Here is a 70932-nt window from a genome sequence, read left to right on the forward strand (position 1 = left end):
ATTTACTTCGCTAGTTTTGGGAAACCCCCTAAAGGTTAATCGGTAGAAAATTTGAAATTTTCACAAATTTCGATCTAAAAAAACATTGATATCAACACCAAGTTGTTATTTAAAGTATGAAATTACTATCTTGGCTTCGTCAGCCACACGTTTTAGATGTTTTACTCACTACCGGTCAAACACAAATCAGTTATTTTTCTGGTTTATGCAAAACTCATGAAAATGCTTAATTGGTATTTTTGTCATTCAAAAAAACAAAGACCTAGTTATAGAAGTAGGATTTAGGATAATTGCAAATCACAAGCGAAAATATACAGCAAATGCTGTTCAATACATTTGTCTAAATCAGAGATACACAACTTTGCAAACCGAATAGCTGAACCTAATGCAATAAACTAGGCCTGGTTAATTCTAAAAGCTCGTGTATACGTATATTGCTCTAATAAAGATATATTACAGTTGAAATGTCGTTAAACATAATTTAAAACTAAATTGTTAAGATAATGTATCAATGAATGACAATTTCGAAAGGCTGACTAAAATTTGTTAAAGTTTGTAAATAATTTCAGTGCATTTTTAACCGAATATAACTTGAAAAAATTTTGAAAAAAATTTGATAACTTTTATTAGGACTGCCCCTATTTTCTTAATGCAAAGATTTCATTGTAGGCTAATCATATTGCGTATGTACAGTTTATGTTTTACCGCTTATGAAAAATTTCTTAACCCAGTTTACGACCTAAATTATTGCATCGACATTGTAAAAATAAAATAAAAAAACGCATAAAGCCTTATTTCAAGCAACAAGAGCAAACGCAAGCGTTTCTTCTGACCAAATCCACTCACCTTAAGCAGTTGTGATGCAGAGTTGTGTGATTAACATTTCATCCAAGCTCGCTTAAATACAACTTTGAAGGAAGAGTTTGTCAAACTCATCAAACTAACAACAATTGAGATAAAAAACTTCAGCATCTAGAATGGGTATCATTGTAATTTCAAAAAGAACCTTTTGTTAAGGAACAAATCTCAAATTAGCGGAAAGAGTCAGGAGACCGAAGATAGACAAACAGAACATGAATACGTTTAACACAGAACCAGGCTTCTTACAAAATCACACTATTGTTAGTTTTCCAAGCAGACATCTGTGTGTTGGCGAATCGTGAGGAATCGACGCTTCCTTAAAGTATTAAGCTGTCAATCAATCCGCCAAATAGCGCACAAACTAATAATGAATTGAATGGACGCCTTCAATAAAATATAACCATATGGTTTAGCGGCTATTCAGGTTCCAAAATGTATCCTTTAATTGTCGCTTGTATGGAATCATTTACTAAAAACACATAACAGACCTGAGCTAAGCAAACCCATTTTAAAATAATTATTTTGCTTTGTGTCAAATTAAAACACTGTTTCACAATAAAGCCACTAAAAAAACATAAAACATAGCATTTATTTTCTCACTTGCAAAGTGTTAAAACTGCCAATTGTCCACAATAGGGAGATCAAAATAAAAAATTGAATAGAAAATAATATTTACAGAAGAATCATCTATAAAACCGTAACATTTGGACCCGACAAAATAAAGTTAAACACGCTGTAATATATTTACCAAAAAATAATCTAAAATCGTCTGACTAAGACCTAAACCCGTCGGAATAAGTCCTAATTTATTTAATAAGGCCTAAAACGCAAAAAATAAAGCATGAAGCTGTAGAGGGTGTGGGACGAACGGCTTTGATATCAATGTTTTGGCGCCTAAGGTCTGGTTTTATCCCTAACTGTGTTATATTAAGACGACGATGCTGTACAAATTACAGACTGAAATGAAGCACTTCCAATACGGCACCAAACGCGTGTATTAAGTTGCCTTGTGCTAGTAAGTTAACTGATAATCAAACTTACATTGGTATGTTTTCTACAGATTTCTGTCACTTGGGGCTGGTTTTAATCAAATGACCTCGCCGTTTTGCGTTATTCAAGACAATTTGGAAAATAACGAAACTGTAACTAAAGTAAAAGCTATCCTGGGATTTCTAAATTAATGAGGGACGAACGATTTCCGTTGTCTAACGCATGCACAATTAAAAAAGTTTTTGTTAATAAAACTATTTTCAAAGGGTAAGGGTTAGTAGACATGGATGGTTGGACATAAATTGTGTGTCAAACTTTTCGGCCTCGTTCAGTTTTAATATAAGGAAATACAAAATATATTTTAAGTTAATAAAGTTGGACCAAACATGTAATAGGTTCTTTAAAATGCTGGTATAGTTTAAGACTTAATATTGATTCGTCGTTTCTTTGTATTGGAAGGCATAATGTGTTATAGAGATAACGCACTGAAATAGGTTAAAGTGAAACCTATGCTGGGATTTATGAGGAAACTACGATTTCCATCGACCACACCTCATAAAAGTTTGTAACCTTAAAATAACGCGCTCCAAATCTCAGTCTGTTTTTTTAATTAAATTAATTTCAAATTTATTTAAAACTGTTTTGCATCCGATAAAGGTATTTGCATCAATGTACAACTGAGTTAATGACTTTGGTTTGATTTTACATTGTCATACCGAAAGAAAGAAAAGTACAATTTGTACCAGTGATTCCCAAATTGTGTGCCGCCTCGAAAAATTGTGTAAGACGAAACTTTTAGTAACTTCGAAAAAGAGAGTATTTATATTACCAATAGGCATACACGCAAGCATTGTAGACTTAAATACGCACTATTCATTACAAATTCATAATATTGAGACAATTATATAAAGTTTGTCGTGTGTTAAGGTCGAATGTGTCGTGTGTTAAGGTCGAGCTACAACAGTGTTGCTTGATAATACAACATTGTTGTTCTGTTAAAGTGTGCCGCCAAATAGCTCAGATATTTTAAGCATGCCGCGACCCAAAAAGTTTGGGAACCTCTGCTCTAGCGACAGGAAATTCTATTGTGTGGAATCGATGGTGCCTTTTTCGTGGCCTTATAAAAGCATTTGCGTGGCACTAACGTGGAAACCTGGCTTGTTATAATTATGATGCCATTTAAAATTCAGCTGTGTCAAACTTTTTTGCCATAAAATTAAAAAGCCTTAGTGCTGATACAATTATATTTAGTTGTTTACAAACGTTTCAAAAAGGTATGAGACATTGCCGAAACACGTCGTTTTTTTGCTTTGTTCATTATTGATCTAAAAAATAAAAAAAATATTTAACCAAATATATAGTGAGCTTCATAAAATGCTGGTATAGTTTAAATTTTATGAAAATTTAGTTTATAGATGGAATTGACACACGTTTCTGTTAATAACGGCCCGCCAACGCAAATTATGCGGCCCGGCGACCTATTTTACAAACTGAGGCCATTCCTATTTTTTTGGCTATTTCAACTAAGCAAAAGTAATTATTTATTTTCTTTGCTCTAAGCTTGCTCCTGCATCGGTGTAACTTGTGGTTAGACCACTTTTTAAATGCAAAGTACCTGGTTTTATCCCTGATTAACAGTCGTTGCGGTTGTTATAGCAAGATGCGTGTATAAAGTCTACACAGTTAAAATTAACGGCCCGCAAAGACCTTTTTTTGGTTTGGTTTTCACACGCGACTGGGAAAAGGTTGCCCAACCCTGGTTTAGTAAATGCCGCGCGCCAGGAAGTTGTTGCTTAATGCTTCACTCCTTCTAATGTGACAAAAGTTAACCATAGATTAATTATCCTGTTTAATCAGTTTTCGAACCCATATTATACAAGTGTAAGCAAAGTATTGCACAACAGCATAACTTGCCAGGGGTGATATTTTCTGTATAGTTGTATACACAAAGTACACATTTCGTTAATATTGATTCCTCGTTTCTCTGCATTGGAAGGCATAATGTGTTTAAGAGATACAACACACTAAAGCCAGAGAATTGCCCCTTATGCCACTCAAGTTGTTATTCGCCAGTCATTTAAACGAGTGGTTTTTAACCGGTGTGTACCAAAATATGCATGGGGTGCACCAGTACAAAAAGGTATGCAAGGGTGCATCACAAACTTTTAATGAAATTAACACTGAATGCTGTTTTATGATATACAATATTACTCGCAAGCAGCCTGCAGCCATTGTCGAATCCTTACTAACAGTGTGGAAACTTCGGCAGCTCTGCTCGGTTTAAATGACATAATGATATTGATATGCATAATGTTTTTCATATCGCTTTTTACCTCAGTTTACCTTTTAAGTAAACAGAGTGCATGAGTTTGTCACAACAACTTTATGGGTTTACCAAAATAAAAAAGGTGGAAGAGCACTGATTTTAACGATAAGCTTACTGCGTTTGTTTTGCAATTACACTTATTAAAGCCTGTCTCCAACAAAACATAACTGGCATTGCTTTAAATATCGATATAAGAGTTTTATTTTTGATATTTCAGTTTATTATTTCTGTAAAATTAGCAACTCACAAACCACGTCTGAAATCCTATTTTGGATCAGCATAGATACCAGCCTATTATCGGGCGAGTATCGATACCACCCTACTATCGGACGAGTATCGATACCACCCTAGTATCGGACGAGTATCGATACAACCATTCTAAGTTTCTCACATTGTAGCGTTACTTTATTTTAAGGCTTCCAGCAAAGACACAAATATGTTTCATCTCAAAATGCTTTTATTTGCAACGAATTACCACGAACCTTGATGCACTTCACTCATTGAACCTGAAAGGAAAATAGTTTTGTAGAACGAAGTATGAAGACTTTAAATACATTAAGTTTATTTTAAAAAGGACAAAAGCAAACGTTTGATTCGAGTTTTAAAGGAAAAATGAATATTAATGGCCACTACAACGCAGGTATGGATACATGTTGAGACGGTTTTAAAAAAAACTGTGCAAAGACCTTTTGGATTTTATTTTTTTTTATATTATTATATTTCTTATTTTTTACCTTTTCTTTTTTGAAATGTTTTTTATTTCTTAATTTCTTTATTTTCTATTTTTAAATGTTTTGTGTTTTTTTGGTTCTCACCCATTTTCATCTTGCTCTGGAATCAAATTCTCATCCAGGATATTTTCAAGATCTTCAAAATCCGCATCTTTTATGAAATCCTCATCCCCATGGTGATCATTCACTTCTTCATTTCCATCATTTTCTAAAAAAGTTGGTTATTTTTTAAAATTCGCGTCTAAAACTGACGTAAAACGTATTATGATATAGAAAAGCGGTTAGAACAAAAAAAAATGGTATTTAATGGTAAAAAGTAATAAAAGTAAACGATTTAGGGTAAAAAGTAATTTTCATGGTAGACCTTATTGTTTTTTTTACTTACAACTGGATAAAACTTTACATTATTATTAAATAAGGTCACATTCAAACAACTAAAAATGTGGTCACGGGTGCGTTATTATTGTTCCTTAAACACTAAAAATAAAAAAATGAAAAATAGGCGAATGTACTAAAAGTACCAGGATATATGGATATCTGCTTCTATGCAACTAGGTTATCTGGAAAATGATAACTAGAGTGGTTCTAACATTTGAAAAGAACGTTTTCTTCTTCAGGTAAGAGCAACAATGGTATAAAGTATGGCACTTTTGTTTTCAATAAAAGACAAGAAAATTTTTATAATTTTGTCACAAAATGTTGATTATTAGTTACTTTGGTAGTTTCGCTGCTCGTCCGATACATAGGGCGATACCGTTGCTGATTCGATAACAAATTACAAGAATTTCAGGCGTGATTTGCGATTAAACGCAGAAATTTTGCTGCTGAAACGTAAATCAGTCAAAAACCCCTTGGGTACCAACTGGAGGTAACTAAAAGTCTCAACACTGAGCTAATTTGGGCCAATAACCTGAAAATAGCTTTTATACGCTTCATTGTTTTTATTTTGTTTGTTAATAATGGCCTCATTTGACGTCAGATCGGACCGCGATACATTATTCGTAAAATATCGCAATGGAGTAAAACTATCGGACATCTTTAATTTCCACGAACCTTGTTCTTTTTCTTCCACTTCTGTGTCCCCGAAATATCGGCGCCTGAACAAAATTAACAATATTAAAGCAAATTAAACAACAAGTGTATGTGCAAGGTATAGACATATGTTTTATTTGCACGTTTGTAATGGTTTTAAAACAAAATGCAAAGAAACGAAGAAATCGTCCGCCACCCTAAACACGATCTTTATAATTTATACTGCGAAAAAAGAAATGCATGTTTATGCTGTTATTTGTTAAAATTGCATAAACTACAAAAGTCTATGTCGCGGTAACTGATGCTTAACAGCGTTTGTTTTGAATCTTTGCCCCAAATTTGTAATTTTATTGTTGCTTTTTTAAAAAGTGGATTGAAATAATTACAGTGGCGCACAGTGGTAATGCAATTGGAATCATTAACCTTCTTTGTAACTTTATAAGTTTCGTCATTGTAAGTTTTTTAACTTTTGGGAAGCGCGAAAAACTTGCTTTGGCGCAGGGATCCGTTAAAAGACCAAAAAATGTAGAAACGTTTTATGCCGAGAAACTAACATAAGTTTAATTGGACGTAATTTTAACCTAGCTGACAAAATATTTACAAAACTAGTAAAATACCTTCAGATTCTGTGAATTTAAGCTTGTATTTGACAACAAAGACCTAGCTTTGTTCGTCAAATAAAGTGTTATCATTTTAGAATAAAGCGAATTACTTTTATCTTCGGTACATTTCACTTATTTTTCCTATTATTTTAGGCATTTTTTGCTCGTTTTTCAAACTTTTTTGTTATTTACAAAAAAATTAAACTACAATCAGTGCAAACGAACCTGTAGCACCATCTGCGGCGGTAGTATAAGTATCTTCTCCTCAAGTAAATAGCTCTCCTCCTCAGAACAACTCTTCTTCTCCTTCTGCGACGACGTCTCCTCCACCAGGCGTCGCTAAAGTCGGCCACGAGCAGAAAAAGCAGGAAAAGGGCAAGAAATGTCGAGCTCTTCATCTGTAAGTGAATTAAAGAGTTACTGACTGTGTTAAACCACTGTAAGTTAAATCACTTTGAAAATGGCAAAAGTTAAACCGCTAAGAAATGTCGAGCTCTTCATCGGCAAGTGAGCTTTAAGGTAAACTTTTGTAAAGTGCCTCAAAACTTGTGCTTTGAAGATACAACGTAGACACATTTTTTACACTTTCGCTTTTAAATGAGCTTACGACAATAAATATGCTGCTGTTGCTACCAGAACAAAGCGTTGGAGAAAATAATTAAATGCGACAAATAATTAAGCAACTTACCTTTAGTTCCAACTCTTTAAATCCCAAACAAGTGAATTTTTGCAAGAAGTCACCCGACTTTTATCCTCTTTTCCGTAAAGTCCAATTTCCGTTCCCAATCCAACGCAGCGGAGGTGTTTCTTCCATCAGGCAACACTCCCACACGATTATCCTGCCGCTCAGGAAATACCTTCTTCCCGAGCCAGGAAAAAATATCCGAAGATTGTTTACTTTTAAAACTCCCATTGTTCGCTCACAAAGGAAAAGTAGGATGGCTAATAGTGTCAACACGGTTCGTTACGAACTGAAATTTGCTTCACCAATTGTTTTTTTTTTACGCTTGACTAAATATTTGTTTGGTCTAATGCGTATTTGCTTTATGTTAAAAGAAAACATATTTTAAGCCAGGGCTTAACAAATGGATTCATCAATGGGTTGCACAAGGTTTTAATAAACATTTTCATTGCCAGTGTTGTAAACATGTCATTTTGCAAAGGCCCAAGTGTTTTTAAACCTTTTGAGGCCGTGCACCATCAATAGTGGCTATTTAGTGCCGATGTGTGCAACCTGATTTAAATTTTAACCGAAAAAATTATCATAAAATTCTCGCTAGCTACAGATATTAAAGTGACATAAAGAGAGGGAAAAAAAACAGAAAGTCCCGGTAAAGTCATTTGCGAAATAACTTAAGTCCAAATCATGTCTGTTTAATACAAATCAAAAAACAGCTCTTCTGGTAACTTTAATTCTTGACCAACGTTCCGGCAACTTATGCAAGCCGCCTAAGTCTGTTTAAGTAAATAACAGGTCAAATCCAAGCCTTGTCACAAAAACAAGCTTTAAACTATTAAAGTTGGTAAACTCGTTTTATTATAAGAAATAACTCAATTAACAAAAACCCGACACACAGCAAGCACATTTTTGTGTGCAAAAATTCGGATAAATAAACAAACTTTATATAAAATGTCAAATGAAACCATTTAATTTTAACTCAATTGATTTGACAAACGACTTACGCGACCAATACCAACTCCGTCGCTGGTCAATAAATCCAATAGAATCAAAACTTTTCATCTAAAGTGGGTATTTTATCATATAAAAGGCTTATGTGTCAATTACCGAAATCTCGAGAAACGAAAAATATATACATTTTTGCATTTTAGTAAATCATTTGGCGCGAGGGTAAAGCCGACACTCCGTCAATGTTTTGCTGTATAAGTGAGTTTGTCCTGTAGTTACTTTGTACACAACAAATCAGTGCTTTGAAGTCGGTTAGCGATAACCCGAGTACGACTTAAACTAAATGTACGATTTCGAGTCCTGAGTCCGAGTCCGACTCTGCAACCTAATATTTCATTCTTTTACGCAACATTTTTTACGCAACGCAACTATGGTGGAAATTAAGCAATACACCCATTGAAGTGTTGTATCTTTTATCCACCCACAAAACGTTGGTGCAAAACATTCAGCATTTGTTATTCCAAATTTATAATTTACAGTTGGCAATTTACCTTTAGTTTCGAAGTTTGGTTCTGCGCATGCGCAAATCGAAATCGGGCCACTTTCAGTTATAATGTAAACACAAAAACGAACCACAACTAACTTGCATGGAATTTCAATATTTTTTGGAATTAATACAATATGAGATTCAAATCATTGTTTTAACAGGTACAGTATTTTACCTAATGTTTTCTATAGTTGTATAAATGCTATGATATACGAATAATAACATTTTCGTAAAGAGGCTTTGAATTTTTTGGGGATGGTATTGAACGAAATGCAGCGTTAAATTGTCATCTTTTTTACACCCCAGTAGGTTAGCTTTTTCGTCGTTTTTCTATGGTAATCTTACACAGTCTTCAGCAAAAACGAACCATTTCGTCGCGTCCGGCTCAACAGCAGCAAGATTATTTAAATTTAATTTTTTTTGTTATTTTGAACAACAAATATGTCACATACAGACAAGCTTGCCATACTAACGATTTGTTGTGCGCTGTCTGGGATTGGCCGTAGTGCACTACAAGCTATAGTAAAGTTATCTTTACCGGATAACTAACTACAAACAAACTACGGAAAATAAACTAGAATTTCTCATTAACTTTGTAATTTATATTTAAGTTTTAAACTCTAGTGTTTAGTTTTACGAGGGCGATTAAGTGAACTAATATTTTCTGCGAAATGATATTTTGTAAAGGTGCCAAACTTTTTGAAGACCTTTTTTAAAGTTTAAACAACTTGGACACACGATCATGTCCAGTTTAAACCGAATATTGATGGAATTATATTGTGTCTCATGTTGCGTTTTATTTTAATGGTTGACTTCTCCCACTACCCACTATTGTCTCCCCTTACCACTTAACATGCCTTTTTTATATCCCGTTTATGCGTGCGTTCACAATAGTTTCGTCACGTGGTCAACATTTTGCTCTGACGCGACACCATGTGGAAATTTTATTGATGTTTTAAAGTGACTCTGCGGCATTGGATTAAGGTTTTAGACCGTGATATTTACTCAAAGTCACTGAAAAATAAACTCAATAATATTTAAACTTTTTATCAGGTAAATTTACAACATGCGTTATTAGAACAGCTCAAAAACCCTGACTTCACTATTAATCATATGCATGGTATTTAATGAATTAATAGCTGAGAACGTTAAATCGTCAGTAAACATGCATATTGCATTGTGTAAGTAAAATGTGTTTCAACATGTCAAAAACGGTTGTCTAAATGTCAGTGTATAACTCACTCAGTTTAATTACACATCTGCAATAGCCATACATCTGTTTAAGTTACTTATTGATTCGATTCTTAGAAACAATCTTGTTTCAATTAGTCACTGTTTATTTAAGATTTATTTCCAAACATTAAGGAAATAAACTGTGAAAGCTTCTGATTGGCGCCAGGGCTTTGGAACCGGAGCCGGAGCCCCGGAGCCGTACATTTTTAACGGAGCTGGAGCTGAAGCCGGAGCTCTACGTAAAATTCAAATGGAGCTGGAGCAGGAGCTGGAGCCAGTTGTTTAAAAAATAGCTCCGGCTCCGATGTATTTCATAAGATGCTATGCTACTATTAATGGCTGAAGTCACATAGTTCAACAGCAACACTTCACAAAATTATAAATTGTTGCTTCTTAGGCGCACCTTTTGTAACTAACCATTGTGGTGTTTCGTTTGTGAATATTTTAAAACGATAGATATTGCAAATTAAGCGTTTAGCCTTAAACCCCACTTTTTGACGTAATGGAGCCGAAGCTGGAGCCGGAGCAGTGGTATCAATAAGCTCCGGAGCCGTTTAATATTACGACTGCTCCAAAGCCCTGGTTGGCGCTCGCCTATTCACACACAACCAATCAGAACTCAGCGTTGTTCACAGAATAAGAGTAATTAAATAAAATTAATTTGAAGTTGTTGGAAAAATGATAAACAATGCCCAACACTCCTGTGTTCGAAATAAGTGAATGTACAATAATTTTCGTCGTTCTTTGAATGGAATTACCAATTTAAAATTTTATTTTAGTTGTGTATTTTGTGTTTAAACCGCAAATTATCGCTGTGATACACAAAATAATTTGTTACATCGATATGACAGTTTCATTTTTTATTATAAAATTACCTTAAAACTTAAAAAAGTTAGGAACACTAAACACGATTCTGTTCATAATCTTCAATAGAAGAAGAGTGGACCAAATAATAGATAAAAGATTCATTATTTTTTCGCCCACGTTTCAGCAAACTTTCACTGAAGATGGCATAAGCACTTGCCGAAACGTTTGCAAATAAAAGAATGAATCTTTTATCATTTTTTCAGGTCACTCTTTTCCTATTGATTAAAAAGGTTGATTCGTAACTCACAAATCATGTCTGAAATCCTGTATTAATTTGCTATCGGATCAGCGCCTATACCACTCAGGTATGGGAAAAATACCGACACCCTAGTATCGGACGAGTATCGATACCACCCTAGTATCGGACGAGTACCGATACCACCCTAGTATCGGACGAGTATCGATACCACCCTAGTATCGGACGAGTACCGATACCACCCTAGTATCGGACGAGTACCTATACCACCCTAGTATCGGACGAGTATCGATACCACCCTAGTATCGGGCGAGTATCGATACCACCCTAGTATCGGACGAGTATCGATACCACCCTAGTATCGGGCGAGTATCGATACCACCCTAGTATCGGGCGAGTATCGATACCACCTTAGTATCGGGCGAGTATCGATACCACCCTAGTATCGGGCGAGTATCGATACCACCTTAGTATCGGGCGAGTATCGATACCACCCTAGTATCGGGCGAGTATCGATACCACCCTAGTATCGGGCGAGTATCGATACCACCCTAGTATCGGGCGAGTATCGATACCACCCTAGTATCGGGCGAGTATCGATACCACCCTAGTATCGGGCGAGTATCGATACCACCCTAGTATCGGGCGAGTATCGATACCACCCTAGTATCCGACGAGTATCGATACCACCCTAGTATCGGGCGAGTATCGATACCACCCTAGTATCCGACGAGTATCGATACCACCCTAGTATCGGGCGAGTATCGATACCACCCTAGTATCCGACGAGTATCGATACCACCCTAGTATCGGGCGAGTATCGATACCACCCTAGTATCGGGCGAGTATCGATACCACCCTAGTATCGGACGAGTATCGATACCACCCTAGTATCGGACGAGTATCGATACCACCCTAGTATCGGACGAGTATCGATACCATCCTAGTATCGATACCACCTTAGTATCGGGCGAGTATCGATACCACCCTAGTATCGGACGAGTACCGATACCACCCTAGTATCGGACGAGTATCGATACCACCCTAGTATCGGACGAGTATCGATACCACCCTAGTATCGGACGAGTATCGATACCACCCTAGTATCGGACGAGTATCGATACCACCCTAGTATCGGACGAGTATCGATACCACCCTAGTATCGGACGAGTATCGATACAACCACTTCATCTAGTATCGGCCCCGATCCGATATTATCGTACATATCGACTCTTAATAATGGTAACTGCGTTAAGTTTGAGTTATATTGTTCTAAGTTTCTCACATTGTAGCGTTACTTTATTTTAAGGCTTCAAGCAAAGACACAAATATGTTTCATCTCAAAGTTCTTTTATTTGCAACGAATTACCACGAACCTTGATGCACTTCACTCATTGAACCTGAAAGGAAAATAGTTTTGTAGAACGAAGTATGAAGCATTTTTTTAAATAAATCGTAAGATAATGTCCTAGACTTAGAATGATTAGCTCAAATAGAAGTAGTTTTTTGCACCTTAAACGTTTCGAATAAATATTTTATTTAAATACATTAAGTTTGATTTATAAAGGACAAAGGCAAACGTGTGATTCGAGTTTTAAAGGAAAAATGAATATTAATGGCCACTACAACGCAGGTATGGATACATGTTGAGACGGTTTTAAAAAAAACTGTGCAAAGACCTTTTGGATTTTATTTTATTTTTTATTATTATATTTCTTATTTTTTGCCTATTCTTTTTTGAAATGTTTTTTATTTCATAATTTCTTTATTTTCTATTTTTAAATGTTTTGTGTTTTTTTGGTTCTTACCCATTTTCATCTTGCTCTGGAATCAAATCCTCATCCAGGATATTTTCAAGATCTTCAAAATCCGCATCTTTTATGAAATCCTCATCCCCATGGTGATCATTCACTTCTTCATTTCCATCATTTTCTAAAAAAGTTGGTTATTTTTTAAAATTCGCGTCTAAAACTGACGTAAAACGTATTATGATATAGAAAAGCGGTTAGAACTAAAAAAAATGGTATTTAATGGTAAAAAGTAATAAAAAAGTAAACGATTTAGGGTAAAAAGTAATTTCCATGGTAAACCTTATTGTTTTTTTTACTTACAACTGGATAAAACTTTACATTATTATTAAATAAGGTCACATTCAAACAACTAAAAATGTAGTCACGGGTGCGTTATTATTGTTCCTTAAACACTAAAAATAAAAAAATGAAAAATAGGCGAATGTACTAAAAGTACCAGGATATATGGACATCTGCTTCTATGCAACTAGGTTATCTGGAAAATGATAACTAGAATGGTTCTAACATTTGAAAGGAACGTTTTCTTCTTCAGGTAAGAGCAACAATGGTATAAAGTATGGCACTTTTGTTTTCAGTAAAAGACAAGAAAATTTTTATAATTTTGTCACAAAATGTTGATTATTAGTGAATTACTTTGGTAGTTTCGCTGCTCGTCCGATACATAGGGCGATATTGTCGCTGATTCGATACAAAATTACTAGAATTTCAGGCGTGATTTGCGATTAAACGCAGAAATTTTGCTGCTGAAACGTAAATTAGTCAAAAACCCCTTGGGTACCAACTGGAGGTAACTAAAAGTCTCAACACTGAGCTAATTTGGGCCAATAACCTGAAAATAGCTTTTATACGCTTCATTGTTTTTATTTTGTTTGTTAATAATGGCCTTATTTGATGTCAGATCGTGTTGCGATACATTATGCATAAAATATGAATTATCGAAATGAAATGTCAAGTATCGGAAATCTTAAATTTTCACGAACCTTGATCTTTTTCTTCTACTGTTGTGTCCCCGAAATATCGGCGCCTAAAAACATTGCGAATATTAAACAAACAACAAGTGAACTACAAAATTCTATGCCGCGGCACAATTGAACTCAACAGCGTTTATTTCAGAACTTACGCCGACATTTGTAAATTTATCGTTGCTTTAAAAAAATTGGATTGAAATCATCACTGCAATTCGAGTTATTAACCTTGGTGGCAACTGTACAAGTTGCGTCATTGTAAGTCGGCATCATTTTCAATTCAAATATAGTTGTGCGTTTTTTTTGCTTTGACCTTGCTGAGACATTACATATTTGCAAAACTAGTAAAAAACCTTGAGATTCATTGAATTTATGCTTGTGTTTGACAACAAAGACCTAGCTTGTTCGTAATGAAAACCATAATTTTTTGTGTGATATAGTATTACCATTTTAGAATAAAGCGAATTACATTTATCTTCGGTGCTTTTCACTTATTTTCCGCTTTTTTCGTTTTTCTTTCAAACTGTTTTGTTATTCACAAAAACATTAAACTAGAATCAGTGCAAGCGAACCTGTAGCACCATCTGCGGCGGTAGTACAAGTATCTTCTCCTCAAGTAAATAGCTCTCCTCCTCAGAACAACTCTTCTTCTCCTTCTACGTCGACGTCTCCTCCAGGCGTCGCTAAAGTCGGCCACGAGCAGAAAAAGCAGGAAAAGTGCGAGAAATGTCGAGCTCTTCATCTGTAAGTCAATTAAAGAGTTACTGACTGTGTTAAACCACTGTAAGTTAAATCACTTTGAAAATGGCAAAAGTTAAACCGCTAAGAAATGTCGAGCTCTTCATCGGCAAGTGAGCTTTAAGGCAAACTTTTGTAAAGTGCCTCAAAACTTGTGCTTTGAAGATACAACGTAGACACATTTTTTACACTTTCGCTTTTAAATGAGCTTACGACAATAAATATGCTGCTGTTGCTACCAGAACAAAAAGTTGGAGAAAATAATTAAATGGGACAAATAATTAAGCAACTTACCTTTAGTTCCAACTCTTTAAATCCCAAACAAGTGATTTTATTGCAAGAAGTCACTCGACTTTTATCCTCTTTTCCGTGAAGTCCAATTTCCGTTCCCAATCCAACGCAGCGGAGGTGTTTCTTCCATCAGGCAACACTCCCACACGATTATCCTGCCGCTCAGGAAATACCTTCTTCCCGAGCCAGGAATAAATATCCGAAGATTGTTTACTTTTAAAACTCCCATTGTTCGCTCACAAAGGAAAAGTAGGATGGCTAATAGTGTCAACACGGTTCGTTACGAACTGAAATTTGCTTCACGAATTGTTTTTTTTGACGCTTGACTAAATATTTGTTTTGGTTAAAATGCGTATTTGCTTTATGTTAAAAGAAAACAAATTTTAAGCCAGGGCTTAACAAATGGATCCACCAATGGGTTGCACAAGGTTTTAATAAACATTTTCATTGCCAGTGTTGTAAACATGTCATTTTGCAAAGGCCCAAGTGTTTTTAAACCTTTTGAGGCCGTGCACCATCAATAGTGGCTATTTAGTGTCGATGTGTGCAACCTGATTTAAATTTTAACCGAAAAAATGATCATAAAATTCTCGCTAGCTACAGATATTAAAGTGACATAAAGAGAGGGAAAAAAACTTAACAAAGCAGAAAGTCCCGGTAAAGTCATTTGCGAAATAACTTAAGTCCAAATCATGTCTGTTTAATACAAATTAAAAAACAGCTCTTCTGGTAACTTTAATTCTTGACCAACGTTCCGGCAACTTATGCAAGCCGCCTAAGTCTGTTTAAGTAAATAACAGGTCAAATCCAAGCCTTGTCACAAAAACAACGTTAAACTATTAAAGTTGGTAAACTCGTTTTATTATAAGAAATAACTCAATTAACAAAAACCCGACACACAGCAAGCACATTTTTGTATGCAAAAATTCGGATAAATAAACAAACTTTATATAAAATGTCAAATGAAACCATTTAATTTTAACTCAATTGATTTGACAAACGCCTTACGCGACCAATACCAACTCCGTCGCTGGTCAATAAATCCAATAGAACCAAAACTTTTCATCTAAAGTGGGTATTTTATCATATAAAAGGCTTATGTGTCAATTACCGAAATATCTTGCAAGAAACAAAAAATATATACATTTTTGCATTTTAGTAAATCATTTGGCGCGAGGGTAATGCCGACACTCCGTCAATGTTTTGCTGTATAAGTGAGTTTGTCCTGTAGTTACTTTGTACACGACAAATCAGAGCTTTGAAGTCGGTTAGCAATAACCCGAGTACGACTTAAACTAAATGTACGATTTCGGGTCCTGAGTCCGAGTCCGACTCTGCAACCTAATATTTCATTCTTTTACGCAACATTTTTTTACGCAACGCAACTATGGTGGAAATTAAGCAATACACCCATTGAAGTGTTGTATCTTTTATCCACCCACAAACTGTTGGTGCAAAACATTCAGCATTTGTTATTCCAAATTTACAATTTTACAGTTGGCAGTTTACCTTTAGTTTCGAAATTTGGTTCTGCGCATGCGCGAATCGAAATCGGGCCACTTTCAGTTATAATGTAAACACAAAAACGAACCACAACTAACTTGCATGGAATTTCAATATATTTTGGAATTAATACAATTTGAGATTCAAATCATTGTTTTAACAGGTACAGTATTTTACCTAATGTTTTCTATAGTTGTATAAATGCTATGATATACGAATAATGACATTTTCGTAAGGAGGCTTTGCATTTTTGGGGGGATGGTATTGAACGAAACGCAGCGTTAAATTGTCATCTTTTTTACACCCCAGTAGGTTAGCTTTTTCGTCGTTTTTCTATGGTAATCTTACACAGTCTTCAGCAAAAACGAACCATTTCGTCGAGTCCGGCTCAACAGCAGCAAAGCATCATGAGATTTTAAATTTTTTTGTTATTTTGAACAACAAATATATCACATACAGACAAGCTTGCCATACTAACGATTTGTTGTGCGCTGTCTGGGATTGGCCGTAGTGCACTACAAGCTGTAGTAAAGTTATCTTCACCGGCTAACTACTAACTACAAACAAACTACGGAAAATAAACTAGAATTTCTCATCCACTTTGTAATTTATATTTAAGTTTTAAACTTTAGTCTTTAGTTTTATTAAGTGAACTAATTTTTTCTGCGAAATGATATTTTGTATAGGTGTCTTTTTTTGAAACTTATTGAAGACCTTTTTTAAAGTTTAAACAACTTGTACACACGATCATGTCCAGTTTAAACCGAATATTGATGGAATTATATTGTGTCTCATGTTGCGTTTTATTTTAATGGTTGACTTCTCCCACTACCCACTATTGTCTCCCCTTACCACTTAACATGCCTTTTTTATATCCCGTTTATGCGTGCGTTCACAATAGTTTCGTCACGGTCAACATTTTGCTCTGACACGACACCATGTGGAGATTTTATTGACCTTTTAAAGTGACCCTGCGGCATTGGATTAAGGTTTTAGACCGTTATATTTACTCAAAGTCACTGAAAAATAAACTCAATGATATTTAAACTTTTTATCAAGTAAATTTACAACATCGTTGTTGGAACAGCTCAAAGAACTTGGCATCACTATTGGATATATGTGGTGTTGCTTGAATTAATAGCTCAGAACGTTAAATTGTCAGAAAACATGGATATCGCATTGTGTAAGTAAAATGTTTTTCCTAAAAAATATCAAAAAGGGTTGTCTAAATGGCGGGGTATAATTCACTCAGTTTAATTATACATCGTCAATAGCCATACATCTGTTTAAGTTACTTATTGATTCGATTCTTAGAAGCAATCTTGTTCCAATTAGTCACTGTTTATTCAAGATTTATTTCCAAACATTAAGGAAATAAACTGTGGAAGCTTCTGATTGGCGCCAGGGCTTTGGAGCCGGAGCCGGAGCCGGAGCGTGGAGCCGGAGCCCCGGAGCCGTACATTTTTAACGGAGCTGGAGCCGGAGCTCTACGTAAAATTCAAATGGAGCTGGAGCAGGAGCTGGAGCCAGTTGTTTAAAAAATAGCTCCGGCTCCGATGTATTTCATAAGATGCTATGCTACTATTAATGGCTGAAGTCACATAGTTCAACAGCAACTCTTCACAAAATTAGAAATTGCTGCTTCTTTGGCACACCTTTTGTAACTAACCATTGTGGTGTTTCGTTTGTGAATATTTTAAAACGGTAGATATTGCAAATTAAGCGTTCAGCCTTAAACCTCAGTTTTTGACGTAATGGAGCCGAAGCTGGAGCTGGAGCAGTGGTATCAATAAGCTCCGGAGCTGGAGCCGGAGCCGTTTAACATTTACGACTGCTCCAAGGCCCTGGTTGGCGCTCGCCTATTCACACACAACCAATCAGAACGCAGCGTTGTTTACGGACTAAGAGTAATTAAATAAAATAAATTTGAAGCTGTTGGGAAAATGATAAACAATGCCCAACACTCCTGTGTTCGAAATAGGTGTTACGAAATGTACAATAAGTTTCAACGTTATTTGAATGGCATTACCAATTTAAAATTTTATTTTAGTTGTGTGTTTTGTGCTTAAACCGCAAATTATCGCTGTGATGCACAAAATAATTTGTTACATCGATATGACAGTTTCATTTTTTATTATATAATTACCTTAAAACTTAAAAAAGTTAGGAACACTAAACACGATTCTGTTCATAATCTTCAATAGAAGAAGAGTGGCCCAAATAATAGATAAAAGATTCATTATTTTTTCGCCCACGTTTCAGCAAACTTTCACTGAAGATGGCATAAGCACTTGCCGAAACGTTTGCAAATAAAAGAATGAATCTTTTATCATTTTTTTAGGTCACTCTTTTCCTATTAATTAAAAAGGTTGATTCGTAACTCACAAATCATGTCTGAAATCCTGTATTAATTTGCTATCGGATCAGCGCCTATACCACTCAGGTATGGGAAAAATACCGACACCCTAGTATCGGACGAGTATCGATACCACCCTAGTATCGGACGAGTATCGATACCACCCTAGTATCGGACGAGTATCGATACCAGCCTAGTATCGGACGAGAACCGATACCAGCCTAGTATCGGACAAGTATCGATACCAGCCTAGTATCGGACGAGTATCGATACCACCCTAGTATCGGACGAGTATCGATACCACCCTAGTATCGGACGAGTATCGATACCAGCCTAGTATCGGACGAGAACCGATACCAGCCTAGTATCCGACGAGTATCGATACCACCCTAGTATCGGACGAGTATCGATACCACCCTAGTATCGGACGAGTATCGATACCACCCTAGTATCGGACGAGAACCGATACCAGCCTAGTATCGGACAAGTATCGATACCAGCCTAGTATCGGACGAGTATCGATACCACCCTAGTATCGGACAAGTATCGATACCACCCTAGTATCGGACGAGTATCGATACCAGCCTAGTATCGGACGAGTATCGATACCAGCCTAGTATCCGACGAGTATCGATACCACCCTAGTATCGGACGAGTATCGATACCACCCTAGTATCGGACGAGTATCGATACCACCCTAGTATCGGACGAGTATCGATACCACCACTTCATCTAGTATCGGCCCCGATCCGATATTATCGTACATATCGACTCTTAATAATGGTAACTGCGTTAAGTTTGAGTTATATTGTTCTAAGTTTCTCACATTGTAGCGTTACTTTATTTTAAGGCTTCAAGCAAAGACACAAATATGTTTCATCTCAAAATTATTTTATTTGCAGCGAATCCTGATGCACTTCACTCATTGAACCTGAAACAAAAACAATTTATTAGTTTTATTTTTCTAAATATAGTCAATGGCAAAAATGGCTTCGAAAACAAAAATAAAGTATTTTTAAACTGGCTGTTTTGAATAAAAATTCCATGAGATAATTTCCTGTTCAAAGAAATACTTCCTATTTGTTTCTATAAGCGTAAATTTGTAGTAGCGAAGATTTAACGATAAATGTTTTGTTCTTTATTTATGATTTATTCAGTCCTTGCTTGCAATTAACTACTGGAGATTGATACGCTTCATTATGATGGTTTAAATCCACAAAATCTCGCGTTTTAAAGGAAAAAATTATATTAATCGTCACCCTAACGCGGTTTGTGGAAAATCCACGTAGAGTTGATTTAAAAAATGCCCTACAATTACCTCAAGGTCATAGATTTAACATTTGCATTTATTTTAGATTTTATTTTTTTTATTAACTTTTTTATATATATCATATTTCTAATTTTTTAAATGCCTTTTTATATATTTTTATTTTTTTATTTTTTTATTTTTTTATTTTTTTATTTTTTTATTTTTTTATTTTTTTATTTTTTTATTTTTTTATTTTTTTATTTTTTTATTTTTTCATTTTTTTATTTTTTTATTTTTTTATTTTTTTATTTTTTTATTTTTTTATTTTTTTATTTTTTTATTTTTTTATTTTTTTATTTTTTTATTTTTTTATTTTTTTATTTTTTTATTTTTTTATTTTTTTATTTTTTTATTTTTTTATTTTTTTATTTTTTTATTTTTTTATTTTTTTATTTTTTTATTTTTTTATTTTTTTATTTTTTTATTTTTTTATTTTTTTTTATGTTTGTTTGATTCTTACCCATTTTCATCCTGCTCTGGATTCTCAACTTCATCCAGGTCATTTTCAAGACCTTCTGCATCTTTTATGAAATCCTCATCTCCATTGTGATCCAGCAGTTCTTCATTTCCATCATTTTCTGAAAAATCCGTTATTTCAAAAACCGCGAAAAATGATTTAGATCAGCGATTAGAACAAAAAAGTCATTGGGTTTTGAACCCAAAATATCGGGGTTCGGAATAAATGTATTAAACATCGCTGACTTTCACTAACCTCGCTCATTTTCTTGTTCTGCTGTGTCCCCGAAATATCGGCGTCTAAACAACATCGGGAATAATAAAGCAAATAAGCAGCAAGCGTATATGCTGTTTTGTTTGATAAAGTAAACTCTAAATGTCGCGGTATACTGGGACTCAACAGCGTTTGTTTCTAATTTTCTGTTTCTAAATCTTGAGCCGACTTTTATCGTTGGTGTAAAAAAATGAGTTAAAATAATTTCTGTGAAGCACAATTCGAAATATTAACCATGGTTGCAACCCTGTTAGTTGTGTCATTGTAAGTTGGCATAATTTAACTGTAATAGTACGGTTTTTTTAACTTTTGAGAGGCGCGAAAGACATTTGCATGCAAGAAGTATTTCGGTTAAAATTTGGACCAAACACTTAAACCACAAAGCACTGTAAGCCGGTGGCTCTCAACCTGTGATACGCGAAGTCATTTTCGGTGGTACGCAGTATGTTTTTAAGTAAAATTACAGTTTCATCAAAAGGTTAAGCATTTTTTCTATTGTCATAAACTATATATTCATCGTAATGATTGTATAGTTAAATATTTTATGCTTCTTTAACGATAGGAACTATTATCTTTCCGGAACATCTCTGCAAATTTCTTTTATGATATCATAGACAAACAACAAAGAATCACAAAACTTGACTAGTATCTTGCAAGTTAAAAAAGGGAAACTTTTTTAAGAGTAGTGGGCCGCATTTGTTTTGAAATTTCCGGGCTAACTAATTAGCTAATCCACCCCTGTTAATAATCCTATATACATTTTGAGTAAAGCTGAGTTTTTCGATATTTTGTTGGTACGCAACAAGATCATAGAAGCTCGAGGTGGTACGCAGTAAAAAGAAGGTTGAGGACCACTGGTGTAAGCGAACCTGTAGCACCATCTGCGCCGGTAGTAGCGGTATCGTCTCCGGATCACAATCAACCTTCTTCTACTTCTTCGGCGTCTCCAAAAGAAAGCGTCGCTAAAGTCGACCACGAGCAGAAAAAGCAGGAAAAGGGCAAGAAATGTCGAGATCTTCATCTGTAAGTAAAGTTTAAAGAGTTAGTCGTATTCTGCAAGTAATTTAATCTTTATTTATGCAAACCTTGCTCGAATTGACTTAAATCAGTGTTTATTTTAAGTTATAAATGTATGTTATTTCATACATCAACTATAAACATTCATACATACAAAATTATCATGTTTTACACTTTCGCTTCTAGATAAGCTTATGACAATTAATATGCTGCTACAAGAAAACAGTACGTTGGAGAAAATAGGTCAATGCTGGAAAAGCTCTTAAGTAGTGAGCTTACAAATAACAATTAAATAACAATAATTTCTTCACATTAAATTGTAAAACTTACAAAATCTGAAGCGTTTAATTTTTACACCACAGACTTACCTTTAGTTTTGTCCTCTTTAAATTAGAAACAAGTGATTTTTTACGAGAAGTGTCCCGACTTTTAACCTCTTTTTTAAGTCCCATTTCCGTTCAAAATCCAACGCATCTGAGGTATTTTTTGCATCAGGTAACACTCCCACACGATAATCCTGCCGCTCAGGAAATACCTCTCTTTCCTAGCCTGCAAAAATATCTTTAGATTGTTTACTTTTAGCCCCCATCCGTATTGTTCGTTCACAAAGGATGAGTAGGATGGCTCAAAGTGTCCGCACGAGTCGTTATGAACTAAAAACCTGCTCCACGAATTCGTCTTTTTAATCTTGGTTAGATATTCGTTTGGTTTAAGTGCGTATTATATGCGCGCTAAGTCACTTGAAAACAAACGTTAGAACGGGGCTTCCAAAATCAATTTCCATCAACGGATTTCACAGGAATTAAATAGAAAGGAATACTTTCATTGCTTGCATAGTTGGTCGTCAGATTCGATGAGCCTGCATTGGCGTTCGGTGTACTTTCGTTGAAGTGATAGGATTCTTGTTGTTCAAACTAAGGATGCGGAGTCCAACTCGGGACTTTTGTAAAACTACCCGAGTCCCGAGTCCGACGTGCGCATGCGCAGTAGTAAGAGTTCGAAATTGATAAGGCCTCAAACTGATAAAACCTAAAGATGGAAAAGCATATTGTGGAATATTTTAACACTACGTATTACGAATAAATCAGCCATAAGATACCTTATGAGTGGATTGCTAAATAACCACCCTATTTAATATACGTAGATGGATGAAATACATGCTGTAGAGCCGGGGCCGGTCTCGGGACATTTTTAACCGACATGGTTAGAAAATATTTCGCCATATAATATCCCACCTTTACAATTTCTAGTTGGAAGGCATATCAGTTTTAAAATTTGGCACTGTGCATGCGCATGTCGGACTCGGGACTCGGGTAGTTTTACGTGGTCTTACTCGAATCCCGAGTCCGACTCCGACTCCGCAGCCCTGGTAGAAACAGCATATTTGTAGAATCGTGAGATCCTTAAGTGTATAACAGAACTTGTTTGTTATTTTAAACAACAAACGATGCGCAAAAAATAGACATTGAGATAAGCTTGCCACGCTAAATATTTGTTAAGCGTTAATACGTGGGTTACGCTGTTTATTCTTGGTGCACCACAAACTGGTTAAGTTATTTTAATGCCCATCGAAAAGAATCACTAGAAGTTTGACCCATGTTCATGTTTTATACACTATTATGGTGTCCCTTAACACTTAAAATGCTTTTATTAACTGATAGCTGATAACAGTTTGTTTGTTGCTACAATACGAACACAGTAGCAAAGGATCAACGAAGAACCACAAAATGTTTATCGAGTCAGTTGACCCTGGAGGTATAAGGAACTCAGGTTAAGACAGAAAATAGGAAATATCAACGATAAAAATAAAAAAGAAGATTAAAGAAAGAATGCATGAGGAACGTTACAATTCAAATTATGTTTGACGAAAAATGAAACAATGAACAACCAATCGTTATGAAAGTAACTAAAACCACAATGCGGAACGAAATATTGCACTTTACCAATTTGAATATTTCGTTTGTGTTCACAATAGTTTTATCACGTGATCATCAGCTGCTCTGATGCGACATCATGTGGAAGTTTTATTGATTTTTAAAAGTGAGACCTTAAACACTGAATTAAGGCAGTGTTTCCCAACCTTATATGGATTATGGCATCCCTGGGAAATGATAAATGGAATGCGGCACCCCTACTATGATTTTCGTACACAAAGAGTTGAAAGGGGCTTACCATTTGAGCAAAAATCAGATTCTCAAATATCTCTCGGCACTCTTATGCATTAGAAATGACAAACCAAACGGTGGGGACCATGGTTAAGGCAGTGGTTCTGCCGCGGCACCCTGGGATGCCATTTCTACTGCCAAGGGTGCCGAGAGATATTTGAAAATCTTTAAGAATGAGATTTTTGTTCAACTCTTACAACTTTTTGTGTACGATTAAAGTGAATAAATCCAATTATAACTTCCTACGTTGTGTACTGTTGATGCAGGTTGTTCCAGTTCAGCTTATTGTGATATTTTAATGATTTAAGTACGGAAAATTTTTGTAGGGGTGCCGCAATCTATTCATTATTTCTGAGGGGTGCCGCAAGCCAAAAAAGGTTAAGAAGCATTGGATTAAGTTTTGTGTGTGGTGTTTGTTCAAAGTCAGTTAAAAATAAAATTCAATAATATTTTAACATTTCACAAGTTAAATTTACAACATAAGAACAACAATTCGAAGAAACCTAGCATCACTGTTCAACATATGCATGGTATTTCATGAATTAATAGCTCAGAACGTTAAACCGTCAATAAACATGCATATCGCATTGTGTAAGTAAATGTTTTTCTTAAAAAATGTCAAAAGCGCTTGTCTAACTGTGAGTCATACAGTTTATTTAGTATATACAAATTGAATAGCAGTTAAGCTATTTATTGATTCGGTTCTTAGAAACAATACTGTTTCAATTAGTCACTGTTTATTCAGGATTTATTTCCAAATTATGAGGAAATAAACTGTGGAAGCTTGTGATTGGCGTTCGCCAATTCACAAACAACCCATAAGAATGCGGCATTGTTTACGGACTAAACCCCCACAGAAGGATTTCCTTCCAAACCGGCCGCATTTCCATATGGAGAGGAAAATACGAAGGGGCGTGCTAGCTGCCTGTTTGTGATTGGTTACGCATTATTTTAACCTCACAGCAGCCTCGAGGTGGACTCCACGTGGTAGCGGTTTGGTTTGCGTCTAACTAGTAAATGGTTTGCAAGTTACGTTGACAGTAATTTGCATTTGGCTTCGTTTCGGCTTGCTACGCGTTTTATTTTGCCTGTACAAACGATTTTGAACAAGACAAAAACGGCTGCCAACCAAAATGAAACGTCGAAATCAGGTCTTGGAACAATAAGATTTAGATCACAAAACTTCCTTGTACCGCGTTGTCTCCCGATTCCCGCAATTCCTTAAACAAGTACCCGCAAAATGTGGCTAGCACAAGAAAATGAAGGAAAATATATATCTAGGTTTTTTAATCACGGTTCGACCTGGTGAATATTTTTGTTCATTTTCGTTTGAGCGGGTCAGCGCGACGCTGGGTGCTTCTAACAAAAAAATAATTGGGTGGATCTTTCAATTTTTTTGGTTTGTTTCGTTTTTCGTTTGTATATTTTTTTCGTTTTTTTGGTAACTTAATTTATTCTGATTTATTGAGTTTCGTTCATAGTTGGATTTTTTTGGTCATTTTGTAGTTCGACCATGTTGACCATGTCAGCGCGCCACTGAAAGCTTCTGATAGCGTGTACAAAAATGAAGCAAGTAGATTATTAGACTGGGATGCACAGTATCTGTTGGGAAACTGATAATGTTCTTGTTTGTTTACCTTTTAGCGCGTATTAAGGGCGATTGGTGAGTTATTATAATTTGTTTCGTAAAAAATGCGCCTCGAACCGTCTGTGATCTCCAGCACGAGTCTTGGTGTAAAATATACATTGTTTCTAACTAGATAAATACACAAACGTTTACAACAACTGTCTAGCCTTTCTAATTAGTCGGACATTTACCGAGGTAGGTTAATAAACGAGGAACGTATGCTGTGCTTTAGCAACAGAACCAGCTGTTCGATACACATTGTTTGAGTGCCGTGTAGTGATTGGCAATATACAATACATTGAGTAGACACCCATAAGCTGAGCGGGGGCATAACATAAATGCCATCCTTAAACTATAATATAAAACTATAGATACTAAAGTACACTGATTTTGTTGGAAATGTTTTCAACAAACACTTAAGATTAATGTAAGTCATTTGTCTGAGTGACTAAAGTCAAGTCAAGTAACTTTCCTCGAAAGACTTAACTCCAGACAAGTCATTTGGAAGTCAAATCACTGACCAATGTCATTACATCACTGCAAATCACTAAACATAACATCAAAGTTTTTGAGTATTTTTTTTTATCATTTGTGACAAACGTATGTTATGTTAATCACAAAAGTTGGCGTTTCAAACTAAACTTTAGTCAGTCAAGCAATGCTTTAATACAGCTGAGGTTGATAGCAACGAAATTGTACACCGACTGATTATTGTTTCTGGTGTTTTATAATGTTTCTTTACTTCTGATAGTTTAAGGCATTTTAAGATTTAATCAAAAACCTTGTTTAAATGCACAATATTTTTATTAAAAAAATCATCTGACAAACTATTTTTTTCAGCAACGCCTTTAGGAAGTTTACGTAATAACTTGACGTCACAACGTTACATTTAAGCGTGACGTCATTAAAAGTAAGCTCAGGAACACCACGCGAAACGAGCTTTTTGGGGGGCATGGCGCACCCCCTGGATACGTCGAATGGTGCAAAACTGTTCTTTTAAAAGTATTGTCAACCATTTTCGCGTTATTTGTTTAATCCAAACATGACTTAGTCACAATCATATTGTCTTATTGTGTTAGACGCGGTCAGTGGAACATCTATACGTGACGTCATATAAAATCAACCTAACTAACAGCACGCCAACATATTTTATGGGATGACACTTTGTTGTAAAGCTGTTGTAAGTATTGTTATTAATTTTTGCCTTATTTGCGCAAACCCAAACATAACTTATAGTCACATTGTTGTTGTTTATTATCTTAGCGCGGCCATAGTACCAGTGTACAGTTTGGTAAAACAAGTTTGTTTGTTTTTTGAACTGCTCCATCCCAAGTCAATAGGTTAAACCAGAGTTTGAACCACCCCTGACATTCACAGACGTGTCGTACTTAACAGCACAAATATATCAACTATAAAATTGCTGTTTCCTAAAATCAGTTCGTGCGAATAAACATTGTTGGGACCTTTGCTTTTAAGTATTGCTATTTCACACAAATGTGTAAATGCAATGGTAAAATTAAGCTGGTGGTATTTTAAGAGATCCACGAAGGCCCAATGGAAAAAATTAAATGCATTTTTAAAAGGAAATAAGTTAATAAAAATTCCGCTTTTATGCCTTCTCATGTACAAGTGTATTTAGACTTTATTTTAGTTCCACATGTTTGGACCGAAAGCAGCATGTTTCTTAAGTCCACATGTTTTACTACGTTGTTATTTTTCACCCCATCTCCTTGAATAAAAGCTAATAGATTCCAGTTGCATATTCCTGCAAATCATCGAACGATAACCTCAGGTTTCCGTAATTTTATGACGTCATCTCTGACGTTTTCATGACGGTAAAAAAATCAACTTTCACCCATGGTTTGAAAACTACACTAAGTCAATAGGACCATGGTTAAGTAACCATTGTTATTTATTTTTAACCGGGCCACTATTGACGCTAGACTTGGGTAACTGATGACTTTCACTTGGACTTTGATTTAAATTATTTTGACTGAGACTAAAATGATTTGAAAAAATGCTTGTTTACAACCAGGGCTGGGGAGCCGGAGCCCGGAGCCCGGAGCCCGGAGCTAAGCATTTTCTCTGGAGCCAGAGCCGGAGCTGATGCCATTGTTATTATTTTTGTGGAGCCGGAGCCGGAGCCATTTTAATTATTTTTGTGGAGCTGGAGCCGGAGCCGGAGCCACTTTTATTATTTTTGTGGAGCTGGAGCCGGAGCCCTTTTTATTATTTTTGTGGAACTGGGGCCATTTTTAAATTTGTGGTGCTAAAGCTAAGAAATTATATTTTGTTCCATCTCCAACGTTAGTTAGCCAAAAGCAATTTTTAAACTTGCCATTGAATAAATGACTAGTGGCACCGGAGCTGGAACCGGAGCCGGAGCCATTTAATAATTGCCTGATGGCTCCGGAGCTAGAGCCGGAGCTAATGCTATTTTACGGTGGCTCCCCAGCCCTGTTTACAACTGTGCTACTTGCTACATCACATTGTTATTTGTATGTTAAAATTTTATTTTGATTTTAAATCCATTTCAATGTAGATGACAAACGAATGTTGAACAAAGCTAAGATTTTTAATACAACGATAATAAGCATGGAGTACGTTTCCAAATGTTGTTTTTGCCTCAAACTTTGATTCAAAACTAAACAAACTAACACTTTTAACCCTATCACAGGAAGAGAGTTTTTCCTGAGCGGCAGGGTAAAGGCGGGAAAGTGTCGGAGTTAGAAAAGCAAGAAATATGTGAAAGGTTCAAAGGAAATAAAAGCATATGCGGAATGTGAATATAAGACGACTTGCTTGCAGTAAATGTATTACTACTCTGGAAATCAAAAACTGGAAAATAAAAGGTAAGATTTAATGTTTGAAGTTGGTCATAAATGAAACGCTTGCTAAAAAGAGTAACTGTGATTATAATATATTACCGTAAATTATAATATTTTGACAAGTTAGGATATTTTATTTGAATTTAGGCGGTAAAAAGTTAGATGGTTTGCTGTTTAGAGGTTAATTTGTTATTTTTGTGTTACTCGAGGGCTTTGTAATTTGTACACTTGTAAATATCTTGTTTAAACAAAAATTGTAATCTATTGAACAATTGCTCAATGAAAGCTTATGAATAGAAAATGGTTAAACTGAAGGGGCTGACGTAGAGTTCTAAATAAATTATTTTGTTTCAACACAGCCAGTAGCTCTTTAAACTTCACTTACAGATGAAGAGCTCGACATTTCTTGCCCTTTTCCTGCTTTTTCTGCTCGTAGCGGACTTTAGCGACGCCTGGTGGCGAAGAAGAAGGAGAAGAAGGACTTGCGTCACAAAGAAATCCAGAAGGTAGGAGCCAGTCTTGGAGCAAGAGACTTACCCAATTACTAGTTGAGTGGGTCGCGAATCTAACATGATTTCTACACTGGCTTAAATGACTTCACTTGCCCTAAGTTTTTTGGTTTAAATCACTTTACCCGCCTTAAGTTTTTCACAAATATGACTTTACTTAACTTATGTCTTCTGGTTTAAATGACTTGACTTGGCTTAAGTCTTGAAAAAATGTCCTGTTTACAATTCTGCTGACATATAAATTACTGATATATAAATGTCAATATGTAAGCTTGTAAGTTGGACATTACCGGTACTTTATGAGTTTTGTCGAGGCCGTACTTGTCTAATTCTAAACCCGGAAATTAGTTGTCACTGTTTGCGACAAATGGTATTTTATTGCTGACAAGCTTTAGCACAACAGTGATTCAAAGTAAGACCCTCAAACCTTACAATACAATTTTTTGTTTAAAATTACCGCCTAATTCCTTCTTAAAAATCTTAACTCATGTTTTGGCAAGATTTAGTCAAATGAATTTACGATTTTTGTTTCCAGGAGTTATAAAGGAGATGAGCAATCAGTTGAAAATGAGGAAGGTGAGTCAAATATTGCATTCTTTCTAAGTTATTGTAATTCATAGCGGAAAAGCATTTCACCTTTTTGTCTCTGCATTATATTATGTTACTTCCAAATGTTTGCCAGGCTTCAAATTGAAAATTATTTTCTTTGTATTTTACAAAACGGATTGCGAAAAAGGTATTTACGACTTTTGAAAAACACAAAACCATTTTAATTAAATTTATTCTTACTTTTATTTTTACTCGAAGGAGAAGAACAGGAAATGATGGATCACCATGGCAACCATCACCATGGAGATGAAGAAATGATGGATCACCATGGCAACCATCACCATGGAGATGAAGAAATGATGGATCACCATGGCAACCATCACCGTGAAGATGAAGAGATTGAGATTTAGATGGAGCAAAAAAACAAAAACAAATTAACAATTAGGTCCAGGAACGAAATTTGGTAAGAGCAAAGATTAAAAATATATTGCTTTAAACTTTTTGCAAATTTAATATTTGGATGCAACATCGACCAAAGTTAATTATTTTAGTAAAATACTACGATAAAAACGTTTGTCAAAAAAACAAAATTGTTTTTCATTGATGCTTTGAAATCAAGAAAAATAAAATTGTCAAAATGAAAACGACTCAAATTGAGTTACGAAATATAAGATTTGCGCAAACAGTTAGAACTAATAAAGCTACAGAAAATATTTTCATGCTAACAAACGAATTTGACTGATGTTTAATTCTACAAGAATTGTGTTTTCACATGGTTGTATGATGAGCGGTATACTTATTGTTTTTTAAACATTTCGTTAAATTTCGTCATTTTTAGAAAACTTGGTCACTTTGTGTTCGTGTTTTGCCATCCCTCGATACAAATAAAAAATGTTTTGATTTTCGGATAATTGTAAGAAACAATCGTGATAAAAGTTTAAATATTTCACTTTTCTTTTGTTTCAGATTACTCCGTTCTACTTTGCTTCAAAATTGCAACATTCTTGTATTTTGTTGCGTAATAAAAGCAAGAAAACTAAAGCATTTATTTGCGTGGTTTGTCAAGGACAAATATATTTACTATTCTATGACAAAACAGCTCGTTACGGACGAGCAATCAAGCGAGACACATTCAAAAGCAGTCAGGCGTAACTTTTAGCGCTTTAGCAATTCTTTAGCCTTCAATTTAGCCCTTTTGTAAAACTTTTGAGAGCAGTTGTTATTGTGTTTTGCAGCATGATGCCAGGGTGGGGTAAGTCTTTGTTTGAACTCTTAAGGGCGCTGGTGATGGATTCTACCACATTTTACGACACCGACCGTTAACATTTATCTGCCATACGTTTCGTTAAGAAAATTACTTATTTTAGGTCATGGTCGGCAAACTTTGTTCGTCGCGGCCCAAAGTGCTCTTCCAAGAGCTATAGAAGGCCAACCACGTTAATAGCACAGTGGCCAGAGGAACACGTTTGAACCGCAGCCCACAGTTTACTGGCTACTGGTTTAGGTAAAAAAAATAATAATTAACTTTCACCCCTGTCTAACGCTAATATATGACTAAAAGTATTACAAAAATCCCATTATGGCAGAACGACAAAGTGGGTTGTACAAGTGTGTTGCGTGCTGATGAACTATGACTAACCATCCTATATGTAGGTAGGAGCAAGAAAATTTTGTCGGGGTACGGGGAAACGTATGAACTAAATGCGCCGTATATTCTTAGCAGGGGCACAATTTGTTATAGATGGGATGTTAAGTATAACACATTTTATACAGATAACATTTAATTTCCCTACTGAACTTGCTTGGGGAAAACAGCTGTAAGAACGAGTCTGGTGTAATGCAGTGGTCGGCAACCGCCGGTCCGCAGTAGGGTTGCCAGATTACAATTTTGATTCAAACCCAAACCGTATGTAAAAGCCGGAAAAAGGCTAGGAAAAGTCAAAAACAATTAAAAGTATTTTTTTATCCAAATCACATTAACTTCGTTTAAAATTGTTTAAATATACTCCATGGTCGATTGGTATATAAAAAGTCTCAATTAGTTTCAAGCACTCGTGAGGTGCAAAACAAACCAATGTGCTGTGGCCATATCGAGCACTTTCACAACATCCTAAAATGCATTTTTGATTGTCTAACTCCTCGTATGTACAATATATCGAAAATGGGCCAAAATATCATGTATTTTTTATGCTTAACCGTGTTCACCCTAAAGCAGTGCTCTGCAACCTTTTTTCACTAGCGGCACACCAACAGAGCTAAAAATATTCTGTTTTTACGGTCTTCCTAAAACATCTTAAGACGGCCACGTCGACTTCAGCCATAAGACCAAAATTAGAAAAACATCAACGCCGGTATAAAACACAGTACGGAATAAGACCAAAGTAGGGCTATACAAGGCATTTTTTGTCCATTAGTAGGCCTAATTCCCATGAACTTTGAACTTATTCTGACAGGTTTAGGTATTTTTAGGCGATTTTAGATCTTATTCTATTGTGGTTAGAAAACAATTGCTGCATATTTATACCTGTGTGATTGAGTTATAGTTAAAGAACTGTTTGGAAACCCGACATCCGGCGATTAACGTAGATTTTAGTTTTAAATATTATGGAAAATTTATAAGGTACACCTTAATTATTGCATAAGGTTAAAATGCCTGCCTTTATATACCGTTTTCATTCAATTCTACTGTAAAAGTACAATTAAATGAATTGAATAATCGCAAGTAAACCTCTCCGGGAACGTCGCGGCACACCTAGCATGGTCTCGCGGCACACCGGTTGCGGAGCACTGCCCTAAAGTGCAATAGAATGAATTCATGCAAACAATGTCCCATAATAAAACTAATTCTTATTTTTTGTTCAGGCAGGAAAGTTTTTAAAAACAACGTATGCATTTTAATTAATTTATATAAAACAGTTGTAAATAATTTCCTTAGTGAGCATTTGTTGTTTTTTAAAGCCTGTCCGCGAAAAAATTTCAGTTTTAAACCGGTCCGCAGTGCAAAAAAGGTTGCCGACCCCTGGTGTAATGGACATCTTTTTGTAATTAGTGAAAGATACATACACAGCAACAACTGTGATCTATAGCCTTTCTAATTAGTCGGACATTTACCGAGGTAGGTTAATAAACGAGGAACGTATGTTGTGCTTTAGCAACAGAACCAGCTGTTCGATATAAATTGTTTAAGTGCCGCGCAGTGATTAGCAACTACAACATATTGAGCAGAGCCCCATATGTTTACGGACACTTAAATAGCACCCATGTATACTATAAAAGCACTAAAATTCAAATAAAAGCATTACAAAGTCAACCAACATTAGAGTTAACAACAGGTAATTACATCTTGCAGTAGCCATGGAAAATGGCGTTTTTGTTAACCGTAATACATCTTGAATGACTCCACTATTTGGTTACGAATTTAACAGGCGTCCATCAGTTGGGAAACACGTGTGAGGTGGATTGTAAGCTAAGACAAGCTGTTATGCTGACCGTGTGGTGTCGGACAAATGTTGGTGGTAACACTTGGGTAAACTATTAAAGTTTTAACGCATAATCCTAGAATTAACTATAGATGCTAAAACACACTGATTTAAATTAAAATGTTTTCCACTAAACACTCAAGATTAATGTGCGACATTTATTCAAATGATTAAAGTCAAGTCACTTTCCTTAAAAAACTTAAGTCAATTCATGTCATTTAAAACAATGACTTAAGTGAACTTAAGTCAAGTCACTGAATAATGTCGTTACAAGAACGAAAATCAATAAAAATATTATTAGTTTTTGAGTATTTCCGCAACAATCATTTTATTTCAGCAATGACACGCTAGTTGTTGTCACCTAAACAAACCTGCAATGTTAATCATAAAAGTTGGCTTTTAAACTTGAATTTAGCCAGCAAAGCTCCAATACAGCTGAGGTTTATAGCAACGAAATTGTACACCGACTGATTATTGTTTCCGGTGTTTTATAATGTTTCTTCATATATTTTCTTCATATGTTTTATAATGTTTTCTTTATATAATAAGATTTAATCAAAAACCTTGTTTAAATGCACAATATTTTGATTAAAAAAATCATCTGACATTCTAATTTTTTTTTCAGAGACGCCTTAAAGAAGTTACGTCATAACGTGACGTCACAACGTTACATTTAAGCGTGACGTCATTAAAAGTAACCTCAAGAACACCACGCGAAACGAGCTTTTGGGGGAGCATGGCCACGTGCACCCCCTTGATACGTCCCTGTTGTAAATCTGTTGTTGTTATTTATTTTCGCGTTATTTGCACACCCTATAAACATGACTTAGTCACAATCATGTTGTCCTATTATAATAAGCTATATTTTTGATAGATGTACCTTCATGCTAGAATCGCTGCATTTAATCGCGAACCATAATTGAAATTCCTTACTTTGTCAGAATTACATGCTTTCATTGAATATTAATTTTATGTGAAATATTTTAGACGCGGTTAGTGTAACATCTATACGTGACGTCATAAAAAATCAACCTAACCAACAACAAACGAAGCGCCAACATATATTGGGGCATGACCCTTGCTGTAAATCTGTTGATGTTATTCAATTTTGCCTCATTTGCGCAACCCAAACATAACTTTGTTACATTTTTGTGGTATTATTATCTTAAGCGCGGCCATCGAACCAGTGCACAGTTTGTTAAAACAAGTTTGTTTGTTTTTTGAACTGCTCCCACCCGAGTAAAATAAGGTTAAACCAGAGTTTGAACCTCCCCTGACATTCACTGGCGCGTCGAACTTTACAGCACATATATATCAACTATGTAACAATAAAATTGCTGTTTCCTAAAAAAAGTTCATGCGAATAAACATTATTTGGTAAACTTTTGCTTGTAGGTGTTGCTATTTAACCCAAATGTGTAAATGCAATGGTAAAATTGAGCTGGGGCGGTGGGTGGTTGAAATAGATTTAGGGGTCCCACGAAGTCCCAATAGAAATATCAGTATATAATTAAAAAATTTAATTGCATTTGTCAAAAGAAAAGAGGTAACTGAAATACCGCTTTTGTGCCTTCTCATGTATAAATGTATCTAGACTTTATTTTAGTCCCACATGTCCGGACCGAAAGCAGAAGGTTTCTTAAGTCAACATATTTTAATACATAGTTGGTTTTAACCAGACCATCCCTCCATCTCCTTAAATAAATATGAACTAAGATTCCAGTTACGTATTCGCGCAAAACTTTGAATGATAATATCAGGTTTTCAACTTTATGACGTCATCTCTGACGTTTTATGCGTGACGGTAAAAAAAGGGTTTAAAAACTATACTCTGTATAGGCCAGTGTCACTGAATGTTACAATGACAAAAACTAACAACACACACCAACTTTGCACAACGTATGAAGTTTAAACTGGATTTATTTCAATTTATTATTTGCAAAAAAGTGTGAGAGTTGAACAAAAATCAGATTCTTAAAGATTCTCAAATATCTCTCGGCACCCTTGAGAACTAGAAATGGCACACCGGGGTGGAATTTAAAAAAAGGATTATTAATTTTTCAACTGGACCGCTGTTGGCTTATGAATGTTGTTTAAAACACAAAAATTGCAGACGTGGAATAAGTTTGCAAATGTTGTTTTTCGTCCGAACTCAAAAGTAAACAAACTAACACTTTTAACCCGGACCACAGGAAGAGAGTTTTTCCTGAGCGGCAGGGCAAAGGCGGGGAAGCGTCGGAGTTAGAAAAGCAAGAAATATGTGCAAGGTTCAAAGGAAATAAAATCATATGCGAAATGTGAATATAAGACGACTTGCTTGCAGTAAATGCATTACTTCTCTGGAAATTAAAAACTGAATCATAGAGGTAAGATTTAATGTTTTAAGTTGGTCTTTAATGAATTGTTTGCTAAAAACAGTAGCTTTGTAATATATCAAGGGTGGGCAAACTGCGGCTTGCCAGCATGTTTTTTGTGGCTCTTCTAGTCGAATTGTAAAATTCCCAAAAAATTGTAAATGCTACAAGATACAGCTTATGAACGTTTCTCTCATTTTCTTTTTATGTTTAGGCAAGTATTTCGCTTTTGACGTATCACTAGACATAGAATCCGAAGAGTTGGTTAACAAAATAATGATATTGATAAATATTGTGCGTGTTATTTTGTTATTACCGTTATTACTATTCTGTCAATTTGTACTGTTTTGTTATATAACAATTATGCTATTATTGCCGAACTTGATTATTTACGTTTCTGTATTGAAATAATTTTGAGGCTCTCTGGTACTTGTAATTTTTGCAAATGGCTCTTACATTGAATACATTTGCCCACCCCTGGTATATATTATATTGTATTACCATAAATCAGTATATTTTGACAAGTTAGGATATTTTATGTAAATTTTGGCGTTAAAAACTTTGATCATTTGCTGTTTAATTGGTTAAGTTTTTGTAACTCGTGGGATTTGTAATTTGTACCCATGTAAATATCTTGTTAAAACATAAATTGTAATCCATTGAGCATACCTCAATGAAAGCTTATGAACAGAAAATGGTAAAACTGAAGGGGCTGACGTAGAGTTCTAAATAAACTATTTTGTTTCAACACAGCCAGTAGCTCTTTAAACTTCACTTACAGATGAAGAGCTCGACATTTCTTGCCCTTTTCCTGCTTTTCCTGCTCGTAGCGGACTTTAGCGACGCCTGGGGGAGAAGACGACGACGACGAAGACGCTATTACAAATATACCACTAGGAGGCGATATTACTCCAGAAGGTAGGAGATCAATCGTGGAGCAGGAAACTTATCTTTAGTTGATTGGGCCGCGAATCTATAACATTAATTTTACACCGCGTACCTTATCCCAGTGTTCAAACGAGCTAAGTCATTTATTTGACTTAGTTACTGTTTTTAAGAAAATGTTCTGTTTACAATTCTGGCGATAAATAAATTGCTGATATATAACTGACAATAGTAAGCTTTAAGTTGAACATCACCAGTGTTGTAATGACTTAAGTGCACTTAATTCACTGTTTTCAAATAACTTGACTTGACTTAAGTCTTTTGGGCAAATTACTCAGGTTGAATTGAAATGCTTTCTGTAAGTCTTTTTTTTAATAAAATTGAGTTATTTATCCACATTTTTGCACATAAAACAATTTGCTTGCTATAAGTTGCGCTTTTCTCATTTTTTAGTTCAGTTATTGTTTATAATCGTACGAGATTAAAAATTCCAATAGTTAAACGTTTTATTTTTACGACAAGGACGTGACTTGAAGTTGACTTGCTCTAATTGAGACTTGACTGGGACTTGACTTGTTATTTATTCAAAAATACTTGACTGGGACTTAAGTCATTTAAAAATGACTTGTTTACAACACTGCACATCACTTTACGTTTTGCTTAAGCCCTATTTCTCTCATTTTAAACCCGCAAAAAGGCTAAAATGTGCCGCTCAAAAAAAAATTTTTTGAAACAATTTTTTTTATTAATAAAAACAAGTAAATTTAACGACATAATGTATATATTGCTGATATTCATATAGTCACATGTAATACGGAAAGTATTTATTGGAAAATTTCAAGCTTTTTAAAATCTAAACTCATATTTTGGCGAAATTCAGTCAAAGTAAATGACGATTTTTGTTTCCAGGAGATATAAAGGAGATGAGCAACCAGTTGAAAATGAGGAAGGTGAGTAAAATATTCCATTCTTTCTAAGTTATTGTAATTCATAGCGGAAAAGCAGTTTACCTTTTAGTGTCTGCGTTTTATTGTTTTACTTCTAAATGTTTGCCGGGCTTCAATTTGAAAAACTTTTTTTTGGTAATTTTAAATACGGATAATAAAATGTCGTACACAAAAACAAAAAAGTATTTTAGTTAAATTTATTCTTAATTTTATTTTAAGGAGAAGAGCAGGAAATGATGGATCACCATGGCAACCATCATCATGGAGATGAAGAGATTAAGATTTAGATGGAGCAAAAAAACAATTAGGTTCAGGAACGAAATATGGTAAGAAAACATTAAAGTATATTGCTTTAAACTTTTTGCAAATTTAATATTTTGATGCAAAATCGACCAAAGTTAATTGAAATACATCGATAAAACATCTGTCGTATAAAACAAAATTGTTTATAAAACAAAATCGAGAAAAATCAAATTGTTAAAATGAAAACGACTCAAATTGAGTTACGAAATATAAGATTTGCACAAACAGTTAGAACTAATAAAGCTACAGAAAATATTTTCGTGCTAACAAACGAATTTGACTGATGCTTAATTCTGTAAGGATTGTTTTTTCACATGGTTTTAGGATGAGCGGAACACTTATTATTTGTCAGACATTTGGGTAAATTTTGTCATTTTTTATAAAAGTTTGTTTACTTTGTTCGTGTTTCGCCATCCCTCGATACAAATAAAAGATGTTTCCATTTTCAAAAAATTGTAAAAATAAATTTCGATAAAAGTTTAAATATTTCTATTTTCTGTTGTTTCAGATTACTTCGTTCTACTTTGCTTCAGAATTGCAACAATCTTGTACTTTGTTACGTAATAAAAGCAAAAAAATAAAGCGTTTATTTGTGTGGTTTGTGAACGACAAAAAATATCTAGTATTCTATGATAAAACAGCTCGTTACGGACGAGCAATCAAGCGAGACACATTTTAAAGCAGTCAGGCGTTGCGCTTTAGTAATTCTTTAGCCTTCAATTTAGCCCTGTGGTGAAATTTTAGGGAACTAATGTCGTGGTGTTTTGTAGCAGATTGTCAGCGTAGAGCAAGTATTTATTTGAACATTTAAGTTTTAGCAACAGCAAACACTTTTTAAAGCAGTACTGCAAAACAGAGAAAAACAAACACTTTGGCCAAGTTTACTGGAATCCAAGTCTCCAGAAAAGATGTAATTTCTTCAAATTTTAAAACTTGTTTTATTAAAGCTCGGAAAAACTAGAGTTGCCAACTTTGTGAAGCTTATATGCGTTAAATTTGGCTAATAAGACAGAGGCCTAATTTTTAGGTTACATGCTGCTAAAAAAGCAGTGTTTAACAAGAAAACCTTACTGCCTGACCAGGTTCCAGCTCGTTGGCTACCTTGTCTTCACAATATGACCAGAGTGCGTGAAATATAAGGTTATATGTTCCTTAACAAAAGATTTACACTGGCAAAGCAGTCCTCGGTGTATATCGGCAAATGGTTTGGGAGAAAACGGAGTTGTAATGATGAATAAGGGCAACTTGAAAGTAGACTAGTTAACCAACATTTCGGCAACCTATACAATTGAATAGGTTGCCGAAACGTTGGTTAACAATTACAATTACCAGAGGAGCTCTTTTTGATTTATATTACTATGCCTGGTAGCAACAGTTTATATATGAAAGTAAACTAATTGGCTTGTAGTTCATATTGATGGATACCGTATGACAAAAAGTATTGAAGCAACTTCACTAGAGCAATAGAAGCAAGTCCGTATAACTATTAAAATAATTGGCGCAATAAGGAAAAATAGCTGAAATATAAAAACTTTGTTCTTTCTGTTCTTAAAGAAACAAAAATGTTGGGTTAAACATTACCGTCTAATAAGCCCTTTCTGCCGTACTGATGTGAATACCTGTTTTCATATTAAACGTTTTAACAATTAACTTTCAAACGCCGAGTCATGAAACTAACTTTGCTACTGAGCCTGGTTTGCCTCATTATGACGTCATCAGGATCGCATTGCGGACCGATTGTTACGTATGAAGCAGCAGCGCTCGATGTTTCGCTGCCGGTGATTGACAGCGACCAAGTTTGCGGAAGAAATCGAACAAGAGTTCAAGTTCAGATTCATCCAGGTGCCTGAAAGTAAATGTTGAAACTGAATCAAAGTTTATACAGAAGCAAATATTCCAAAGAAACTGAATAAAACGTTATTCGAAACGTCACATAATTCACCCTACTTCTGTATGGGCGATATTCATTATTGGGTACACTACGCACGGATCTGTAATTTATCTTGATAACAAATTGCAAAGCCAAAAAGGTCGAGTAGATCGACATCATCTTGATAAAGACGTCTATCATCTTCAGTTAATGATAAGAACTGTCATTTAACACATTAACTGACGATGAGATTTATTTGAAACATCCAAAATGACATATACTTCCGTATAGGCTTTAATATTCAATTCACTTATTTCATATTTTCTTCCATAACAAATCTCTTTTTTTTAATTGATAGGAAGTTTTGTTTCAGTCCCGGATCAACCCAGACTTGACTTCGACCAACATCCGCCCAACGGCGCCTCCCAGCGGACAGCGGGAAGTGATCGACTCGCCATGGGAGGTCAGTAGAGAGCAGTATTACTGGGTGTGAAATAACTTTGTACTTATTGCGACAAATAGTAAATTTGTTCATAAGAAGATTTCAAAGCATCTACCCGAAAATGTAGAAAATATAGATTTGATTAAACGGCAGAAATTTTACCAGGTTTCGTAGATATTTATGGCAGCACTCGATTTACTGATAAATAACGATGAGGACTAAATTGGAAATAACGGAACAAAGATGGAAAATTCAAAATAATTATATAATTTGTCTTGTAACAATTGATTTTATGACGACAATGGAAATAGAAAATAATTGTGACGCAACGTTTATATGATTAATGGAAAAATATTTTCCCCGAAAAAAAGCTCTTTGTAAGCTTCTAACGACGAAATAGTTTGTGACTTAACACCACATGACGTCATAGCTTTCGTTCAGGCGTCGAAGCGTCACGAAGTATGGCCGCACGTGACCTGGACGCAGTGAACCGTTACAAGCGAATAATAATCGACGTTTCCCGCCAAATGTTCGTTCCACCAGAACTTATTGCAGGTGCGAGTGTGACGTCATAAACACCGTTGTCCTAATTGCAATGTTTAAGCGTGAAATTCTAAAAAATCATGTCCAACTATAATCACAGATCACAAATAATTTGTTGTGATCTCGTAAATCTTTAAACTTTACACCTGCAGAGTTATTACGTTAAATGAATGACGTTTTGATGACGTAAAATGCTTGTTTGATGTAGTATTTTGTTTATTGTGGTACTTTTGGTATGACATCTGTAGGAAATTTGTGTGCCATCTTGCTGACGTACGTATGACGTATGTGTTACGTAACAATTTGTTATGACGTAAGCTGACGTAACAATTTGTTATGACGTATGTGTTACGTAACAATTTGTTATGACGTACAGCGATAGCAAGTCGTGAGAGCCGAGGAGGGAAAGCTTTGAGAAATGAATGGGAATTCAACAGGGACCATTATGGAATCATGCAGGTGGAATAAGTAAATTAACATAAACATTAACGAAAAAAAGGATAAATATACAACATAAAAACGAAATAAACGAAATTGTGGTAAAAATAACGTCAAAGCATTAAATGGACGAAAAAAGGCAAAAAAATTACAAAATAAAAAATAACAATATCAAAAATATTTAAAATAAATTAATAAATATGAAGGAGAAATAAATAAAAGACAAACAACACAAACCATGTAAGTTCGGCATGAAAAGTGAAACTTGTTTCAGATCAACAAGCGTTGGCACAAGGTCATTGAAGACGAGCAAGGTCATTTCATGCAGGCGGCATCGATTCTGGGGAAGTACCGGGGTGAGGTGGCGGCAAAACACCCAAAGTGGAGCCAGACCCAGCACTGGCAGGTGGGTGAAAGTGGGGGATAGTGGGTTCCCCAAACAAGAAATCATTGATGTTTTGTAATATTAATAAAAAAAGAAAAGCTAAACAAATGTGTTGTTTAATAATTACTTTTTGTAAATTGATTAAATCTTATAAAAAAAGCCAAAAAGGGAGTGCCCTAATTTGCATATTTTTACCCAGGAGTTCCCCTAATTTGCATATTTTCACCCAGGGGGCAGTGGCCGCTTACAACTTCGGGGTCAGGAACGTCTGGACATGGAACCAGATCGACCGGGGAACCACCGGAAACGATTACTCGCATGACGTCATGGCTAGGGCGATGTTCTTCCGCGAGAACGGATATGACCTAACGATGACGTAGAGAGAGCTGATTGCAGACACGTGGGAAGAACAAACGTTTCGGGAAAGTGCTCCCAACTTATTTATATGCTTTGATATCCCTTCACATGGTTCTATGTTTTAGGCAACATTTAAACTTTGCTGAACAAAACCACGAACCCCAACCTTGTTCACCAGCCTCCCTTTATCGGTTCACCAACACGCGTAAGGGTTTATGAGGTGTTAGCAACGTTGGCTGCGACATGAAGTTACTAGTGGGCGTGGCCGAAAAACGTGTTAAGAATTTGTTACTTTTACAATCTTGGTGTAAAAGCTTAAACGTTTTTGCTCCCCTTGTGTTTCGAAGTTGGTTTAAATTTCTAAATTAAAGTCATTTATTTGTGGATTTTGGGTGTGTTTGGTGTTTGGTGTTTGGAAAACCAATATTTTTGTAAATTTTTAAAATTATGGTTTATAAACGGTTTGGTTTTCTTTATATTTTATGTTATTTGCACTTAGTATTTTCTCACAAAAAAAAGTTTAAACACACGCTTTGGGTATTAAACCCTGATTTTGTTGCCATCTTTTAGTAATTTGTGTTTTTATACTTATGTTGTTTCATGAAAATAATAACTTCCATTGTTTAATAGTTTGCATTTATCGTTAAACGCAGTTTGTTACAAATTTCAGAGAAATACAACAGTGGAAAGATAATAGCACAAGTCGATAAAAAGTAAAAACAATAAATTAAAAGCAGGACTGACACAAATGCCAATGTAAACCGTATGTACAAACTTAAATCAGCAGTTTTCGCACGTTTTTTTGATTTCGTGAGTTTAAAATCGTAAAATTGTAAGCTTAAAAAATACCCGCTGTTGAAATGCATGGATCTGCTGGAATTAAATATTTAATTGTATATTTGTATCTTTGAAAATGACCAACGCAATGCATCAATAGAACAACAACTGTGAAACAGAACAGTTTACAATTAACACAGTTTTAACAAAATTATTACAGCAATTATTATTCCCGAATGAGTTTTGACCCTTTTTATTCAAATGACGTCATTAGTGTGACGTATGTGGAGATCTGTGACGTCGAATAGATGGTTTTCTTTGCAGAAATAAAGAGTTTTTTTTTGGAAGAAAGGAGCAATCTGAAAAACAGAAAAAAAATCCAAATTAAAATTAATCAAATTAATTATAACAGGAGTTGGATGAATTAAAAGTGTAACTTAAAACAAAACTCTTTCGAATATAAAAAAAAAAAAATTACACAATAACTGAAGTTTTAGCTTCTAATTTTAAAGTCTAAAGATTAATTTATTATAATCCTAGTTTGAAATAAACTAGAGTCACAAGAAACTAATATGAAAAATATCACTTCAATAATGAATCGAGATAATAACGCAAGTGTTTGCTTTAATTTTAACATTTTTTGTAAGTAAGTAAATGACTCGCTTATTTGAAACGCCAGCAAATTCGTGGATAAATTGAACTTCAACTTTACCTTCTTCACTAAATTCCAACAAAGCGGCGACGTGTTTTCCCGGGTTGCGTAGTGCGTCATCTAGCGGTTGTTTTTCCTGGTGTGTTGGGGAGCGAATCTGTCTCTCGCAATCAATTTGCGCTGCGGGGAAAAAACGGTTTAAACACAAGAATGTGGGCAGGAGGGAACGAAGTTTTTTTACTGAGATGCTACAAGCTTGAAAACGACCTAAATTGAGTTTACTGTTGAAAGGATGGACACTACACAAGTTTTGCATAGAAGTGTTTGATAATTTTTTGTTACTATTAAATATTTCCCAACATTTAATGTTGAACATTGTACCGACAATAAAAATACTTTTACCCTGTGTTTTTCGACGGTCTATTCATTTTACAATTATAAAGCCTATCAAAGCTTGGCAAAGTTGTAATTTTTAAAGTTTTTATGCTGGTGCTATCGCTTTATTGCATAATCTCCAACCTTTATTGCGTAATCTCAAAGGCTCATTTCGTAATCTTCCAGAATTATTGCGTTATCATTAAGATATGTTCCGTCATTTTAAATTTTATTGCGTAATCTCTTAACTTTATTGCACAATCTCTTAACTTTATTGCCTAATATCTAAGCTTTATTGCGCAATCTCACCTTCACTTCCGGCCAAAACGACTTGACCGAGACAAACCTTCTCCGAGGAATGCTCGCGGTTGCCATAAGCAACGATGACGAAATACTTGTGATGTAACTGCTCGATGCTCAGACCTCGGAAGACGAAGTCGTGATTCCAACTGTTGATTTGAAAACAATTGTTAAAGTGATTATAACTGAGCTAAGCGAACATGAACTGATGTTTTTGCAAACAATATTCTTTTTATCGCTACTTGGTTTTAAATCCACTGTTTACTCTTATTTTAGTCACATCAGGCAAGAGAAGCTAATGTAAATTTTATAGAGAGATACCGGTATTTCTCTTGAAAGTTTCTATTGCATAAACCTTATATAGTTGCATTGTTTTAAGTAAGGTACAAAATGACAAAGCCTTCCAATGCAAACCGGTTTAAAGTGTTTTAATCAATGTTTTAGGCCCAAAATAGTATCGGCATGTTAACGTCTTGTGCAGTTGTGAGATTCGAACCCGGTTTGCAGGATCCTCGTGTTTATCGAACATATTATGCGAAATGTTGCTCACCTCGTCATCCCACTAGTGGTCACAAATCTGCGGCACGTCTTCCGCCTGGTGTCGCTCTTGCCGTGTTTGGTGTAATCAGGCAAAACGAAGACCTGGAGAAAAAAATTAGGTGATTTAAACAATAAATGTAAGTTCGTTAAGCCAAAACAATTTTAAATTCGTTTTTTTTGTTTTAGAAGATAAAATAATGAGCGGTTGGAAAAAACGCTAATTGGTTTAAGGTACTATTTTTTTAAGTTATTTTCCAATCATTTTTAAAAACAATGTCACTAATGAATTAATATGTAGAGAAAGATTTTTTTGAACCGGGGACAAAGAAACTTATTTTAAATATTTCAACAAAAGCCTAAAATAAATTTTAATTTGTTCGAATAATAAAATAATCCTAAACCTTCAATGAAATGAAAAATGATGTTATTTGGTTTAAATTCAAAGGACAATGCCATGATTTGATGTTATTTCATTAAACTATATTTTAAAAGAGCACTGCAATAAATGAATAGGTGTGACAACAACTTGTATTTGTAAATGTAATACAAAAAAATCGCGTAATAAGTATATGTTTCAAGTGTTACAGAAGCAAGTTATCATTTTTGTAAAAAAGAAAATCTTTCTACCTTTAAATAACACTCATTGAACGGTTTCTCGTCGGCCTCGAGATTGTTGTTCAAGTTGAAAGCGCTTCGAATCGTGATCACGAGATCTTTCGCGTCCTCCATTGTTGACGAATAATCGTCGTCATTGTTGTACTTTGTGAGGTCACAAAGCGATTCGCTGCATTCGGTCGACGAACTTCCAAAGAAGCTGAAATGAAAAATAAATTACGCTAATCCAAAAATCTATTTTTGTAGAACTCTGGAAAATTTCAAAATATGCAGCAAGCGACTAATCTCCAATTAAAGTCATATTAAATTGTGAAATGTTTTGCTGATGCGCGTGAAATTTCGGACAGTCGCAAATTGTTTAAAAGCAGCTACATTCACGATATTTCATCGTTTTAATTCCATTACAATCGCAGTAAAATTAACTAATGTTCAACTTTTTATAAACTCGAAAAATTTAATAAACTTTTATTGAAACGTACAGTTTACGTAGTTTTTTAACATTCTCTACTACAAGTTTTACAATATATAAGTTCACATGTAACTCATATAGTTAATGTTTAACAAATTATCGATTTATATCATAACTTGTTAGTTTTACACGCAAAGTTTTTTACCTTGGCGAGCTGTCTTCTTTTATGCTGTGCTTCATATAGCTGATTTCAACATTAACTCTGCGTTGCTAAAAATAAACAATCTTTGTTAAACAATAATATTACACGTAGTTTATAATCTAATAGAAAAAATTAAAAAAATATTTTATATTTTTTTGTTTAAAATTTACTAAATCAGTAAATATTAAGCCAGAACAATAATATTAGTTTATAAATACCAAAAAAGGCATTATTTTTGTATTTTGTAGTTCTACTTATTAAAAAATGTTTAATATTCGCTATAAGCCTTGAAATTTTACAAAATAAATATGAAATCAGGTCACGCAATTTGGTCGGTCATCGTAAATCTTTTTGAGAACTATGTTATACATATAAGGTCATATTATCATGTTATTACAAAACCAGTTGCAGTTGCAGTATGTTTATTAATAAACAAATGCCGCGTCATTTAGACGTTATATAATGTTTCCAGCATAATTCTAGTTCCGGTTGAAGCCGAAATCCCGTGTTTTGAATCACAAAAGCACTTCCGACCGAGTTATGCTGAACAGCTGCATCTCAAATTCCCCGGTTGCTATTTAAAGCTTTGAGCAGCTTGAGTTTCGTTCGAATTATCGTGTTGTTGCTACTTCACTGCGCGCAAGCCGTTCAAGTGACTCCTCAAAGAATTCAACGGAATACTTCGAATAATCATCACAATAACATTGAGCAATACTTTTCTTAGTAGAATACGTCACGATTACGTCACTACCGGTGTTTTGAGCTATACGTATTCACGAAACGTATTTTTACGCAAATGTACGCAGGGATATCGAAAATGTTTAACTTGATATGGGAAATGATTTTGAAATATTTTTAAGATAAAATACGTTTTTTTTTTGGTTGTATTTTTGTGGGCCATTGCTTTTTATATGGGCGAGCAAATAACGTTTTTTTTATGTTTAGTTGTTATGGTTGCATTGGGGTGGTCTGATAATAGCATAAAGATCTGTGTAACAGTAAAATGTTTACGGCAAAAAGTAACTAAAAAAGTAAAATAATTGTAGCTCAAAAAAAAGATTTACTTTGACTTCAGTCTCTTTTTTATTTATCTTAGTAATTCGATTTGAAAAAATGAGAAAGAAATTTCTTCGACAGATCAACATTCGTTTAAAAAGCTTTTTTGTGTTATTGCTGAATAAAACAACATATAACACCCGTAGTTTTTTAAACTTAGACTTTTAAAATAAAAAAGAAGCATCGGAATTAGAAGGCCACAATAAAACAACACAGGGAAATATAAAAACAGTGTTTTTTTAACAAATAGTTTAAAGTTGTGTAATAAGCGCTTTCAATTGAGACATTTTAGTGCTTTGTATTCGCCGTTATAGTGTTTTGCTAGAACAGCGGTTCTCAACCAGTGGGTCGTGGCTCACTGGTGGGTCATGGGAACTTTTAAGGTGGGCCACAGACCAATATAAACAAGCTAGATTTATTGAAGAATTTAGTTTAATCTGGGTCACTATACTTAATTTTATTGGGGAGGAATTAAAAAGGGAAAGTAAATTTATTGTTTAGAAGCAAGTACCTCACTAATACACGATTGAATAAATAATCTGTTTTAATATAAGCTCCGCTATTTTTTGTTATAAACATTTTTTATAGTTTGTTTTTGCATAAAAATTTGTTGGGCCATAAACTTATGTGCAACGAAAATGGGCCATGAGAGAAAAAAGGTTGAGAAGCACTGGACTAGAGCGAAGATGGTGGATTCAGCAGAATACTTAATCACACAAACAATGAAAAAATAACCGACTTAGATAGGAGACAATAAATGAATCATGGAAGGCTTTAAAATGCGGTTTCGTTTCTTATTGTTTGAGCAGGAGCATCTAAAAATGCCCAGCTATGCAATTTCTATGGGACTTTGGTACGTCAGACATCTTATTCATTAAAACAATTAAAATTCCGTCTAGGGGGGTTTGTGAAAAAATACCGAATTCATGTATTTCATGTCAGCCACATTAGGGGAAATATTTGGTGAATTAATTCGGTAGTTCAAACCAGTTCGTAGGTTTTTTTAAGTTCGAAGAATTCGGTTGGAAAAATAAAATTGCTGAAAAAATCCCTATTTTTTTCTTAAGACAATAAATGCACTACTTGATTTTCCCTCAAGCACTTACTAAAATATAAATAACATTTTTGGGAGAGTTCTGGTAAAATTGCACTTATTTACTTAAAAGTTTCTTGTTGTAAGCACTTGTGATATATTTATAGCAAGGTTTAAAAGACTGGGTTTGAGATTTTTGGTGTTATGATTCAAACATATTGACACAAATTAGCAAAATCTTGCATAATACGTAAAATCCACCCATGGTTTAAAATAGAAAAATGAAACAACTTTCACTCTCCTATTTTGGCCTTGATGCTTTTGTCCAATGACTTTGCAAATTTGCAGCAAAAAGCAAAAACAGCATGTTGCAAAAAGTTTTACCATATATATGAGCAAAATGACTCATGACCTTTAACCCGCGTTAGTATGTAAATCTTGCAACAAAAAAATGACATGAGATTGCTTTCTAATATTACAAGGCATATTGTGTTATTGCTGATGACTCATTTCACATTTTACAGTTGCGCAACTTCTGGAAATTCCCGTTTTCTAAAAGAATATTTTAGGGAGTTGAGTTATGGGAGTTATTTGTGTTCAAATAACGACTTCAGATGGTTGGAATGCCAGTTAACCGTTTATATATGCATAAAATTAATGCGCAAAATATTGATTTTTAGACACCTAAAAAAATGCGAAATTGTTTAAGTAGCTTTTTTTTTAAATCGTTCAGCCTTCCTTAAACATTACGCTTATGCTTTTTTCAACACGTATTTTTGTTTGAAAATGTTTTTTAACACAATATTCACAAAAAAATAAATAAAAGTTTGTAAAAAGCTAAAGAAGGCCGAAAAATGTGAAAAAGTGCAGAGAATATGTAAATAGATAAAAAAAAATCAAAAAATGAAGTAAAAAACATTTAGGGCTGCAAGTAAATGACACAAATCACAAATCTTTTACTCGGCGAGCAATGCTACTCGTCACAAGTGCTAATCAAATGAGTTTAACTCGATACTCGTAACCACTGTTTAAGGGTGTCTTTATGGAATCCAAACCATTCAGCTAATCTCTATTGCTCTCATATGTTTTTGACTTTTTATATAATGCTAATATTACTTTGTTAAATGTATTTGCATTTTACTTTACTTAAAGTAACTGGCGATGCCAGTGTAGGCGAAATATATATTCCTTAAAAAACATGTTTGTTTTTCTCACAGTTTTATTGTTTGTGCAACTTAATATTTCTCACCTCATGTTTTCGCTTCTCCTCAGCCAGCAGAGCGTGACGCTTTTGCCTTGCAATCCTGTCGTTATATTCGACGAGAAAGGGGTCGAAGCGGTACTTCCCCTTCATCTCTAGCGACCTCTGGCGACGAAGATGTACCCTCTGCTGCCACCCAGCGGGATTCTGGCTCCTGAACTGAGTGGCTTTCTCCAGAAGAGTAAGCTCACATGTTCTGGAAGTTTCTCTGGCGATTTTATAAAAAATACTTCATTAAAACATGACTAGTGAAATGGTGTTGGTGGTTTGATGATGTTTTTTCTGGTGTTTAAATTGTAGTTTTATGGTTTTTAAAGATATTTTCAATGGTGTTATGACGGTGTTTTGAAGATGTTATGGTGTTGTGTTTAAGGTGTTTTCGTTGGTATTTTATGGTGTTTTTAATATTCTGGTATTTATGGTGATTTATCTGGTATTGTCATAGAAATACATGGAAATACTTAATTAAAACAACCTCACTATAAAAGTTTTGTAGTTTAAAGGTTAATCCGAATTGTTTACATTCTTACTTAGATGCAAAAACATATTTTCTACCAACTCACGCTTGTGGTTGGTCGTTTCCGCTGGTTGATTTGCTGGTGTTCTTTGGCAACCGCGCGCGTTTTTTGTTCTGGTGGAATCCATTGTTCGTCGGGCTGCTGTAAATCGATGAAGAATGTCCGTGCTTCATTGTTACGTATTAATAGCTTATGTTTCTAGAAAAAGGGATAAAACTTGTTAAAAGTTTTAGTTAGACCTGGTATAAGTATAAAATCAAATCTACAAAATGCTACAAAACGCAACGAAATGGTTAGAAGTATAATATTAAATACTTTGCAAACTATACGCGGAATTGTTGCGGTGTTCTAATAAAACAATGGTCTTTGTTGACGTCACAAATGTTAAATTCAATAAATATGTAGGTGATATTCTGTGAACGCTTATAAAAATATTTTGTAACAATAACTGATCTTACTAAAATATATTAATTGTGTTTAGATGAAAAAATATCCGCCTTAATATTATAAGATATTTCACTAAAGTGGAATAAACTGATCTCGCCCAATTCCAAACAAAAACGACATAGGTTGGTTCACGCCAGGCGCGCTTTGCTTCTGGCGTCTGGCGCAAAACGCTAGCGTCGCCCAGTTCACACATAACGCGTTGCCGGCGTTAACGGCAAATATCCTCGCTTCTAACCGAAAGCGTTTTTACGCCTTGGGTATCGTTTTACTTTAATGCAAAACACGTATAGTGCGAACCAAGCTATATACTTAACGTTGAACTTCAGAAATAAAGACATTTCACTACGCCCAACCAGTTCTTTGTGGAATTATATTTTAGCGTGCTAAATCCGATTCCCAACTCTTGTAAACTATTGCGCCGCGACGCTTCGGTCCTATCTAACACATTTTATCATTTTTTGTGCTGCTTAGACAATTCATCCCACAGTTTTTTAAAGGTAAAGCAAAATGCAAACTAAAATATACAAACTTCAACGTTTTTTTAAGAAAAACATCGATCGAACTAAAAAAAATTATATCTAGCTCTGCTCGCCCAGTCTTTACAGGTCTAGAGGTACACCGTGACGTAAGAGATAAAAACATTGTTTTTTTGAAAGGTGACAAAAATATCGTGCACCAAATAAAACTAGCGCGGCTAGGTGGGCGGTAAACACCTGACAGCACCTGACACATACAAACGTTACACCCACGCTATAATTCCACTGAGCGCTCAACCAACCGACCCTTTCAGCAACCTACTTAAATCGCCTACAAAGGCGAAACGTTGGCGAACAATTAGAATTACCAGAGGAGCTGTTTTCGATTAACATTACTATTCCTCCCACATTTTGCAGTTGATCTTTGCACGAAGCAGTTTAACCGATTCGCTTCCCGCTCGCGCGTTTATATTCTATCGGACAATCGTGATCTGACGCCATTCATTAAACGCGATGCTCTCTATGACGTCACAAGTGGACACTGCAGTATGCGCGCCGAAAGTCAGTCATGCATCCGGCGAGGTTTATTTTCGGGAATGTGATGTCATAATGGGTAATAGAGCTGTGTTATGTCATAATGGATCAAGTTCCTTATTGTTGGACTTCGATCGATTTAAAATCTTAAACAAGCATTGCTTGAATCTGGAATAAGTGTTTTTCACAAACGGTTAAATTAGTCATACGAATATTCCGATATTTATCACATTCGTGTGAGGTACAACAATGAGTATATTAGCGACAACAAACTACAATAAATTTTTAGACATTTAGTTATCTTAAAAGTCTCAATTATGATGTCTGATACCTGGTGTTTCATTATTTAAACAGATAACTGATATTTTGGATAACACGTCTAACGATCTAGCCCGGTACTGAATGACGTCATTACTAAGGTCAAACAAACTAAGTTAACAAATAGAAACCGCTCAAAGGAAATGTTTACATGGTTACAAGCCAAAAAACTGTTTTTGCGTTAAAAGAGAACTTACTTTTTTAATCTACTATATTTTTTGATAAATTTACCTTTATGTAGAATTTGCTTAGAACGCAAATCGTTGCTGAAATCCCGATATTAATTTTGTATAGTATCGGCACCGACACCAGCCTATTATCGGACGAGTACCGATACTACAACTTGGTATCGGGTATCATCTCCCGATCCGATATTATCGAACAGTTTTTACACATTGCTTGCATTTAAAGCAGTGGAAAGTTTCTAACTTGCAGCGTACTTTTTACAAACCGACAATCCTAACTTTATATTTACCCTTAAAGGCTTAATACACGTCAAGGTACAATACCTGTTATAAGTTTTCCAATGAGAGTACAAGTACATTGAAGTCTCATATGCTTGGCTAAATGCAGGTTTTAATTCGAATAAGTTGTTTTGTTTTAATCGTCCTGTTGTATACTTGGGAAACTATCAAGGCATAAAGTTTGAGAATAACTGGTTTAAAGTGTTGGACGGCCCGGGGTTATAATATGCACTATGACGTAATATCAGGTGCTTGTTTACAACATTATTTTCATTACTGTGATGTCATAAGCTTTTGGCTATAATAAAAGAAGCTGCATTTAAATTGGGCATTGTTTTGTTGTTAAATGCATAGGTGTTTAGAAGATTATTTATATTCAAATACTCTTATATGACGTCACAAATATCTACAACAACAAGTTGATTTACAAACAGCATTTATTCATAAAGCGGCATATGCACATATTGTATTTACTATTAACGTAATATCTGCAGAAAACATCAAATACTTTTATAAAAAGAATAAAAGATGATTAACACTGAAAAGAATAAGTAAAAAGTATTCTATCACATAAAAAGCATATTTGAGGAAAAATGTTTTTATGTCTCATCACAATCTTTGGCATTTAGTTTTTACATTAATGAAGTCTTTTTTTAAACCAATACAAATGGATGTAATTTAGCAAAAAAATTACTAAAAAATATAGAAATATACATTGCAATATACAATTTTATAGAAGTAATAAAGTGTAACAAACATTTATTATTTATCCGGTTTTCAGTTCACTACGAAATAGAAAAACATAAAGAAATAAACATTGCAATATACAATTTTATAGCAGTAATAAAAGTTAATTGATATTTATCAAGTTTCTTTTCGCGAAATTCCACCGATTTTACAAAGATTCATGAAGCTTGTTTGATTGCTGGTAAAACAGTGGGAGCCTCACTGAACCTGCGCCCGAACCGTTGTGTGGATGCCGACATCCTTCTCCCCATGTTCGCGATTTTATTGTCACCGACTTGTTGTTTCAGTCGGTCTGTCATAGTAACGCCGGAAAAGTCTGCGAGTAAAAGTGGTCATTTGATGCGTCAAGCAAAGTGTTAAAAGAAACTTAGTGGATTTTATTTTACTTTTTGTAAAAAGTGGTAAATATAGTTTTAAAGGATGTGTTATTGCGACGGCTTTGAGAAAGGTTTTGTTAGACCTTTCATGCACCCAGCGAAATAATTTCAATAAAAATTCACCAAAATTACACGTCGAAGCCATTTTTTAAAGTATTTCGTTATCAATTGCTAAACTTTTTCACAATACCAAGTTCGAATGAAAATGTCAGTAAATAATTATATTGTGAGCATTTTTTTCATAAAAATGCTATTGGATACTTAACTAAATCATTGTGCGACGTCCTTGGAAGATTAAAACGACGCACAATTTAAACAAACATTTTGCTCAAAAGTCTAAGTGAATCATTTCCACGTAAAGGTGAGTTAAAGGAAAAATGCGTTGAATACTCAAATAAAATAATAAGATTAAGTCAGCAAAAACACAATGTCAGCAAACACACAATGTATATTGAAGACCAGGCATGCGTAGGTAAGCGGAAAGGAAATTATAAAGTTGTAACCATTTCTAATTTTGCCGAAGTATTTAACAACCGGTTTCTGCACCCGAGCCTCAATTAACGAGAATAGGATATTATTAATGAATTGTCAACAGGCTGGCGCCGATAAAATACCGTTTACGTGGCTTATTGCACGCGTGACTGCATTTGCGTGTGACTGTGCACGTTTATCATTAAGTAGTTTCACTTTTCAAGGAAATAACTTCCCAGCACTTCTGCTAATGCAGCGGCTCCAGAGGTTGTAATATCAGTGTTGTAACCAAGTCATTATTTTAAGTGCACTTAAGGGACTGTTTTAAAATGACCTGCCTTGTTTGAGCTATTTTGGGAAAAACGACATTGGATGAATGACTGGAATTAAAGTAAAGTTATTTTTCAAATAACCTGTTTGCAAAAACTGTTAAATAGAAGGTCATCCAGTGTTAAAAAAATAATAAGCTTGATTATGCTCAAAAAAACGACCAAACTTAAGTTTCAACAAGCCATGGAAAACAAACTACATGACGAATATAGAATTATTCTACCGTTTGGCTCGCATATGCTCAAGCAGAGGTCGGAAAACTTGTTTTGTCGTGGCCTAAAGTATTCTTTTCAGAGCTATTGACGGCCCACTATGTAAAACAGGGGCGGCTCCTGGATGTTTTTGTGTGATAACTTTAGACTAATTGCATCTAGCGAACCAAACAAACAATGTCGGCGAACTAAAAAAGTTGTTTTCGTAAAATCAACTCATCGTGATGCAAATAAATATTTAAAGCTTTATTTTGTGAACCATACCAGTAACAAAAGGTTACAAAACTTTCAAACTTTGAACTGTCATTGTTATGTAAGCCCATAAACATAAATAGAATGTTTATTGTTAGATTGAACCGCTATGAGGAGGGTGCTATAGGTGCCTGTCCAAATTTAGTTTGTTGTTGAAATTTATAGAAAGCTGCAAAGTGGTATTCCCCGAAACGTGAATAGCAACTCGGGTAACTTGTCACTAAAATTACGCGCTTTTTACTGTTTTAAATGATGTGTTAATGTAGATATTGTAAATGAATAAAGATCTATTCGAAAGGTTTACAAATTGCTTCCTACTACTGTATGGGCTGTGATATTCTTACTACGTTCTAATGTATTGCTTCAGTGGTGTATTTCAATTTGAAAATAAATAAACTAAAAAACGATTCCTGCGTAAAGGATTGTTACGTAAACAAACGGAAGATTGGTCTAGACTAGATTCTAGAACAATGCGATTGTTAATTCAAAATCAAAGTGGAATTTTTTAATAAAGCAATTGTTTTCAAAGTTGACTTAATTGACATAAAGTTTGTTTTATAAGGAAAGGGTAACTTATTCAAAGAGCCACAAGTTGCTATTTACACTTTTGATTACTTTTTGGTTGATACAAGAACCATTTTTGAGTAATTGATTAATTTTGTTAAATTTACTCTGACGCACGAATTGAAGTTTGGAGAAAATATCACCTTTGTTTTACAATGCAAACTGAATATGTAGAAAGATATCTCCTCGCCCTAAAGCACGACAATGACTTCGAATGTTAGCAATTACGATATACTTTCGACTTTGTTGTCGGAGTCTAAATCAGTCATTTATAAGTTTTAGTTTTCAATAGAGAAATATATTTCGCCAATCCGGCATCATCAGTCTCTGAAAAAACAAATACATAAAATGCAAACACGTAACTAGGTCGTAGAAATTCTACCTGCCGGATTGGCGAAATATATTTCTCTATTAAAAACTAGAACTTATAAATGACTGATTGTGACTCAGACAACAAAGTCTATCACTTTGAGTGGATTGCTAAAAAACGAAAAATTACCGCCTCAGGTTTTTAACGATGTACAAACCGTGTTACAACTTCTACAGAATTTTTTTTTTAAATTTAGTTATTTTTTAGGGATTTACGTGATTAGGGGCAATTCAAAATAAATCATAGTTAAACATGAGAGATTTTCTAAATACCGCTTTTTTGCAAATGAAGTAATGCAAAGTTAGGATATTTTTTAAGCATTTACCTTCTTCATTCAACGTCATAGTTGTTGTGACGCAGTTGTCACGTGACTTAAGAGCATCTCGTAGAGGTTTCTTCTCCTCTTCTCTTGGAGCGCGAGAGAAAGAGCGCTCTTTGATCAAAGCTGGGAGGAAAAGTGAGAACCGGAGTCAAAACGTTACGTTTATATGGACTTTTCTATTATAATCAAAATCAGTGAAACAAATGGGATAGTCAGGTGGCATTATATAACGACAAATTGTACTGGATTATTGACAAGCTTTGCACAACCGACACCGTGCTTCATTAGGTTAAAGTAGAAATGCATTTCATTTTTTTGGGGGTCTGATACCCTTAAGAATTAGACAAGCACGGCCCTTTACAAAGGTGGTTGAAAAATGTTTCTGTGAACATCTAAAAAAAGGATCAGTAGCAGCAGCATACTCTAGCAAAGCTAGCAATTCCGGCCAGAAAAAAATTATAAATGTTAATAGACATATGTTCCGCCTGCAAATCGTAAGAATATATCTTATTCAAATAGGATTTGATTCTACTCCTTTTCAGTCAATTTAAATAAAATATATGGACGTTGCCTTTATGGTTTAAGGTCTTTTAATAGAGTCTGACCTGAATTACTGCTTTTCAAGAGTATTTTGCTGTAACTGATCAGGAATTGAGGTCGACATTTATCTTGCAAGATCAAGGTGATTTCCGTTATTCACATATTCAGTGCAACATTTTTTATAAATTTAATAGTTTTTCAGGATTATTATGTACAAAGGTTATCATTTTGTCCTAGCTGCTTTCTCCAAATACCGCTTACCACCATTCCCTGCCAGAATTGCTTGACCGAGTGAGATTTTCCCATTCGCCGAATGACCGCTTACCACAACTACAAGGTACTGTTGCTTGAATTCCGGGGATCCACGAATAACAAAGCGATGATCCCATCTTAAACAGTGGGAGCGAAACAAATATACAAATGAAAAACTTATAAAAAATGCAAGGAAAAAACTTTAAATTAATTTTGGTCTATGATTACAATATGCCATATAATGTTCCTGTGGAAAAACAAAACAACAATATCGAAGTTGGAATGGGCAAAAGTGAGTTGAAATTGCGTTATATTTGGCTCCCCTATGCACGGATCTGTGATATAGCCTGATAATGAAACTCGGAACTAAGTAGCTAGAATAGATCGACATCATTTTAAACGTTTCGATACGAACTTGTATCATCATCAGTTATACGTTATGCAAGTGCGTATTGAAACGTCCTTTTAGGCTGTGAAATCCATTATTAAATAACATTTATACGATTTTTCTTATAAATGAATAACAACTAGCTAATTTTGGCTCAAGTCTGCCACCATGCGGTAGCAACTAATTTAAAAGTTTCCCACTTGGTGGTGCCTTGAGCTGTAACGTATCTCAGCGAGCTTTTCATTTTCGTCTGACGCCTCTCGTGGTCGGGAAACACGAAAAGTTTGACGCAAGTTTGTTGCAAATCGTCGGTGCCGTCCTCGATACCGTTGCGCAGGAACTTGCCGGTGCTGGCCGTCAGGACGAAATCGCACGTGGTTTCACATGAGGGGATTTTCTCCTGGGACTCCAGATCCAGGAATGTTTCGATGACGTCAATATCGGTTGAAATCCTGGGGTCATTTTGTAAATTAGGGGGGTTTCCAGCCTGTGGCTTATTTTTTTTTCAACTTGATAACAACAAAAACGTCAAAATATAATTTTTGATCTTATTTGATCCACTTTATTTATCGCAGTTAAACAATTAAAAACTTTCAATTCATTCCAGCGTAATGGTTGGAGGTTGTAGTAAGGCGTAGTAAGAATAACAAAGTTTCTTTTGTATGGGATTTGATCTTCTTACTACGTTCAAAGCATTGATTTAAATATATAAAACAAAATTAGCGTTACAAAAATTTATTTAACATTTTTATAATTTCTGACTTTTGATATACAAATGTCAAAACTTATGCAAAACACAATAGCCAACTAATTTAGACAACGAAAAACGTTCAGTTTTTAAGATTAAAATATTTTTGGGTTTCTTACCTTCTTTCGCTCATCCGTCTTTTCTGCTTGGCATCTTTCCTGTATTCAAGTCGCAAGACGATTTGGCGAGGCTGAAGCACAATAAGCTACAAGTGAACAACTGAGGCAGCTTGAACGACTGATATAAATGCAAATAATAACTAACTAATATCAATTAATAAGTTGTCGTGGAATTACCAGGTCGTAATACCATAATAGTGTGGTGATTCTAAACAAGTTTTTACGTGATGGGCTTAGGATGGTGATAGTAAAAACACTTAGAAGTAGATCTAAGTGGAAGTAAATCTAAGTGGAAGAAAATCTAAGTGGAAGTAAATCTAAGTGTAAGAAAATCTAAGTGGAAGTAAATCTAAGTGGAAGAAAATCTAAGTGGAAGTAAATCTAAGTGGAAGTAAATCTAAGTGGAAGTAAATCTAAGTGGAAGTAAATCTAAGTGGAAGTAAATCTAAGCGGAACTTAGCATATTCTGGGCGAGAAATATTTGTATTTAGTCGAGAATGTGAAAGATCTTTAACATTATATTGAGCCGAGCTGGCGATTTACGATACACAAAAATACTCGGTATTTTCCGAATACGTCGGTTTTGTGCAAATCAGTAAAACGAAGACGTACAAAGGTAGAACAACAACTCTATGAATACAAACAGAGTATCGGACAAATACCGATACCCGATATTATCGACCAGTGTGGTAATGACTTAATGACTTGACTTAAGTGCGCCTAAGTATTTTTACCAAAATGAATTGATTTGACTTAAGTCTGATAACAAGTGACTTGACTTAGACTTGAGTCATTATGTCAAAAAACTTTGGTTAAAATTTGGTGTTTTTATCAAACATCTGTAATAAAATTAGGATAGTAATTTCAAATTTTGCACAGAAACCAATTTTCTTGCTGTATATTACGTTTTGTTATTTTAAGTTCAGTAGGGGCGACTTTAACGGTTTTAATAGTTTTGCACTGCATTTTTACTTCAATGACTTGATTAGGACTTGGCTTGTTATTTGCTCGACAAGACTTGGCTTGAACTTGAGTTATTTTATAAAGTACTTGGGACTTTGATCATTTGAATTTTACGAACACTGCTACCCACGCACCTGCGCTTTGTGCTTGACCAACGCTGCTTGCTTCTCCGCTCTCCTCCTGATGATGTCATCGTTGTGTTGCCTCACAAAGGGATGGAGCTCCCCTCTCCCACTCTGCTCCTTCTCCCTTCGCTCCCGCTCCTTCCTCATTTCCTCCCACCTCCTCTCATTATCACGACGCAACTGCTCGGCCTTTTCAAGAAGAGTTGGAGGCCTGTATTGCGCAATAATAAAGCAGGATTACGCAACAGTAAAGTTGGATTAGCAATCGATTAGCAAACGCAATATTATCAAGGGATTGCGCAATATTACACCTCCTCTCATTATCGCGATGAAGTTGCAAGGCCTTCAAGGAGAGTCGGAGGTCTGTATTGCGCAGTAGCAAAGTAGGGTTGCGCAACAATACTTAGTGGTTGCGCAATATTACACATCATCCTATACCAGGGGTCGGCAACCAATGGTCCGCCGCCTCTTTGACAAATTAGACACGAGTCTATTTCACAAACGACTATTTCACGTACCTAATTGCGAAAAACTTTCGTGCTTCGCGCGAATGTTCATTCTACGTCTGGTTTGTTTACGCTGATGCTGCCTTTTCAACCAGACCAGCGATTTTTACCGTTGCGCCGTGGAAGACTTGCAAGTGCGTCGCACAAAAACGGAAAACGTATTAAAAAACATACATTTTTTAACATTTTTTTATTTTTATTTTCGGCATTGTAATAAAAACTTGCAAGAAATTAAAAGAAATACCGGTGTAACCCCCCCAAAAAATCGCTCTCGCTTCGCTCGCCAGGTCTGCCTTGACTTAAAAAGGTTAACAAACCCTAAGCTAGATTAACTTTAAATTTTATCGCGTTCCTTCAAATTAGTTTTATCGCGTTCCTTCAAATTTATTATACTTTTCGTTAGTAATATGGATAACGAACGTGTGAACTAGAATTTTAAACCAAACAGCTTTTTTTCGCGGTTTTCGTCAACACTTTATGGCCTCTGTAAATGTAATTAAGCACGTTTTTAAGTACAAAAAATCCGCGCCCCGCCTGATTCGCAGTTGTTCTACAATTTTAATAACACAATTTTTAGTTAACATTATGTGCGGCCCGCAAAGACCTTTCTGAGTTTGGTTTTGGCCCGCGACTAGTAAAAGGTTGCCGACCCCTGTCCTGTACTTTACCAGTGTTAGGTCATACTTTAGTAGGATTTTGCAATATATTAACACGATTGAGTAATATTTCAACGATCGAGACTTGGAGAATATTTAAGGCCCAGATAAACTATGTAAGAGCGTTAGGAAGTTCTAATTAACAACGAACTTACACAAAGATATATATTTATACAAGCGTCCAAGCTGCATTCGCGGTACACTTCAATCTCCACTGTACGAAAAGTTAAAAGTTAGTGTTGTCACTTATAGGTCGACTTTAATTGATTTGCCTTTAAAGCAAATAAATCACTTGTATTTTAGTGAATTAACAAAAAAGGAAAAACAAAACCTAACACTGAATTTTCGATCTTGCAGTTCCGAAATAAATAAACTTACCTACCTGTCCACAGCCCATCTCTCAGAAAGCTATTTTGCCGTACCTTGCGATAGAAAACTGCTTGTACAAAGTAATACACCACACAACACAGCAGGTCAATTTGCACAAGGCATTCACTCCACACCGCAAGCCTGAAGCAACTTCCAATCAGCTGACTGCCTGCGGTTGCAGCGTAATACTAAACTGTGGCCGGAAGCCACTACCAAGCCTCAGCATAATGTGGTCAAGGACAGGGTTATTGAAAGTGTCATATATTGCTTCTGGTATTAAATTTAATGGATCTGGATAAATTTCAGTCTTTTTTTATTTTTAGAAATGCGTTTCGCTGTTCTTACGAATAAACTAGGAATAAACGCAAAATACATAACTACAAAAAGTGTGAACCCACTTGATTTGGAGTTTTCAAACCGCTCATATAAGATTTAAAACTATTTTATACGCAAATCTGTTACGGTGGCCAAGTGTTAGATTTACTACTTTGTTTATATTCGCCTAATGCATTGACACGGGTTGTTAATGAGTTCCCGCATGCGTCCCTAGTAAAAGTGAAAACATGAACGCGCCCTAATAATGTTCTATATAAAGGACTTCCACTATATGCCACATTTAACTGCTGTCAGAGCGAAAAGTTAGTGCGGAATCCGCGCTGAATTTTAACCCAAAGTACCTGGCAACTGTGGGAACGGTGCTCCCATGTCTAGCAAAATTTAAAGGTCGTTTTGGCAAATTAGGAAGATTTGATTTTGGCTAACCAACCACAGCCTAAATTTTCTCAAAACTAGGGCTGTGAAGTCGGTTTAAAACCACCCGACTCCCGAGTTCGATTTCGGCGAAAAGTAAGATTTCCGAGTCCGGGCCCGACTCTACAGCTTGAATTTGACCTATTTACGTCACTTAAGGTGGCTTTTCAGCAATCCACTTATAGGGGTGTCATATATTTCGATCACTTACAATACATGGTTGGAAAATATCCACTATATGCTATTCTACTTTTACAATTTCCGGTTGGCTGCAATATCAGTTTTAAAATTCGGTACTGCGCATGCACCCGTCGGACTCGGGTATAGCTACAGGTTGAGTTCTTACTCGAGTTCCGAGTCCGACTCCAGAAAAACAAACCGTAACTGGGCTCCACAGCCCTGGCTAACACTACTCAGACAGAACACTCACAATCTCACACACCCATAAACACCTTTATAAACTTCTCGGACTAAAAATATAGTTTTGTTCCAAATTAACACAGCCCTATGCGTCACCAAAATTAACACTGTGATTATAGCGTAAATAGTGCAACTTCATTTCCTTTCTTGGTCGGTTTCAAACAACAAACCATAACTAAGTTAATATATACCTCAAATATAAACAAACGTTTGCAGAGCTAATCATGAAAAGACCATGAAACCGTAAATGTGCAATTTGTACGTTTTTAACACTAATACACGTGCACCAGCATGTGTATATATAAGCACTAGGAACATCGTTAAATCGTGTTTAAACTAATACAGTTAGTCTACAAAATTCATTTTCTATACTTTGTCAGTTTTAAACAACAATCTACACTAATAAACTAACAAAGTTTTTTTTAAATATATATAAATGCTTGCAGAGCTAAATATTACAAAGACCAGACAACCACAAATCCATGTAAAATCGCGCTAAAAATGTGTACAACTTCGTGTTCTTACTTTGGAGGTTCTATCGGTAAAGATCCTCTTCTCGATTCTTCCGGAGGAACAAAGAGTCTTCCCTCAACTCCTCCGAGAGATCTGCTCCTCCCAGTTGCTTGAGCTTTGTACAACTTCAACTTCGCTATCCGCGGGGAATCAATGTTTTTCATGTTTTTGTTCATTTTTCACGCACTCACGTATCTAGATCAGAAACGAATGAAGAACGAAAAAGGTAGCAAATTACGAGCTTGGAGCATCTTATTTGAAAACAGCTTTTCTAACCATTGTTTTTTTTCTCCGAGATCAATGTTTTTCATTCTTTTGTTCATTTTGAAATTTTACACAATCACGTTCTGCTTGTTACCAAGCAACAGTTGAATCTTGATTAAATAACAACAACGAGTCACTTTCCCGCACTTTTGTCTACAACTTCAATTAACTACATAACAATAATAATTTGAACTTACAATTTTGCTTTATCTATTATGGTGTGGCCTCAAACACTTAATGAAGAACGAAAAAGGTAGCAAATTACGAACTTGGGCAATATTATTTGAAAACAGCTTCGCTGGCAATTGTATTACTTCTCCAAAAATCAATATTTTTCATATATTTTTTCATTTTTTTCTACAAACTTTTTTCTCTAAATTGTGAGCAAATGATCCACACAGATTCATTAGGTTGTACTTTTTACCATTATATAGGTTTTTCCTTTTAGGTGAAGCGTTGCGGTGAATGTCCCAAAAACAAATGATCAAGGAAACTATAAGAGTGGGATTTTGTGCCAACTTACAAACTTGGCATATTTCAAAAAGGAAGTATTTTTGATTGTCATTAACTTGGTCAAACTATGACTTAATTTACCACTCGTCGCGAGTTTTATAGATAACAGGTTTTGTTTGGTTTAAACTGCATTCATTTTTTGTTAAAATTGATAAGTTTTCACAAACATTGTTACTAAATTTAACGTTTAACAGTTTTATTGCTCGATTCATAAGAGAAACATTTCCTTTCCGTTAATACATAAAGTAATGATAAAATCACTTTTGTGAAAAATTTATTTCATAAAACATTTGTTTTAATCCTAGGCTCACCTCTTTAAAAATTTAAACACTGATTGGCTCAGACCTTTAATTAAGCTTATACACTTTATCTTTCCTTCTTATATATATAGGTGCTCTTTCGAAGCGTCAGGTTTTAAAAGCGTGCGTTAAACTCACAAATTTAATACCTTTTCTAGCTTACATATTTTTTGTTTACTGCGTTATTTTAAAACATTCAGGTTCAAAAACAATTCTGATACTTCCTAGGCTTGTGGTAGACGCTAACATAGAGCGCTGTATTTCCTGGTAATGCGAGAGTGTTGTTTTACCCACAAAAGCGATAAACGTTCCGTTACTTAATGGTTGTGGGGCATTAATCCAAGTCAAGAAGCATCCTGTACAATCGACCACGCTGAAAAGTTTATGATGGATTAAAACTTCCTTTCCATTAAGTGGCTCATTTTCGAGGCTTTTTAAAAGGGTGTAGCGCCAATTTGGCTTTTTCTGGTGCTACTTATATAGACATTTTTGGGAAAGCACTTCTGACTTTATTACATTTACATAGCTATACAATAACAAACTGAATGTACTGATGATGCCTTATGTTGTGGCGAAATATATTTCTCTTTTAAATTGCTAGAACTCATAAATGACTGACTTTGACCAAAACAGGAAAGTCTGAAGAATAATTGCTAAACAATGACGAATAAATTTAACTTAATTTGTGTCGAACGGGTTCCAAAATAAAAGTACGTCATTAAATGTAACAGCTTCCACTTGTGAGTTCATTTACATCGGATGTCTTTGGAAAGTATCATTTATTTTTTTAATTTCGAGACTGGCATTAATTTAAGACCTTCCAGTGGTTCTATTATTTACCATTGAGCATGTTTTCGGATTTTTGACCAGTAAAAACAAACAAACCAAACCATCACGTAAAGACGGTAAATGTGGTCGAGCGCAAGATTTTTGTAAATAAAAAGACACTCAGAAAAGTTTATTTTTCCGTTTATATCAGCAAAACTGTAGCGTCTCTAAATATTTAACTCTTGAAAATAGTTGTTGAACAATTTAAAAAAAAATAAAATTTTAGCGATAAATAAAAATAATGTTGAAAATCATTTTAAACAACAGTGAAATAATTCGCAAAACGTTGCTGTTCTTGCATTTTATAAGCGAACTTGCCATTGTTTTTGCACAAACAATGATTAGAGAAATTATATAGACCTTTTTAATTAGCCATGATACGAATAATTACATCCTCAAAAGTGCTTAAACCAATTAAAAAAGTACTTTTAGTTTCTAGTCCGATCTTTTTAACTTCATATATTTTAAAGAGGCCAAGAATGTCACTTTTATTGGCCAAACTTTGCGGCCTTGCTTTGACCAATTGCCGAAAGCACCGCAATTAATCACGGCATAAATAACGGCGTCGTTGTTTTGCTTCTTGTGGGTTTTCCCTTTCTAAAAAGGCAAAGAGTCTCTATCGTCGCTAATTTTAACGCTCGCAATTAATCACAGCGACAGGAAGTTTCTTTGTATAATACAAGTAATATAGGCTGTAACTTCCTGCTATAACACCGTGAAATGCTGCGATTAGTTCATAAAAGCTTTTTTTACTTTGTTGACCGCAAGAAACGCTTTGTCAGAAAGTTGGGTGAAAGTTTACTTTAAGAAGCCTGAAGGTTATAAGCTTTTCAGCCATAATTTAACCCTTGTTTGGGCAATTTAGGCTAAGTTTAGCTTGTTTTACCATCATCATAAGTTTACTAAATGGTTATAACATGTCTTTTGCAAATTATTGACAAAAGAAGCAAATTGTTATTAAAATAGCCACAAAATATTTAAACAATCAAAACTCTTCAAGACTGAAGATGAACATCTTTAATCAGAATTATTGTTTTGTTTAATAAAGTATTTTATTTTCTAACCTAAAACCTGGATTGCATAGTTACAAACTTATGGGATTAACTTAAGCCCCATCTAGAAACACTCAATCAAAACAAAAAATACATTTCACACAAATCTTCTGTTTATTGTTCTGTGTTTTGTGTTTGAAAAATGTTGGTACAAAATGTAACAGCACAATAATCTAGCAAAGCTACCAATTCAGGTCAGACATTATTAAAAGATCATAAAAGATACATACAAAAATAAAATCCCACATATTTTTTGATTATAGAATGTTAACGTTTATCATTTCTGTTCAAAATAAAATTCAAATCGCTTTTTACATTTTTATCCAAAATATCAGCAAAGTGCATCTGTAAACATAATAAACAAAACAGTCGTAAACGTTTATATTTACAAGTTGAAGTTGTCTGTTTCAAGGATATTATTTTTGGATGGGATCTCTTTTTACGACTTTAATCTATAAAGTAATCTCCAAAAGTTCCATGGCTGCTGTGGTTCACGCGAACCAAAATAATTGTTCAGTGGTTGAGGTTAAAAAAGTTCAATAACCCCTGGTATAGGTTAGAGTTTGGATCAATTTTGAGAATCCTAAAATTTTTATGTCTTTGGCTTCTTTTTTACATTTTTCCTTCTTTGTCTGAATCCCCCAAAAGGTGATTTCCCTCCCGGACTTTTCTTGTCTTCTTCTGTTTCCTCACTCACACTTTCTTCTTTCTTCATCCCTTTCTTCTTCACATCCGGACTTTCTTTCGAAGTTGAATCTTTTTTCTGGTCAGCTTCTGAAGATGTTTCTTTCTTCTCTGAAGCAGGAACATCTGTTTTAGATGCATCTTTGTCCTCCTTGTTTTCAGAGGAAGTTTCAGGGGCTTTTTGTGCTGCAGAAGTTGCGATGATGTTTTCCTCTTTTTGTTCCGATTTTTCTTCTTTTTGAATCTGAACAACGTCGCCTTCTTTTGTGATTGATGTTTTGCTCTCTTGGATATTCTCAGTGATTTTGGGAGTAGATTTATCTCCGTCTTTGACTAATATTACTTTCGATCCTGCAGCGGCTTTACTTTTTGTGTCGATTTTAGACAAAGGTTCGTCGTTTTTTTCATCTTTTTTTGAACTTGGTTCAGCAGTTGAAACAACATCTTTTGTAGAAGTTTCGGTTTTATCACTTTTCTCAGATTTTTCCGGATCTTTCTTCTGAACAACACCGCTTTGTTGAACCGGAGGTTGAACATCTTTGACTGGCTTTTCGTCGGATGTTGATGTGATCCCACTAGCTTTTTTTGACTCGTCATCTTTCTTAGAAGTATCATTACTTTTTTGCTGAATAACTTCCTCCTTAACTTTTATTGTTTTGGAATTATTACTTTTCCCAGAAGTATCTTGTATAACTTTAGTTTCGTCAGAGATTTCTTTTGTATCTTTGACTGGTGTGTTCTTAATATCTTGAATTCCACCTTCAGATCTTTGTTTAGCTTCATTTGAAGAAGACACTTCTTCCACGACACTTTTACTTTGATCTTTACTCTTCTCTGAAACAGATCCAGATTTATTTGAGTCTTTAACTTTCTGTTTTTGTGAATCGCTTGAAGAGCTTTCTTCTGTACTCTTGGGTCCATCCACATCTTTTTTCTCTTTCGTTGCATCAGAAAGATTTAAAGACTTCTCACCGTCCACATTCGTCTTGGAAGCTTCACCAACATCCTCTTTAGATGAAACATCAGAGGTTTCTTCCCTTATTTTATCTTCTTCTTCAAGGACTCCGCTTCTAGTGTCATCCTCCGAAGATTTTCCATCCGCGGAAGACTTTGATGGAGTTTCGCTCCCATTGACATCCGGACTCTGTTGTTTAACTTCAGTGTAGGGAACCTCAGTTGGAAGAGTTAGTGACGACTTCTTGGGTCTCATATCATCTTCCTCTTCATTTAAGGCCGGAGATTGCGGAGGACTGTCTTCCTGGAGCCCTCCAACTGAAGGAACCACGATTGTTGGAAGATCTTCCGAAGATGTTGTTACTCCTTCTTGCTTCTTCTCTTCTGATTCTGTAAAACAATCTTAAATCTCAACAATCTTCAATTGTTCTACATCTTAAAAATATTTGCAGAATACAACACAAAGAAGAGTCGTGCTTAATTTGACCAAAATCTAAATATAAATGTGGTTAAAATCACCACGAAATAAAATTACCTGGTTAATCTATTATATGTAGGCTAATGGGAAATGTTAAACGAACGCGTAATAAGTTTATTTGCATTAACGAACCACCTAATATGTTTTTCATACGAACAATACGGTTAACTTTTTCAAACGAAAATTGACGTTGAAAGCTAAAAATGTAATCCAACTACTTTATATCCACAAAGTAATTACCAAATTCTGATATTAGACAGAAAATGGCGTCCAAACTATCTTACCATCGGCTGGACCCGTTTCAGCTGATGGATCCTTGCTTGTTACGTCATCTTGATTCTTCTCTTCTGGTTCTGTAAATTTAATTCGTTAAAGTTCAACATTTTCTTGTGTTTTTTTATATATTCAAAAGTATAACAACGTGTATAAGGGTACAACAGCGAAATGCTTGGAAATACAATGAAAAAAGACGCAGCCACAAAGTGTAAATATTTATAAAATATAAACAAATAAAGAAGCAGTTAATAAGACTTGTAATTGTAAACTATGCGTTACAATCTAAATGTATTTTTACGTATACAATATAAATGCACACAAATTGTTATCTCCTGGGTAAGCTATTTTTGTGGGCTTTAGTGTAAGTTATTATGCTTGTGATTTAAACATCGAATTCTATTTGCATAAACGACCCCTAAAGAATTTTTTCATACGAATAAAGTGATAACTTTTCCACACGAAAATTTACGTTCACAGCTAAGAGTGCATCCAGCCACACATTTTGTTTAATTCAAACTTTATATTCACACAGCCAACAACTAATTACCAAATTCTGATATCAGACACAAAATGGCGTCCAAGCTATCTCACCATCAGTTGGAGTTGCATCGGTTTCCTTGCTCTCTTTGGAGATCGATCCTCTCTTCTCCTTCTTGGAAGCCCCGAACACTGAACCTCTTCTTGGAGATGGAGCAGTTGGCTCAAGTTGTCGGATCGTAATTCCCTTCATCCCTTCCCAGTCTGCAGAAATCGATATAAAATGTTTAATCGATATGGAATCTAGCAGAAATGCTTATTTTATATAGAATGTAAATTAGATATAAAATATAAAATCGATATAAAATAAACATTGAAAAATGACTAAAAAATCCGTTGATTTTCAGAAAAAATAATTTGGGCAATTTGCGAAAAAAACATGTTTTTTTTAATTTACTTTCAAATAAAAAAGAAAGTGCAATTATTGTATGACTTAACGTTCAAATTAGAAACTTTAAAACATAGGAGTTATGCAATTAGCTTTTATCGACTTCGTTCTACTTTAGCTAATTCCTATAGGAAAACTATATTCATAACTTTAACGAACCTTCAGGATATAGCTTAAGGTAGAGCGTGAGTGGTTTGTCTCTCTCGATGAAGCATCTCTCAAATGGAGCGTATTCCTCGTAAGTTAAGTTCCTCACGCAGTTATCCTCCATTTCAACAGAACCTGGCACAAAATAATTTGTGTTAAATGCTTTATATCAGGGCTGTGGAGTGGTTTACTACATCTCAAGTCCGACTTTCTAGACTTTATCGAGTCCCGAGTCTGACTCCAGGAAAAATAACCCTCGAGTCCCCAGTTTGGTTCTTAATTGTTTGCTGTTTGACAGGAACCTCTTCAACGCAGACCATAGAATTGCCACGGCCATTTTCAGCTTTTAATAAGGTTTGCAAACCGGGCCTCGACCCTCGGGGGCAACAAGCATGTCGTATTTTATTTATTATCCAGTTAAACCCGATTTTGCGACTTTAAAACCTCGCCCTGTGATGTTCAATGACACATTTTCCAAAACATGAGTATAGGGTTCACAATTTGTGTGTAACCACAACTTATAGAAGAATAAGAATCATTCGGTTAAATGGTGTTTGTGTTAATTTGGCACGAAATATACGAATTATTTAAATAACAAAACGTATGTGTAAAATCCTAATTAACGTTTAAGCCTAAATGGAAACATAAACGCCTTGATTAGAAATGGGTTTGGGGTTTCAATTATGAGAGGAGTTAGTGGTGAAGTTAGTGGTGGGGTTAGGGTTTGGTAAAAGGGTGTATAGACCTTATTCTGGCTATTTAAGTCTTATTCCGATGGGTTCAGGCATTATTCCGATTTAGACGTTATTCCGATGTATACTTCCAATTTGGTCTTATTTCGAACTGTGTTTTATTCCAACGTTAATGTAGTTCTTATTTCGATCTTAAGGCTGGAGTCTATAAAAAATAATCATTCCAACTGACCTCTGGCTGACCCAAGCACGCAGGTTCCGATCAAGGGTTTTTCCCCGGACCTGGTCTGACCCATGACCTTCAGCTGAACGTATTTTCCTGGGAATGATTCGGCCATTCCCGGAAACTTGAACGTATGATCCCACCTGGAAAGAATACACGTGAGAAACATACAGACGTTGAAAGATTTAATTTATTTCAAATAGATTGTGAAAGCGATGCGATTGGCTAAAACAGACATATAGTGCTGCATTTTTTCTGTGATTTTAAAAAGACAACCCTCAATAAAACTTGCATAAAAGAGGACTTTACGTCACGCTATGCGAACATAAAAAAGTAAAATTTGAGCCTACAAAAATTTAAAATTCTAAGAAAGTTATATCCAGGTTTTTGTCGTGCTTGTACGAATCGTTTTGTGGTAAAAATTTAAAAGAAAAATGTTGTAAGGTTAAAAATAAATTATAAAATTTAAAAAATTTAAAAAATTTAAAAACTATATAAAGCGTGCTAAACAAGATGCGCTACTTAAAATAGCCTGGTCATATCGTGCAATCAATTTTTGTCGAAATATTAAATACCTGGTCATCCCAGTTCTGTTGAGGAACCTGTAGCTCGACTTGTTCTTATCACTCCCACCTTTGTCGGGTTTAAGCAGAGCTCTCACACAACATTTCTCACTCTTGTCTTCATCTTGTGCGAGGTGGTTGAACAAGTTGCTCGCTCTCACCACAGTTATGCAAAGCTCAGGAAACTGAATGTCGGATTTGCGTCTGGGAAAAGCAATATACAATGTTTGATTATTCGAACATTCCAAATAAACAATAACCTTGTCGACGTCATACTGATTGAAGTTTGTAGTAAATGATGCAAAAATGAACTAACAGAGGTAGCTTTATGTCATCTTTTTTTTAATTTTTATTTGTTTTTAGGTACTATATGTTTCACGATACAATTGTAGTAGAGGAATGAACTAGCAGGCAAACGAAAACACTTCTTTTTCAAATTTTATTTTTCCTATGAAGCGGTATATAAAAAAAAATATTAGTGACATTCCTAAAAGTGAGACAAAAAATCCCAGTACTACACGCGGAAAATGGCGAGATTGCAATATGTCAAGCTCGGGAAACTGAATGTCAGAGTCTGGAACAAGCGAAAACACAATGTTAGATTGTTCGAACGTTCCAATTGAACAATAGCCGTTCTAGACGTCATAGAAAAGAACAAAAGAGGTAGAGGTATTTTTTTGTTATCATCTTTTTTAGCCACTTTTGACACATACAGGAAGGGTTATAGGTAATATCGAAAACATTTCTTTTTTAAATTTTATTTTTCTAGAGAGTGGTATAACAATGAAACAAAAATAGTTACCCTTCGACAAAATCCCAGTATTGCGGGAAATAGCAAGATTGCAATACTCACCTTATAGAGAGGCGTCTGACAGGTTGGGCTTGGGCTTCAGGCATTCCAAACTTTATCTCAACGACGATCTTTCGAGGCTGGAAAACAAAAGGTTCTAGGGTGGTGATTCTCAAGGGCGAACCTTTTGTGTTTTTTTAAATACCGCATTTCTATTGCAAATAGGCATTCAAAACTTAAAAACAGGGCTGCAGAGTACGACTCCAACTTGTGTTTTACCTATTTACGAAACTAATAAGTTAAGGTGGACATTTTCAATCCACTTATATGGGTGTCATAATAATTGATTCACACCCAATATATGGTTTAACAATATTCCACCATACATGCTATTACACTATCACAACATATATTTTGCCGCCTTACAGTTCAAAAATTGGTACTGCGCATGCGCACGTCGGACTCTGGTAGTTTTACGCAGTCTTACTCAAGTCCCGAGTCGGACTCCGCAGCCCTGGTTAGATGAAAACTATATATAAACTAACTAATAACACTATGGTATTCACATACGCCGTGTAGATGGGTAAATGTTGTAATTGTAAGGTAGTGTAAAAAGTGTGAAAAAAATGTACAAAAATGTTAAAAATGACACTAATGGTGGCACGAGGTATTGCCGAAACGTTTGTAAACATAGAAATTTCGTATTTAACTAATATAATGTGTAAAATAATTAAAAAAAAAATTAAAAACGTGACAAAATGTAAAAAAATGTAAAATTGCGAAAAACAATGTTTAAACAATTCCTCCTACCAGTAGCAGCCTCCTCCTTTCCTTCTCTTTCCTCTCCTGGAGCTCTTCTT

General features: G+C 35.0%; 6 protein-coding genes and 1 long non-coding RNA gene across 7 annotated transcripts; 3 read left to right on the top strand and 4 right to left on the bottom strand.

The window, feature by feature from the left end:
• Window positions 1-4616: 4616 nt before the first annotated feature.
• On the bottom strand, window positions 4617-6964 carry LOC146139041 (uncharacterized). Its single transcript, XM_083392252.1, has 4 exons — window positions 6768-6964; window positions 5962-6005; window positions 4993-5116; window positions 4617-4683 (listed from the first exon to the last, which is right to left on the bottom strand). The coding sequence occupies exons 1-4, from the start codon at window positions 6938-6940 to the stop codon at window positions 4671-4673; spliced, it is 354 nt and encodes a 117-aa protein (XP_083248378.1). The 5' UTR covers window positions 6941-6964; the 3' UTR covers window positions 4617-4670.
• Window positions 6965-12323: 5359 nt separating this feature from the next.
• LOC146139042 (uncharacterized) lies at window positions 12324-14846 on the bottom strand. Its single transcript, XM_083391990.1, has 5 exons — window positions 14821-14846; window positions 14361-14530; window positions 13804-13847; window positions 12821-12944; window positions 12324-12412 (listed from the first exon to the last, which is right to left on the bottom strand). Exons 2-5 carry the CDS (start codon window positions 14528-14530, stop codon window positions 12400-12402), a joined length of 351 nt encoding a protein of 116 aa, XP_083248116.1. The 5' UTR covers window positions 14821-14846; the 3' UTR covers window positions 12324-12399.
• A 4731-nt stretch (window positions 14847-19577) lies between these two features.
• LOC146139043 (uncharacterized) lies at window positions 19578-22190 on the bottom strand. Its single transcript, XM_083391989.1, has 5 exons — window positions 22101-22190; window positions 21585-21736; window positions 20698-20741; window positions 20446-20563; window positions 19578-19607 (listed from the first exon to the last, which is right to left on the bottom strand). Exons 1-5 carry the CDS (start codon window positions 22182-22184, stop codon window positions 19595-19597), a joined length of 411 nt encoding a protein of 136 aa, XP_083248115.1. The 5' UTR covers window positions 22185-22190; the 3' UTR covers window positions 19578-19594.
• Window positions 22191-28311: 6121 nt separating this feature from the next.
• Window positions 28312-29855, top strand: LOC146139044 (uncharacterized). Its single transcript, XM_083392997.1, has 4 exons — window positions 28312-28376; window positions 28740-28858; window positions 29397-29437; window positions 29669-29855. The coding sequence occupies exons 2-4, from the start codon at window positions 28740-28742 to the stop codon at window positions 29818-29820; spliced, it is 312 nt and encodes a 103-aa protein (XP_083249123.1). The 5' UTR covers window positions 28312-28376; the 3' UTR covers window positions 29821-29855.
• A 5317-nt stretch (window positions 29856-35172) lies between these two features.
• On the top strand, window positions 35173-37362 carry LOC146139045 (uncharacterized). Its single transcript, XR_014501298.1, has 4 exons — window positions 35173-35255; window positions 36025-36161; window positions 37038-37078; window positions 37295-37362. It is a non-coding gene; the product is annotated as an uncharacterized LOC146139045 (long non-coding RNA).
• A 1579-nt stretch (window positions 37363-38941) lies between these two features.
• LOC146139046 (lysozyme g-like) lies at window positions 38942-41816 on the top strand. The gene is made up of 6 exons (XM_083392154.1): window positions 38942-39220; window positions 39607-39711; window positions 40132-40245; window positions 40610-40692; window positions 40946-41077; window positions 41287-41816. Exons 1-6 carry the CDS (start codon window positions 39046-39048, stop codon window positions 41434-41436), a joined length of 759 nt encoding a protein of 252 aa, XP_083248280.1. The 5' UTR covers window positions 38942-39045; the 3' UTR covers window positions 41437-41816.
• Window positions 41817-42041: 225 nt separating this feature from the next.
• Window positions 42042-49337, bottom strand: LOC146139047 (uncharacterized). The gene is made up of 8 exons (XM_083392152.1): window positions 49197-49337; window positions 48622-48841; window positions 45287-45351; window positions 44685-44871; window positions 44068-44159; window positions 43527-43666; window positions 42903-43022; window positions 42042-42549 (listed from the first exon to the last, which is right to left on the bottom strand). The coding sequence occupies exons 1-8, from the start codon at window positions 49322-49324 to the stop codon at window positions 42461-42463; spliced, it is 1041 nt and encodes a 346-aa protein (XP_083248278.1). The 5' UTR covers window positions 49325-49337; the 3' UTR covers window positions 42042-42460.
• Between the last annotated feature and the right edge of the window lie 21595 nt (window positions 49338-70932).

Source organism: Ascidiella aspersa, chromosome 6 (assembly GCF_963924565.1).
Source record: "Ascidiella aspersa chromosome 6, kaAscAspe10.2, whole genome shotgun sequence".
NCBI classification, from domain to species: Eukaryota; Metazoa; Chordata; class Ascidiacea; order Phlebobranchia; family Ascidiidae; genus Ascidiella; species Ascidiella aspersa.

What these genes read in the sequence shown, in the direction of transcription:
- LOC146139046 (XM_083392154.1), top strand. Translation starts at nt 39,046, where the DNA reads ATGAAACTAACTTTGCTACTGAGCCTGGTTTGCCTCATTATGACGTCA. An exon ending in TCAAGTTCAGATTCATCCAG is followed by an intron (nt 39,221 to 39,606) that starts GTGCCTGAAAGT and finishes TTTAATTGATAG; the next exon opens with GAAGTTTTGTTTCAGTCCCG. An exon ending in TGATCGACTCGCCATGGGAG is followed by an intron (nt 39,712 to 40,131) that starts GTCAGTAGAGAG and finishes GCTTTCGTTCAG; the next exon opens with GCGTCGAAGCGTCACGAAGT.
- LOC146139047 (XM_083392152.1), bottom strand. Translation starts at nt 49,324, where the DNA reads ATGAAGCACGGACATTCTTCATCGATTTACAGCAGCCCGACGAACAAT. An exon ending in GGAAACGACCAACCACAAGC is followed by an intron (nt 48,842 to 49,196) that starts GTGAGTTGGTAG and finishes TAAAATCGCCAG; the next exon opens with AGAAACTTCCAGAACATGTG. An exon ending in GTTGGAATTTAGTGAAGAAG is followed by an intron (nt 42,550 to 42,902) that starts GTAAAGTTGAAG and finishes TCTGTTTTTCAG; the next exon opens with ATTGCTCCTTTCTTCCAAAA.
- LOC146139042 (XM_083391990.1), bottom strand. Translation starts at nt 14,530, where the DNA reads ATGAAGAGCTCGACATTTCTCGCACTTTTCCTGCTTTTTCTGCTCGTG. An exon ending in CGCCGCAGATGGTGCTACAG is followed by an intron (nt 13,848 to 14,360) that starts GTTCGCTTGCAC and finishes CAATGTTTTTAG; the next exon opens with GCGCCGATATTTCGGGGACA. An exon ending in AGTAGAAGAAAAAGATCAAG is followed by an intron (nt 12,945 to 13,803) that starts GTTCGTGAAAAT and finishes CAACTTTTTTAG; the next exon opens with AAAATGATGGAAATGAAGAA.
- LOC146139043 (XM_083391989.1), bottom strand. Translation starts at nt 22,184, where the DNA reads ATGGGACTTAAAAAAGAGGTTAAAAGTCGGGACACTTCTCGTAAAAAA. An exon ending in TAAAGAGGACAAAACTAAAG is followed by an intron (nt 21,737 to 22,100) that starts GTAAGTCTGTGG and finishes CTTTACTTACAG; the next exon opens with ATGAAGATCTCGACATTTCT. An exon ending in AGAACAAGAAAATGAGCGAG is followed by an intron (nt 20,564 to 20,697) that starts GTTAGTGAAAGT and finishes CGGATTTTTCAG; the next exon opens with AAAATGATGGAAATGAAGAA.
- LOC146139044 (XM_083392997.1), top strand. Translation starts at nt 28,740, where the DNA reads ATGAAGAGCTCGACATTTCTTGCCCTTTTCCTGCTTTTTCTGCTCGTA. An exon ending in GTCACAAAGAAATCCAGAAG is followed by an intron (nt 28,859 to 29,396) that starts GTAGGAGCCAGT and finishes TTTTGTTTCCAG; the next exon opens with GAGTTATAAAGGAGATGAGC. An exon ending in ATCAGTTGAAAATGAGGAAG is followed by an intron (nt 29,438 to 29,668) that starts GTGAGTCAAATA and finishes TTTTACTCGAAG; the next exon opens with GAGAAGAACAGGAAATGATG.
- LOC146139041 (XM_083392252.1), bottom strand. Translation starts at nt 6,940, where the DNA reads ATGAAGAGCTCGACATTTCTTGCCCTTTTCCTGCTTTTTCTGCTCGTG. An exon ending in CGCCGCAGATGGTGCTACAG is followed by an intron (nt 6,006 to 6,767) that starts GTTCGTTTGCAC and finishes AATTTTGTTCAG; the next exon opens with GCGCCGATATTTCGGGGACA. An exon ending in AGTGGAAGAAAAAGAACAAG is followed by an intron (nt 5,117 to 5,961) that starts GTTCGTGGAAAT and finishes CAACTTTTTTAG; the next exon opens with AAAATGATGGAAATGAAGAA.